We start from the raw sequence: 72,089 nt of genomic DNA, 5'->3' as shown, positions 1-72,089 counted from the left end.
CATGGCAAAGGCAGTGGCAGCAGATGAATTCATAGACTGCTACTAAAAGGCCATATTTGGGAGATTCCACATCAAGCTCGATATGGTGAAACCTCTAAAGCTAGGGACCTTGATCTGAGATCATAAAGGGATCTTTTGGTAGCTATTTGTCTATGAGAATGTGCCGGCCATTTGTTATTGGTGTGGCTGGCTAGGCCATGTTGATGATGAATACCATTTTCTATTGGAGAAGGAAGATGGGGGTAGATCACTACAACTAGAGAACTTCCTAGCTTCCCCCGTATGGTAGTGAAGGGAGGAGAGGCACCGAGAGAGAAGCCAACCACCATGACCCCACCATGAATGGGGCCATGGATGGTAACCTCTCAGATTTGGCAGCCTCAGCCAATAAGGATTCCGACGAAACATAGGGAGGTGAACAAATCCAACTCAGATTTCTTGGCCCCAAGCTTCTCTCCATCCCATCTGAACTTGCTACAACTAAGGGAGAGCTCGTTAGGGTCACCATCGAACTTTGATAGTTGGCAGAAGCTGACCAAAGTTGTCCAGCAGCATTCACTAGAGAAATCAAGGAGTGAGTTGGGAGCCAGTCGAGTTGATGTGGGTGAGCTCGGACCTAGGTTCAAGGTATTGGCTAAGTTGGACTTTGGTCATGATGTCATGGAAGTGCACTAGGAGAAGAGCCCAGGTCCAAAAGATCACTATATATTGGAAGCAGCTGACTTCTTCTTGAAATTGGCTAGGACCCCGGTTTGGGCTGCCAACCAGGCCCCAACCAGGGTAGGTGACTTGGGCCTGGTGGAGGATCAGGAGGTGAGCCCGTGTGGTGGGCTGAAGATCAGTGGGCTAAAGTTAGTAGGAGAGGGTACAATCATTGTACCCATATCTTTTTTGAAACTCGAAATACCTACGTCAGATGGTGGTCGGTCCACCCATCACCACCACCAACCCTTGTTGATCAGAGATGGCATCACCGACAGCCTTGGGATGGAAAGCGGGACAACAACCGATCATTCTCCCTCATCATCCAGGAAGGGGGCTTCTTTAGCAAGTCGGTGGATGGAGGATAGTGGGGACAATGTGTGGGTTGGCGAGGCCAGGGAGCCGAAGCCACATCCGACTATTAATGCTCCCTCGACGGCAGCAAAGCTGGTGGATGGGATGAAGGGAAGGGATGGAGTTGGGGCTTCCATGGAAGGAGCCCATGTAGGTCATGTGGAGACAATGGGTTGGTTCAAAATGGACTTGCAGGCCATGGGTGGTCAAACAAGAAAGAATGATGAATGTGAGGAAGATGAGGATGTTGGTGTTACTCTAGAGGGGTCTATCTGAGGCTCACCTGCTTCCCATCATATGTGCCCTTGAAGATGCTTATCTAGAATATTCGGAGAGTGAGGAAGCCATCTTTTTGCTTCACCTTTAGAAGACTTATGCAGCAGTATAATCTAGAGCTTTGTGTTCTTATAGAGACTAGACTATTAGGGTCCAGTTTGGCTCATGCTTATCATCGCTTTCCGACCAACTGGAGGTTTTATGCAGTGGAGTCCCAAGGTCTATCAGAGGGAATCATTGCTATTCGGTGGACGGGATTGCTTCAATGGATGTGTTCCACCACTATACCTAGGAAGTGGTTGTTGTTATTACAAAAATGAATGGTTTTACTTGGCTCTTGTCGGGTGTGTGTGCTAGTACCAAGTATAGAGAGAGAAGGATATTGTGGCAAGAGGTAGCTAGTTTAATTGATCAAGAAATTCTTACAGTTGTGGCTGATGACTTCAACTATATTGTTGGCCTTGAGGATGAAAGGAGGGGAGGCCCTTTGTGGAGAATGTGGGCTCTAGATAGTTCACGAACTTTATCCAATCTACCAATCTCGTGGATCTTGATTTTGTCAAACCAAGATTTACTTGATGTAATCACCGTTTGGGTGCTGCTTGGGTGTGGAAAAAGATGGACAAGGTACTTTCCATGACTAGTTGGATCTAGCATCATCCTGTCTATATTGTGTACCACCTTTCGAGGATTGCCTCCGACCATTGTTCGTTGTTGGTGGTCTCTAATACTTTCTCTTCTTATCAAAGTTTTTTTTAATTTGAGAAGTTTTGGGTTTCTTATCTCAGATTTTGAGAGATTATAAGAGAGATTTGGTGATTCTCGGTTCAGGGCGATGCCAGATATCGAGTGGCCAGGAGGTTGGAGTTGATGAGGAGGTGTCTATTGAGGAGAAACATGGTTGAGGTGGGTGACATCTTCAGGAGAATTGAGGTTGTTGAGGCCTCTATCTCAGAGTTCCAAAAGCATGAGGATTGTGAGGGAGGACTTGTGGAGCAGGAGTTCACTAACCTTCAAGGCTTAACGTCCACATATCACTCCCTTTTACGGTAGCAAGAGATTCTTTAGAGGCAGAAGTTTAGGACGCAATGGATATTGAAGGGGAGATCAAAATTCGAGATTCTTCCATCAGTCCACTATCATCTGACGACATACGAATCGAATTAGGATGATTAGGCATACTACAAGATAGTGGTTGATTAGTGATAAGGAGATTAGATAAAAGATTGTACAATTTTTCAGATCCTGATGGACGATGCCATTAGGAGGGGACTGAACTACTTTCTCCCCTCTTAATGAGATGGTCACAGAAGAGGAGAACAGGGATTTGTTAGAGGTTGTATCTGAGGAGGAGGTGCAGAGAGCCCTTTGGACCATGACTGAAGACAAAGCCCTAGGACTTAATGGTTTTCTCCCACTCTTTTATGTGAGATACTAGCCCCTCATTCGGTCTGAGATTGCTATAGCGGTGCAGGATTCTTTGCTATCTGTCAGATGCCTGGGTTATGGAAGCAGACCTTCATTGTCCTAATCCTAAAGAGAAAGGATGCATCAGAGTCTGGATACTTCAGATCGATTAGTGTGTGCACCACTCTATATAGGATCTATGCCCAATTGATAGTGAGCAGGATGAAGCCTATTCTCCCTCGATTGATCTATCTGGAATTGGAGGTGTTTATTGGTGGGTGCTTCATCTCTGACAATATTCTCATTGCTCGAGAGTTTATACATGATCTTCGATGAGCTACTACTCATCGTAGCTTCACGATGATTAAGGTCGATATGAAGTGGGCTTTTAATGGCATGAGCTAAAATTTTCTCGAGTGGGTCTTGTCAAACTTCGACTTTCATCCTAGATGGATTAGCTGGGTCATAGCTTTTGTGCGTGGTCCTTCATTTGCTATGTTGATAAATGGAACATCATTGGACTTCTTCTGCTCCATAATCTGGCTACGGCAAGTCCCTTGTCCCCATACCTCTTCATTATCTATGCTGATGCCCTCTCATGAGCCATTTATGCTGTGGCCCGAGGGTCGGCCTTAGACCTCAATGTGCTGGCCCTATGAGCTCAATTGATCTTGCACCTTCTCTTGATAAATGACTATTTACCGATGGGCCGAGCTTCTATCTGAAATCTGATCGGCTTTTAAAGGATCTTGGAGAAGTACTGTGCTGAATTAGGTCAGAAGATGAATCTTCTTAAGTCTGCAATAGTGTTCGGTCTGAGGATGCTAGGCCACCTATGGCTTGTGATCATGGATAGGCTCAAGATTAGGGAGCACAGTGGGGCTCTATAGTACTTAGAAGTTCCCATCATCAAGTGCAAGCCACGGAGAGCTGAGTGTGTGGACATAGAGCGAACGATGTAGGAGTGGCTGAAGGGTTGGCAAGCCCATGCACTATCCAAGATGAGATAGGTCACTCTGGTGAGGTTTGTTCTTTGCTCCGTGCCTATTTATCTGCTCTTGAATATGATATTATCCAGATCTTTGATGGCAAAATTGGAGCAACTCTTTCGGAGTTTCCTATGGGGTCCTACCTAGGAGAGGGGTGGTGTTCATTTGTTGGCATACGTCATGATGTGTCAACCACTGAGGGATGGTAGCCTGAGTATCCAGTCCTTAGCTAAAAGGAGGGAGATCCTGATTACATGACATGCTGCCCGAGTTTGCTCCGCCATGACACCGTATGGAGTGGGATTATGAGGGCTAGATATGGATCGTGGCCTACCTATGGAGAGATCCGATCCAACCAGAGTGCCTTCTTATGGAGGGAGATCTATGTCTGAACCATTGATGTGATCTTCCAGATGAGATGGCTGGTAAGAGATGTGAAGGATCAGATTGCACACTGGATCGGATCGAATCAGAGGCAGTAGAATTTCAAAATTTTTTTTGATCTAGTATGTTATGCATAGATCTAAATCAGATTTACTTAGCATTTATATCAGCATACAAAATAGAGAGAGATGATCTCATCACCTTATGTGGGTAGATGAACACCGCAATCTAAAAAAAATAGATTTGAAGGAGGTTTGCAGATTAGCCGCGCACGTGTCTGACCTTTATAATTATCCATCGAGATTAACCTTGGATCGTCCTTCTTGATAGCCTTTTTGGATCTTAGATCAATACTTGATCTTCTTCTTGATCTTAACACTTGAGACTTTTTTGGCACAAGAGGAACTAGCCTAACAATCTTAGGTGTGAGGAGATGTGGATGCTCAACTCTTTGGATGTTGGACAGAGTGGACAGGGAGAGGAGGTGTGGACATAATGAGAGATTATGAAAATCTGATTTTCATCTTTTTTGGCAAACCCTAAAGGTAGCCACTATTTTAGAGATTTCATTTTTAAAACAAATTAGGGCTCATACTATTTTTTTAATTCCTCACACTTTCTTAGAAGTGAAGTGAAGACCTCCATGATTAAAAGTCTTTAGTGGATGCTGCGATCTCACCAATTGACTCATCACCTCACCAATAGTTATTGGTATTAGGCCAATTGATAAGTGGACAACTCTTATCTAATGTTTCTCCAAATACATTGTAGCCAACATTGGTCTCTAATTTATGAGCTTCATCGTGTCTGAAATATTGATCCACTCCTTAGTTAAGTCAGACCCACCATTTGCGCAAACTAAAGTTGTCATTGGGACTCTCACTGTGTCCAAAATATTGAGCCCAACTCCTTCTCCACTTCACAGCATCTCATGCCTAATAGTCATGGTTGTGACTTTTCGATGCAACTGAACTACTGTATCCAGCCGAGAATAATCAATCCCGAAAAAGGCCTGCACAACTATAATGGTGGAAGACCGCTCGACTTAATATTTTACAAGAAGATTTGATTTAGGTTTCATCCTTAATTAGTCATACAGTTATAACTAACCTAGTGGCATGGACTAGCTCAAGTTTCATAAGTTAACCTAATACAAAACATAATCTTTCAAAATCATCAGGTAAGTTAAGAAGTGTGGGGTTTCCTCTGTTGCTTTCTTTAGACACCAACGAATTGGTCAGATCAGACAACGGAATCAGTTAAAGAATTACCATCTATGCACTTATCTTAGACATCAAATTGGTTGATTAGAATTGATCAACTTAGCCTATTGATCCGAACTCGAACCATTGAGCCGAATTAGGTCTTAAGTTGATCGATAACATATAGCTGTTTATCTATCTAACCAAACTTACAACTATTGGATTAGTCATAGAGCATTCTTGATCCAAATCTAGTCAACTCTTGAGTCGGTTTTATCAACCGCTCCCACTAGACCAATTGAGCTACCCACACCCTTGACCCATGATTTATGAAATTATGTCAGATCTGAATTCCCAATTAGATCTTTTAATTTCATCTTTACTTCCTAATTAAGTTCATGGGTCTAATTCAAATGTCAAGATATTTTTGAATCCAAAAAAATTAAGTTTTGTATCTCATACAAAATCTGCTCAAATAAGTCGACTCACCCTGGACTTGAGTCGACTCATCACAATGAGTCGACTTGATTAAGACTGAGTCGATTCTCTGTGATAGGTAGAGATCCAAAATCCATCTGCCTGCAGCACTGAGTCGGCTCAACAGCAAATCGAGCCGACTCATCAGGAGATTAAGTCGACTCAAATCAAATTTGAGTCGACTTAATAGGGACTGGAGTTGACTCGAACAAGAACCAAATCGACTCCTGCAGGTCAGACAGAAACTCTTTCAGAGGTTTGATATTTTTTAAGATCATGTATGCATCACAAAAATAGTTCTAATTTAGATTTAAAAATCTTTTTTAGATCTAAACAACTAATCAAACATTACAATAAATCAAACCTAGGATTTCGAATCTAGGGTTTAGCACAAAATTAAATTTTTTTTCTACGATTCTTCTTCATGGATATATTTACTTGACATCGCTACACTCTATAAGAGCATCCCATCGAATGAAAAGAGAGGATCTTTAAATTCTACTTTCTCTTATGATCAGACGACTTGGTGATACATCTATTTCGAGTACTATGCTACTCAGATAATAACTAGATCTATGCATATATCATATATATCAAATCTAATTTACTGCATGCCGAATTTTAATCTAAAATAATTTTAGATCTAACCAAACATGTTATACTCAGATCTAATCTAAATATTTTTAGATCTAATTACTTTTCAGATCTCATCTGAATCAGATTTGATCTAATTTAAATCTAAGATCCGAACAACTTAGCTCTGATATCAGTTGAAGGATCGAATTGCGCACCGGATCGGATCGAATCGAATCAGATCAGATGAGAGGTAGCAGAATTTAAAAAAATTTTCCAACCCAATGTGTTATGCATAGATCTAAATCAGATTTACCTAGCATTTATATCACCATACAAAATAGAGAGGGGTGATCTCATCACCTTGCGCAGGTAGACGAACACCGCACTCTGAAAAATATAGATCTGAAGGAGGTTCGCAAATTAGTCGTACACATGTCTGACCTTTACAGGTATCCATCTGGATCAACCTTGGATCATCCTTCTTGATAGTCTTTTTGAACTTTAGATCAACACTTGAACTTCTTCTCGATCTCAACACTTGAGAGTTTCTTGGCACAAAAAGAATTAGCCTAATAATCTTAGGTGTGAGAAGATGTGGATGCTCAACTCTTTAGGTATTAGATAGAGTGGAGAGAGAGAAGAGGCATGGGCATAATGAAAGGTTATGAAAATCTGATTTTCATCTCCTTTTGCAAGTCCTAAAGGCAGCACATTTTATAGACCCTTGATTTGAATTCAAAATTCAAACAAAAAAGAGTAAAATGGCTAGTTGTTATCTCATAACAACACATTCCTTTTATTCAAATTTTTTTTTCAAAAAAAACTCATCAAAAAGAGAATGTTATCTCTCCCAAATAGAAAGGTGAAGTGGGTGCCAACACTTGGTAGCCACTTGTCCTTATCCAAGCAAAAGAGAGATGGGGCGTGTGCCTTTCTTCCTCCTCCACAAGCTAAAATCAGAGAGGGGCATGTGCCCCTTTCATTCTTCCACACAATTCCACATGCCATGCACATATAGATATTTCAAGAAAGAAGGAGGTGTGTACCTTTTTGGATCTCATCCAGAGGTGGCATGCACCCATCTTATTCCTTTCCAAAAATCTGAGCCAAATAAGAAAAGATAAGGAAGAAAATCAGCCAACTAATTGGCCAACTAATTGGCTTAGTCCAACATAATTGAGGCACCTAATATGGTGCCCCACATAACCCAAATAGATTAGGTTAGAATGAAGGCAATTGACTTGATCGAAATCTTATCTAATAAGGAACGAAGTCCCGAGAAGAATTTGAGTTTAATCATGTGCTAGCATGGTGCACCTAAACCCAATAGGATTTCACCAAATTCTAATCCAATTATGTCTTCACAAGTCCAATTGGATCAATCTAAGATCAAATTCTTTAATGTGTGACCCCATAGGTTCAATTCTGTCTAATAGTGAGATATACCATAATCTCCATCATTGCATCATTGAAATTTTTTTCAATGGATTGAAATAATTTCAACTCACACTTATCAAGAATCATCGATCCATCATGATTCTAGTAAGTTTTCACAATCCACCAGTGACATCTAGCAATATATAGTGGCAACCCATCAGAACTAAAAAAAAATCTCAAGGTGCAATTACCATATGATTCAATTCTTCTATCGTGAGTTTTGACAGAATCGAGGTCAATGTTAACTCATCAAATCTCACACCTATCATATGATAGAATCATTCGATTCAAATCTGATGTGAAATCCACTAGAAATTCTTTTTTATCTTTCATATTGCTATGGTCTTGGGCTTTAGAACTCAATCTCATGATCTACATAGGACTACTCCTCTACCAAGGTCAATAAATCTCATTTTGGTGCAATCTAATTCTTACAATGAATATACTATAGCCTGTTGGGAATAGTATCCCAAAGCCAATCGTCAGCCTGTTGACGGTTGTGCTCATTTTTGTATATGTACATGAATTATGAATTAATAAAAATTATTTTGATATTTTTTATCATAAAATATTTCATCTTCTAATGAACTCCTATGTTGTGGTGAAGTCTTTAGGACTATTTAGACTCGACAAAGGAGGATTTATCGTTTAGTCCTTAAATCTGTTCGTGACCAAATGATACGTTATTACCAAGGACGACAACGTTTATCAAGTATAGGTCATTGTGTGCCATATAGGTTGGTTGTCCTCTTAACCAATGAGTGTGGAGACACTGGTATGGCATACAGGTGAGATGTAAGGGTACATCTGCACTGAATGTGACCGACTCCGGAGCTATTTCTGCTGTCAAGATTTGCTCCGATAGAATATGGGTATAAATGTCCCTTCGACCTGAGACTGCCATGGTGACTTGCAAGCAACTCACTGCACTTAGGCACTGGACTACCTAAATTTTTAATTCAGTGACGGAAGGCTGCTGGGTGTAGTCAAGTACTTGACTTGTCGGTGCGTGTGTCAAGATGGGATTGACCACTCCAGTTTAGGAGCTGTGTACAGTCGTGTTTCAATTTAGAAAAACTTTGGCCAGGGTAGTCTTTGTGAGGAGTCACAGGACTGTTTGAGTTGAGCACGATTCGGATGATCTAATCAGGATGGACAGTTTAACCCTGAGTCATCCTAAACACAGAGGTCAAAAGGATGAATTATACAGTAACCATATTCACGTAGGTTCTGAGTATTGCGATTGTGACTATTCGATCTATCTGATCATCGGGTACCATTGCTAGATGGTCACTTCAATTAGTACAGGAATTGGTTCCTGTGCTACCGGCTTAGGTTCGAACCTGCGGGGTCACACACATTAGAGGTTCTTATCTGATCTGATGGCTGATGAAAAGTCCTAATGCTCGTGGACTATGAGTCCTATGTGTCTGAAACTTTGTGATCGAGAATCAGAATTCTCTGATCATGAGTCCCACACATTTTGGGTACCGGGGTCAAGAGTCCCACTGGTTTGGGACTCTTCGATCAGGGTTACATATCGATGAATTCTGATGCCCAATTATCCATCGGATTTGGACTTAATATTTATGAGAGGTTTAATTAGTGATTTGATCGCTAATTAACTCAATTTGATTAAGTAATTATTTTTGGATCAAGTCCAATTGAATTGGATTCAGTTGGGTTTGACCCGATTAGGTTAAGAGTTGACCTAATCGTCGAGATAGTTTGGTCCCTGATTTGATCAGGGGTTGGATTTAATCAATTTCTGATTTGATTAAAATTTTATTGAGCCTAATTAAGCCTAATTAAGTTAGGTTTAAATTAGTCTAATTGGGCCTAACTTATTTGGTTCAATTAGGTTGGTTTAAATAATGAAACCACTTTGATCCATTCTCCCTGCGCCATCTCACTTCCACTGCACCCATTTGAATTCACGAGAAGAAAGTTCTCATGAATTTTTTCTCACACAAAGCCCTCCTCATGCCCTACTTTAATGCACCAAATGAGTGGATAAGGATGATTGGTTGGCCATTCAAATTCAAAATAAAATTTGAATTTGAATGAGCAACCAATCTTAGCGCCTTGACCTTATCCTCTTTTAGCCCCCCATTTATTACACGAAAAAATATTTCTTATGAAATCACTCAAGCACAAATTAAGCCATGCCCTCCTCTTCTCATGCCCTTAGTGGATAGGGATAAATTAATTTTCATTTGAATTCAAAATTTGATTTGAATTCAAATGTGCAATTACTCATCTTTATCCTCTCACGTGGATAAGACGTTTGACATTATTTTAAAAGGAGGAGAAGAGTGGGGCGTGTGCAAGAAAAATTTTAGAGAGAAAATCTGGGCATGAGGAATCCTTATGTGTAAGGTGAAGGTCTATATCCTTCCGAGAGAAAAAGAAAGAAAAGAAAGAAAAAGTATGCGCAGGATTTCAGTGAGTTCTTCAGGGTTTCAGCCTGGAGTTCGGGAAGTGAGAAGGTGAGCTACGAGTATCGTGAGCCCACCAAATTTTAGGGAGATCTTCAACATCCTCTCAAGTATATCTGCTGATGATCTGAAGTATCTAAAGAATCGACAGACATCGATCGAAGAAGTTCGATCAGCATCGACCGTCGAAAGGGCTCTACAACGAGCTAGCACTCGTGAGGAGTCAATCAGATCGGGAGCTTCGTGTGGACGATCTATAGAGGCCAGACATACTGTGTGACTACATCACAATGATCAGACTCTTCCGACGATGATCAGATTGCGGCGATCTACTACCCACACAAAGGTATTATGTTCTGAACACATTAAAGTAAAGTGTTTACTGTTCAAATTCGAATTTCAAATTTAAATGCATGCATGCTATATATCATATTTAGATCCTAGTATAGGATAAATTTTTATTAATTAATTAGATTAATTAATAATTTTCATTATAAAATAGTAATTTTGAAAAAAATTTTAAAATTACCATTTTATCCCTGCACTGAATTTTTCCTACATAGCCAACATACACCTCAAGGCTCCATATGGCTAGGAGATCGAGTTATGATGTAGTCAAACTACAGTACCCTCAAGATGAACTGTCGATGTACCTCAGATCCAAGAACTAGATATATAACCACTGCTATGAACGAGTCACTAATGAGAAGATAGAAATCTTTGTGACTGTTGGTGATTGATCACACTCAGTACTCTTGCTCTTAACAAGCACCTGTAGTTTCGCTCTGACGTCTCCATACTATGGATTCAAGACTCATCTATCTGAAGGAAGTGAACATATACTAATTTTTCAGACCGATCATCATCCTAATGATGATCCTACGATCGAAAGTAATTTATGAGTTAATTATAATAACACATATCTCAAATTTTCAATTCTTGAGAATATATGTTATCATACCCATTAATCCAATGGATGATTCACAGATACTATTAAATACAATGTGAATGAAAATAATTTAATTTTATTAATATCAAAATTAAATTATAAATTATATCTGAAAAATATTTTATAAGTATCAGTCAATCTGACTTCTAGGACATACATCCAATATGATGGTCACTCTCTAAGCATTTTGCATGACCTATGATTTGGAGACCTGTCCTTGACCTGGTGGCTGACCTTTATCAGTAAGGAGGTGACTGACTCCATGAAGATTTTTAATCTTCTCCTTGTGGATGGTATGAAGGGAAGCGTGGTGGTTTTGTGTATACATTTTTAAAATTTTATAATGAAACATACATAAATTAAATAATTTAATCTATAATACATGCATAGATCAAATCTAAAACTATCATATAGGATCTATGACATGAACTAATATGCATGTATGTAAATCTGAAAACTAAATCCAGCAAACATAGATCACATCTATATCAGATTAGATCATATCTAAATTATAAATTGAGTTCTAAACTCCATACCTGAGTGCAGATAGCAGATCACTGCATTCAAAATTGATGGTAGTTGATTTTTCATGATACTCGATAGCCGCACACGCATCCGACCTCTATGAGTATCCATACGAAGCCCTTGTGCTGATCGATTTTTTCGAGAGTGCTAGCTCATGAAGACACCATATTGTTGGCTGATCTAAAAGAAACATAAAGAAGATAAAGAACAAGGCAACCCTCTCCTTTTCTTCTTAGATTCATGCATCAAATCTCTACAATAGAGATCAAGAGAAGAATCATTTCTTCTCAATTCTCTCATACACAAGAGAGAACATTTCTCTCTTCTTTTTTGCACCATCAAGAAGAACTTTTCTTCTTTAATTTTTTTATGATAAAAATTAGATCTAATCTAATTTTTTATATAAAAAATAATATAAAATCTTATGTTCTAGAAGAATCTGAAAGAAAGACCCAAGAGAAGAACCATTCTTCTCTTTTCTTCTCCTTTTTTTTCTTTGATCTAAAGCCCTAGGAAGCCCCAAACACCCAACTAGATTTTTTTAATATCTTTTCTCTAAATTTTTATGTTAGAAATCAGATCTAATCTACTTTTCATACTAGAAAAAAATTAAAAAAAAAATTGAGAGAAGAACTCTTTCTTCTCCAAGGCGGTACACAAGAAAGAAGACCTTTCTTCTTCTTTCTCTTCCTCTCGTTGGGAAGAATCTTTCTTCTCCAATTTTCTATTATAAAATTAGTAAGAGAGGTTCTCTTTGATGCCTAAAAATTAGTAGCAAAAATTTTTGAAGACCCCTTCCAACAAGGTGTGAGATGGGGGCTTAGCATGTGGGATCTGGGGCGTCCAACTCTTAGACGCCCCCTCCTTTTTTTTAGGCGACAAGAAGAGGGGGGAGGGGTGCCTTATTTTCTCATGAAAGAGAAAGGGGGCACAGCATCTTATTTGAGTGTGGGTTCTCATGGTGAAAAGTGAGGAGGCATGGAAATAAATAGGCACATGGGTGGTTATGAGTTGGTTAAGTCCTATTTCAAATAAGACTCATGATTCTTGATCAAACTCTAACTAATTCTTGGACCCAATCCTAACCAATTTAGGAATTAGTTATAACAAACTAACTAATTAGATTCTAGCCCAATTGTGAAATAAATTAGATCCTAATTCAATTAGAAAATTAGTTAGATTAAGACCCCATTAATCCGAAGATTGATTCTTCTCATTTTATTAAATATCAAGAAAACTTTTGATCCATAGGGCTTGATCCAATCAAGCCAATTATCGAATAGAGTTTGATCCAATTAAACTTAAATCAAATTAAACCAAATTCTATTTAATTAAATTTGATTTGCATCCTAAAGATCAATTGAAATAAGTCCAGTTATCCATTAGGGCTGCATCCAACAATCTAAAGCAAATCTAAGTGAATCCAATTCAATTAGATCTAATCCAATCTCATTGCTCAATCAAATTGAGTTAATTAACAATCAAATTATTAATTAATTATTTTTTAATTTATTAATTATTATTAAATAATTTATTGTAACTTTTGTATAGGATTAATCATCAATCACATTAATAATTAAATTCTTCAATGATTCATAATCATCGATCAGTCATTTGATCAGATAGATATTTTTATGTGTGTGATCCCATAGGTTTGAACCTAAGTCGATAGTACAAAAATAATTTTTGTATCAATTGATATAACCATCTAACAATGGGACTCGATGTCCGGATAGGCTGAATATATGCTCAGCAACACTCTAGAATCTATGTAGATATAATTATCGTATAATTCATTCTTTTGACTCTCGATGCTCAAAGATGACTTAGGATTAAACTATCAATCCTAAATGAGTGGTTCACATTATGTCTTAATAATAAAAATTTTATGACTCCTTACTAGGACTACTTTGGTCAAAATTTTGTTGAATTGAAATACAGTGATGCATCATCTCTAATTTTACTTGGAGTGATCAATCCCATCTTGACTCGCACTCAGACTTCACAAGTATTTGACTGTATCCAAAAATCTTTCATTATTGAATTAAAAATTCGGATAGTCTGGTATCAAAGTATAGTGAGTTGCTTGCATGTCACTGAGGCAGTCTTAGGTTAGAAGGACACTTATATTCATATCCCATCAGAGCAAACCTTGACATCAGAATACTCCAGAGTTGGTCACGCTGAGTGAAATGTACTCCTACATTTCATCCATATATTATACCTGTGTCACCATATGTCTTGATTAAGAAGATAACCAACTAATATGGCACACAACGACCTACACTCGATACAATTATCATCTTTGTAACAATTGTATCATTTGATCGCGAACAGATTTAAAGAACCACATGATAAATCCTCCTTAATCTTTTTGAAAGTAGCTCTAAAGACTTCATCATAACATATAAGTTCTATTTAGGAAGATGTATTCCTTATGATGAATCTACCAGATAACATTTATCAATTTTATAATTCATATATATGTATCGAGTACAATCATCTACAATCTAAATGATTGATTTTAGGACATATTTTTTAATAACTCCCACTTAGACTAAAGCTAATTAGATCGGTATCAAATATCTATCTTCCGTTTGTGATCATCAAACTCCTTAGATCTGATTGCTCTAATCAATGGGTCGGTCAAGTTCTTTTTTCGATCGATCTTTCTAAGATTGACTTTACCTCAATCTTTTCAGATAAGGTGTTTGCAATATAGAAAGTATTTAGTTCTCAGATAGAACATCAGTTCTTCAGCTTGAGCTATGGCTTTAGTACTGTTGTCAATACAGAAGGACTGGATCATCAATAAAGAGTGCCACTCCAAGCTCGTTAATGAACTTCCATAATCAAACAACTTCTTTACCAGCATCAAATATCGCAAAAAACTTCGTATCGCAAATAAAACTAGCTACTGAATACTGCATAGAATCTTTCCAGCATGTCGCTCATCTTTTTAGAGTAAAAATATAATCTAATACAAGTTTATCATTTTGATCTGACTAGAAACTGAAATCAATATTCTATAGATTTTAAGTCAGATTCTCTATAAACGAACCATTGATTCTTAGTATTTCATAAATACTTAAGAATGGTTCTCATAACCTTCTAAACTTTTATAGAGAACAGAGATGACAATCAAGCTTTTATTTTCTATAATGTAGGGATATCATTTCTGATTAAAAAAATTTTATCCCAAACAACACAAAGAATACTATTATAGAACTATTAACCCATTTGTACATATAGGATTCTGCTTCATTCTCAATGAGCTATATGTGCAAAATATATGTTCCAACTCTGAGAAGCTTGATTCAATTCGAATGGACTTAAGGATTGTCGAAAGAAAAAATATCTCATCATAGTCAACACTATAACTTTGATGAAATCCATTGACAATTAGATAGAATTAATAGATCTCCATCTTTCCATCTGCACCTCTTATCCATCTAAAATTCACTTACATCCTATGGATCTTACTCCTTTAAGTGAATCAATGAATGTCCATACATCATCGATCTTCATAGACTTCATTTCAGATTTAATGGCTCTAAGCCACTTCTTAAAGTTAGATCCCTGTATGGCATCCGTATGGAAGATCAAATCTTCTTTTCGAATCTAAAAATTGAAGTATCTGTTCGACTGACACGGTACTCTACCATATCTACTTAAGGATATCTTTACATCGGGCTTCAAATTTGATCTAATCAACTCTGGTTCTATCAATTCATGTGTTAGAGTCGGTTTCTTTATCTATCAAGCTTCACCGAGCTTGTTCTTAACAGTATTAGTTCCTTCATCAAGAATTTTTTTTTTCAAAAAGAATATCTTAAGATTCATGAACATCTTATGTTCATTAGGAAGATAGAAGAGATATTTCTAATATAATATTTATCAAATCAAGATCCAAGCTAGTCGGTTTGTGAACATTTTACATAAGTTTGACACCCAAATCTTAAGGTAAGAGAGTATCGAATTACTCAAGTCTATATCTCGTATGGAGTTTTGGTGATCGATTTACTCAGAATATTCTCGAGCATATGTCAAGTAGTCTCTATTGCATAACTTCAGGCAGACTGGCAAATCCACTGTTGACCGAACCATGTCTAACAAAGTTTAATTCTTCTTTTCAGACATCCTTTTAAACAATGGTGTCTCAGATATCCTTTTCAGACATCCTTTTAAACATTGATTTCTCTTACTGTAAAGGTATTCACTTCATTAGTCTGACCAATGAGTTCTAATACTCTTTGCAGTTTGTTTTTCTATCTCATTACAGAATCGTTTGAACATTTCAATCGATTCAAACTTGTGCTTCGTAAGCAAGACACACCCATGCCAAGATAGGTCATCCAAGATTTTAATGAAGTAGTAAGCCCTCCTTTGGCACATATGTTCATGAGTACAAATACATCAGTATGTATCAAACTCAAAACATTACTAGCTCATTTATCCTTTCCAATTAAAGGTGACTAAGTCAACTATGCCAAAGGTAGGCTTCAGTGATATTATCTAATCTAGGATGCTAGTTAGATATGTACATTACACCAACAAATCATGGTACTGAATTTATATCATTTTCAATTATCCACTCATTATTGCAGTATCATTCACAATGATATCACAACAATCATTCTTATTGACACCATCAATAAGATTGGATAATAGTGATAATTACTTAAAATGCCCTCCTCTTATATTCAGAGTCTCTTACCACTTTCAAACCTTCTACTATCCTGAAGTCTTTTGTAACTATTTACAAACATGACTTGCACTGTCGGTATCATATACCCAGGTAGTAGTATTATCAATAGAAAAATTTCAAGGAGTTATCATATAACTATCTTGACCAGCAACCATTTGTTGATTTCTGTTTTAGGTCTGTTTGGATCAAGGGACTAAAATATCGAGGACAATTCCTCTTCTAATGATTTAGCTTCTTCTAAAAATATATTTTGTCTGATTGTGATTAGCCTTAGACATCTTGATCAATTCAGGCTCAAGGACTATGCTTAATTTCTGATACTGGCTAGCGAAGTTAAGTCTGATAACGTTGTCACTGTCTAACAGTAAATAGAACGATAATTTTTTAGTCATTTCTAAAAAGAGAATAATTAACCTACTAGTATATAAATTATTTTAAACTTAAAAATTTGAACTTTAGTCTAAAGATTCTCTCACTATTTTATACGAATTGATAGCCTCTATCTTTAATTTGAAGAATTATTTTAATTTCTTAATAGATACTAGAATCCACACAGACTGCATGCGGACTTGAGTGTGGCTCAGCCAATCCTAGTATATCCATGGATAGGTTTCTAACCAATTATTTCTTCAAATAATTTTTAGCAATCAGATTTTACCCCAGATATCTCTTCAGTAGGTGTGTGGCACCTCCATTGAAAAATTCGGTTAGATCCAACCATTAATATGACTACATCAAGTGCATCCAGCAAACGAATGCCCAGGCTCAAGTATGGCTCGACCAACCTGACTATTGATTTGAAGGAGTCAGCAAGATGGTCATATGATGAACGATAATTCAAATATCTAATAGACACCAGGCATGTGGCACCTCCAATACCTATTTAGAATATTAGACGCATTATCATGCACCTTAATAGGAGGCTATGATCTAGTTATCCCCAAAACTAGCTCATTTTATAGACTTAATAATTTAAAAAATTTGATTAATATATTGTAGAAGACATCAGTCGATCTATAAGTCATAAATTTTCTTACTGACTTCACCAAGTCATGAAAAAGATTAGAGTCTAGCTAGTCCAATCGACAAGTCATAAATCCTTCCACTGACTTTACTAAGTCATAAGAACGACATACAATCTAGTCGAGGGTATCTAAATCAGTTATATTGATTAACTTTAATGACATGGATCAACTCGAATCACTTAACGATCTAATCAGTCCAATAACTCAGGCTCAACCACTGAGCCTCAATCAAGGTTTATTTGGTTTAATCAACGATATGAACTCAACTAACCATAACTATTGTATTTGATCTAGAGTATCCTTGACCTAATCCAAATCAACTATTAGTTAGATTTGATTAACTACTCTTTTTAGTCCATTAAGTCTTTGATTGTAACCTTAGGTCTAACTCAATTAAAACAACCTGATTTGAGATAACCCATGCCTTATATTTTATGCAATGTCATTAGATCTTTAATCATAATTCTAGATCTAAAATATATTTTTTAATTCTTAATTAAGTATAGCATTAATATGGGTTAAGATTATTAATTAAAATTATTTCAATTTTATAAAATAATTTTACATCAATATTTTATGTAAAATTATTTGTTCTGAAAATTAGGTCAGATCACCCCTGAACTGAGTCGGCTTATTTCAATGGATCGACTAAGTCTGATACTTGATCGACTAACTGATCATGAATAGTAATCATTACTGTTCGATCTGAGACAACTGGATCAAGTCAGTCAGCACTGAGTCAACTAAATTAGAGGACTGGATCGACTCAGTTCAAAACTGAGTCGGCTTAGTTATCGTGCCAACAGATATTATATAGTTTCAGATCTAAAAATTCTCATAAAAATTGAAATAAAATCAATCATAAACGAACTTTAGATCATATCTCAATATTTTATGATTTTAGATTTTATTTTTTATGATTAAAATAATTTTAATCATATAGATTAGATATTTTATTTTTCATACAACTCATGTTTTGTATCACATACAATAATTTCTAAGGTTTCAATATCCAAGATTTTGTAGAAAACTAAGTTCTTCCTTTCACGTTCTTCTTCGTGGGATTAAATCATATGGCACCTCTACACGCCATAAGAGCATGTTATCAAATAGGAAGAGAGGATTTTTAAACTCTTTTTGCTCCTATGATCGGATGTCTTAGTGATCAATCGAATCCAAGTACTTGCTAATTAGATCAGCTAGTCTACTCATATATCATATATGCAAAAATTTAGATCTAATCTAAATTATATCAGAATTAATTTTTACATTAGATCATATCTAAAATTAGATCATAATACATTTCATGCATTACTAAATCTAGATTTTAACTCTATATATATATATGCTCATATCATAATAAATCTTCGCTTTGAGACAAGTTGAAGGGAAGCGTGATGATTTTGTGTACGTATTTTTAAAATTTTATAACAGAACATACATAGATTAAATAATTTAATCTACAATGCATGTATAGATTAAATCTAAAACTATCATACAAGATCTATGATATGAACTAATATGCATATATATAAATCTGAAATTTAAAATTCAATAAATATAGATCACATCTATATCAAATTAGATCATATCAAAATTATAAATTGAGTTCAAAACTCTATATATGAGTACGGATAGTAGATCACTACATCTAAATTTTATGATAGTTAGTTCTTCATAATGCTAAGTAGCCACACATGCATCCGGTCTCTACGGATATCCACACAAAGTCCTTGTACTGATCGATCTCCTCGAGAGTGCTAGCTCGCGAAGGTGCCATCCTGTTGGCTGATATAAGAAAAACATGAAGGAGATGAAGAATAAGAAGATCTTCTCTTTTTCTTTCTGGATCCATACATCAAATCTGTATGATGGAGATCAAAAGAAGAACCCTTTCTTCTCAATTCTCCCATGCACAAGAGAGAACCTTTCTCTCTTCTTTTTTGCACCATCAAGAAGAATTTTTCTTCTCTAATTTTTTATGATAAAAATTAGATCTAATCTAATTTTTTATATAAAAAATAATATGAAATCCTACTCCCTAGAAGAATCCAAAAGAAAGACCTAAGAGAAGAACCGTTCTTCTATTTTCTTCTCACTTTTTCTCCTTGATCTAGAGCCCTACGAAGCCCCAAACATCCAACCAAATTTTTTTGATATTTTTTTTTCTAAATTTTTATATTAAAAATTAGATCCAATCTAACTTTTATATTAAAAAAATAAAAAAATTAAGAAAAAAATTCTTTCTTCTCCAAAGCTGCGCACAAGAAAGAAGATCTTTCTTCTTCCTTCTCTTTCTCTCGATGGAAAGAATCTTTTTTCTTCAATTTTTTACTGTAAAACCAGCAAGAGAAACTCTCTTTGATGCCTAAAAACTAGTAGCAAAAATTCTTGAAGACCCCTTTCAAGGAGGTGTGAGATTGGGGGCTTAGCGTGTGGGATTTGGGGCGTCCAACTCTTGGATGCCCCCTTCTTCTTTTTAGGCGACAAGAAGAGGGGGGAGGGGCATCTTATTTTCTCACAGAACAGAAATGGGGCATAGCATCTTATTTAGGTGTGGGTTCTCATGGTGAAAAGAGAGGAGGCATGGGAATAAATAGGCACATGGGTGGTTATGAGTTGGTTAAGTCCTATTCCAAATAAGACTCACGATTCTTAATCAAACTCTAACTAATTTTTGAATTCAATCCTAACCAATTTAGGAATTAGTTATAATAAACTAACTAATTAGGTTCTAGCCCAATTATGAAACCAATTAGGCCCTAATCCAATTAGAAAATTAGTTTCATTAAGACTCCATCAATCCAGGGATTGATTCTTCTCATCTTATTGGATATCAGGAAAGGTTTTGATCAATAGGACTTGATCCAATCAAGTCTATTATTCAATAGGATTTGATCCAATCAAACTTAAATCAAATTAAACTAAACTCTATTCAATTAAATTTGATTTGCATCCCGAAGATCAATTAGAACAAGCCTTGTTATCCATTAGGACTGCATTCAATCAATCCAAAGCAAACCTAATTGATTCAATTCAATTAGATCTAATCCAATCCTTATTGCTCAGTCAAATTAAGCTAATTAATAATCAAATTATTAATTAATTATTTTTTTAATTTATCAATCATTATTAAATAATTTATTACAATCTTTGTATAGGATTAATCATCAATCACGTTGATAATTAAATCTTTCAATGATTCATAATCATCGATCAATTATTTAATTAGATCAATACTTCTATGTGTGTAACTCTATAGGTTTGAACCTAAATCGGTAGCACAAGAATAATTTCTATACCAATTGATGTAACCATCCAACAATGGGATCCAACATCCGAATAGGCCGAATGTATGCTCAGCAATAATGTAGAACCTATGTGAATATAGTTACCATATAATTTATCCCTTTGACTCTCGATGCTCAAAGATGACTTAGGGTTAAGCTGTCAACCCTAGATGAATGGTCCATATTGTATTTCAATCTCAAAAATTCTGTGACTCCTCACTAGGACTACTTTGATCAAAGTTTTACTGAATTGAAATACAGTGACGCATCTTCTCCAATTTTACTTAGAGCGGTCAATTCTATTTTGACTCGTACTCAAACTTCACAAGTACTTGACCGTAACCAGAAATCTTCCATCATCGAATTAGAAATTTGGATAGTCTGACACTAATGTATAATGAGTTACTTGCAAGTCACCGAAGTAGTCTTAGGTCAGAGAGATACTTATACCCATATCCTATTATAGCAATCTTTAACAACAGAGTGCTCCAGAATTGATCACGCTCAGTGATACGTACTGGTATATTTCATCCATATGCCATACTCGTGTCACCACACATCTTGGTTAAGAGGACAACCAACTAATATAGCATACAACGACCTACACTCAATATAATTATTATCTTTGTAACAATTGTATCATTTGGTCGCGAGCAGATTTTAAGAACCACATCATAAATCTTCCTTTGTCATTTTAGAAGTAGCTCTAAGGACTTCATCATAACATATGAGTTCTATTTAGGAAGATGTATTCCTTATGATGAATCTGTCAGATAATATTTATCAATTTTATAATTCATATATATGTATGGAGCACAATCATCTACAACCTAGATGATTGGCTTTAGGATATATTTTCCAACATGGTAGGAGGTGGAAACAGGCAGCAACGTCCCATCTTTTTAGGGAGCAGCTAGGAGAGTGGGTGATATCCCTTGCAATTCCTTTTCGTAGCAAATAAGATGTCATGATTTGGAGATACTTCTGCACTTCGAGGTTGGTGACGGCTGATCTCTATAGGTTCTACAAAAGGGAGCCCACTAGGCTTTGGGATGTTGGTTGGGTCTGAAGGATCGGGGTGCAATCAATGGTGAGCCTTTTCCTCTGGAAGGTGGCATGGGGCCGGCTCCTGACTTGATCTCTCTTGAGAGATAGAGGCATTCATATTCATTTGGCTTGACCTTGTTGCGACTTAGAGGAGGAGACCTTGAAGCATATTTTATTTTGGTGCCCGAGGGTGAGACATGTTTGGTCTTTGATGGGAATGCACCAGTAGATAGTTTAGACGGATGATCCAACTCAGGCTTTTCTGGAGTTCTTGGAGTGTAGCACTAGAGGTGACACTTCTAGAGTGGTGGGCATCCATGTGGCCTATATGGCCCTCTACATTTGGCTGGTTAGGAATAGCCTGATGTTTGAATTCAAGTGATACTTGGTGAGGTTTATTCAAGAGAGAACTTTGATCATAGTAGCAGAGTTGATTGATGTGATTTTCAAGCCCTTGGAGATCTGGAGTTCCCATACTACTCATGTGGCGATTCATCGGGTGTTTATTACCTAGGAGCCCCCTCCTCCATTGTACTTGAAGGTGAATTTCGATGAGAGTGTTAGAGGATGGTATGGTGGGATAAGTTTTGTAATCCATAGATTTGATTCCAGGCTGATAGTGGCTAAGGGGAACCATCTTATTGAGCCCACAGTGCTTGATGCGGAGCTTTGCACTGCTTGGGCAAGGATTGTGTACGCCAAGCAGATCTTCGGAGCTGGCTAGCTTATTGTTGACAGCAACTCCGCTATGGTGGTGACCTACTTATAGAGCTGTATTCGAAGAGGCACCACTCACCCCCTACTACATGATGTCTCAATGTTGTTAGAGGAGTGCACTGCTCTGACTATTAGGCATGTATTCCGAAAGACGAACACTACGGTAGACTAGGTGACAGTCTATGTAGCTAAATATATAGGAGAAGTCTTTTGGATGGGGGTGCAGGTGGTTCCTGAGCTACTTCAAGATTTTTTATTTTTTGATTCTTTTGGTTGAATTTATATAAGAGTTGTTTGAATGAACCGTCTTATCAAAAAAAATTGGATGCACATCTCTAGGCACGTTCTCCCCATGTGACCTCCCATCCCCATCCCAGAACACGTAATCTCCCATCCTTGTTATAGGGTCATACTACCTTGATCATTGTTCTCGAAACTCATCCTCAAGCATCCTCTTTGAATTGGCTATAGCACCGAGATGAGTTCCAATTGGCAAACATCATTTGAGATTGGCACCGACCCAGACATTATCCCTGGCCATGTCCCGAAGACATCAATGTAGCACCATTAGACTGGCACCGATAGCTCTAACTAATGACTCATCAAGACTGCCATAAAGAGCCAAGGTAGAATAATCTCATCGGGGTCCATCTGACCAATGCTCGAACTCCTACCAACCCCAAGATCGAGATCCCGCTGACCGCATCGGATGGGGTCCCATGATCCACGGACACATTCGAGATGACATCTTGGTTGTGAGCCGACCTTAGTCCACTAACCTATTCAGCCACGTGGGCAATTGGTTGCAATCTCCCAACAAATGCTCAAAACATGGGCACAATCTTAATAGACACTCATGACTAACAATCTGATTAGTGGATGGACTCTCTATCCTAACAACCTCCATGTTCAGGCATAATAACCTATAGCATCCCTTTATATAAAGACGTAATAAAGGAACCCTTAAGGAATACTAAGCTACACTAAGCTTCCATTCTCTCTCTCTCTTCTACTGTGCTCAAGTTTCGGCTGACTTAAGTATCAGAAGATCTCCCATCGGAGCCCCTCTCCAATGTGAGTGGACTTCTCTTGTAGGTTCCTTGTGGCATCTTGGTGATCGGATGGACGCTCCTCCTCCACCACATCAGCTCCTCTTGGAGTTTTGATGTAACAGTTTTATTGTAGAAGAAGGGTCCCCAGTAACCCAATCGAAGAGAGAGTAATGGCGAGATGTAACTACTTTGCTGTTCCCTATTGACAATCTACTTGGCAAAGCTGAGGTGGAGCCACCCAGCTGTCTGCTTCTCAAGGGCCTGCATAGCTAGTGCAGCCACCTATGATGTCAGACCCTCAATAGTTTAATGACATTGTCCGTCAGGTCTAGATGCTGACTGACACCGTCTAGCACCTACAGCAAGCCACGGAGTAGCGATAACCCCCTCAACTCGCTTCCTAGGTGGTGCCATCTTAGCACAGCCACTTGGACCAATCCCTAGTCCTAGAGAGTCTTCCTTGAGGAATACACTAATTGACCTCAATTGATCAGTGATCATCATCTCATCATGAGTCTGCCCATGGCAGATGATCCTGATGATCTCCCATCTCTTCCAATGGAGATTCAATGCTAGGCTACTCCCCATAGTCCAGACAATGTCATTGAGAGGAGGACCTCGAGTAGAAGATCCACGAGATTGAACACCAACTGATCGAGATCTAGGTCAGCGGTAGAGGGAATGACAAGGCCCTTCATCTGCTCCATCCACCAAGAACCGATCCCAAGTCGGTTCAAGTTAGTGATGGTGGAGCCATACAATGACTCTATCAATCCACTAGATCATCTGGAGGGCTACAAAGTTCTTATGATGCTCCAAAATACTCCAGACGCCCTCCTCTGCCTTGCCTTCCCTGCAACCCTGAAGAAGGCGATGCAGACCTAGTACTCCGAGCTTCAATCAAGATCCATCACCTCCTTCGACTAGACCCGATTATTTTTAAAGTGAGCAACGAAGTAGAATCCAAGTTGCTCACTTTACAAACAATTGGGTCCAGTCGAAGATCTAGGATAGCCTCTTCTCCATCCATCAAAAGAAAGCAAATTCTTGTGGGACTATGTGGCGTGCTTCAATGCAGCCACATTAGAAGTCTGCAATCTTGATGAAGTCCTCGCTATGTCAGCTCTAAAGCAAGACCTCCAAAATGAGCACCTCATCTATTCCCTTGATAAGATGTTCCTAGGGACTAGCCAATCTTCTAGCCTGAGCCTGCAAGTATATGCAAGCCGAAGAGGGCTGGATCACATGTGGGTAGGAGGAAAGTCAGGCTCCCAACAAGAAGAAATGTGAATGGGAGGATACACGTCGAGTCGAGATGAAGGAAAATCTTTTCAACCAACGAAAGCTCCACAATTGAGGAGTCTATCTCGGCGCTACAATAACTATGCTCTACTGACCGTCCTCCGATCTCAAATTTTTATAGAGATCGAGTGACAGATTCATCTCCACCACCCTCTACCGATGAAATTTTCGATAACTCGGAGGGACAAGCGAAAATATTATCACTTTCATTGTAACTACGATCATGACACCAAAGAGTGCCTCTAACTGAAGAACGAGATCGAGGCTCTCATATGAAGAGGCTATCTCAAAAAATATATTTGGGAGTACCAAAATCGAGCATCTGAAAAGCCACCTCAGCACCAGACCGATAAAGACAATAACAACAACTGACCAATAGCTAGTGTGATCAATACGATCTTGGGCCTTGGAGTCAGCAAGGAGGCAGAGAATCGAGTGAATAGCACTCCTATTCCCTAGCCTTGGAACACCAAGAACCTCTGAATGTACTACTAGTAAGACTTCTAGTTATTCATTTTTATTAATAAAATTATCCTTCTTGTAGTTATTCATGTTTATTAATAAAATTATCCTTCTTCAAATTCATATAGATTTTTGTATAAGTCAAAAAGATTGGGTGACAACGACTATGTGGGAATAATCCTCAAGGGATCTCACATGGCCACTTGGTGCTCATCATCTACGGATGAGTCGAGCAAAGGCTGATGACAATGACAATAGGAGATAACGGATCCTTAATGGCCAATCGGTGCTCCTCATTTCTGGATAAGTCGAGTGGAGGCACAGAACAATGACGATGGGGCTAAACCTTCGGGGACCTCGCATGATCAATCGATGTTCCTCATCTCCAGATGAGATGAGTGGAGGCCCAGAATGACAATGATGGGGTTAACCCTTCGGAGAACCCTCATGACTATTAGGTGCTCTTTATCTTCGGATGAGTCAAGCAGAGGATCAGGGCAATGACTAAGGGGCTAATCTTCTGTAGACCTTGCTTGGCCATTTGGTGCTCTTCGTCCCTATGACAAGTCAAACAGACAACACCGACGATTACTGAATGTCCTTAGCTACAAGCCAAGTATAATGACAACCAGGGACATTTGAGCACCAGACTGAACCCCATCGATTGGATCAACAGACCAATCCCTCAAAGATATCTTAGTTTAGGCTGAGACCTCCAAACTTTGTTTGGTATGGCGTCGATAATAAGGAGATATCCTGATCCAAGTTAGGATCTCCACAATCCAAATATCGTGAAAACAATCTGAGGACAAGGAGATATCCTTACCCAAGTTAGAACCTCCATAATCTAAATGCCTTGATAATGATTTGAGGACAAAGAGATATCCTGATCCAAGTTAGGATCTCCACAAGCAAGTATTTCAGAAATGATCTGACAACAAACTCCAAGGTCAAAAATCAATTGACAAAAATGACTTGGTAAAAATGTAATCAAATAGTCAGTTTGGAATAGACTTCATGAGTCTTCATCGAGCGACATACGATCTTGACTTATGATCTTTAATAGGGAGAATTAAAACACCTCGGTAACATTTTGATGTTAGCTAATGAAGCTCGGATTTCAACCGAAGCTAATGACTTGGCAAAAATTCTGGCATCTAAAGTTAGAATAGACTTCGGTAATCTATATCTGCAAAAACATAACTTTGAAAACAATTTTCATTTAAGGAGAATAACTTTGGATGAAGTGGCTGTCGAAAGGTCAAACTTCGCAAGATACCTGATCATGCAAAAGAAGATCAATTATCAGACAATGCTTGCGACTTGACGAACTTCGAGAATTTACTCATGGTTTGACTACCAAGAAGACAAAACAATAAGGCAGTTCACCCACAACTTGAACAGCTACAATTTACCAGCTCGGACATATACCGAGGAGTCGGACTGAGAAATACTACTTCCTTCATCTAAGATAGTGCTTCAAGTTTGGAAGTAGGGGGCAAGTACTACGGAGTCATACCCCCTCGATTGTTGTCCTCGGGACTCATCTTTGGGCATCTTCTTCAGATCGGTTGCAGTATCGAGATGAGCTCCAATCGGCAAACATCATTTGAGAATAGCACCGACCCAAGCATCATCCTTGGCCATGTCCCAAAGATATCAACGTAGTACTATCAAATTGGCATTGATAGCTCTAATCGATGACTCATCAAGACCATCATGAAGAGCAAAGGTGGAATACTCTCATTGGAGTCCATTCAACCTAATGCTCGGACTCCTGCCAGCCCCAAGATTAGGATCCCACCGACCGAATGGGATGAGGTCCTGCGATCTGCATCGATGTAGAAATGTTTGGGACAACATCTCGACCGTAAGCCGACCTTAGTCCACCGACCTATTTAGCCACATAGATAATTAGTTGCAATCTCCTAACAAACTCTCAAACGTTGGCACGACCTATGACAGACACCCACAACTAACAACCGGCTAGTAGATGGACTTCTTATCTTAACAACCTATGGGTTCAGCATAACAACCTACAGCATCTCTCTATATAAAGAAGAATAAGCAGATCTTCGAGGTAAGGAACACTAAGCTACACTAAGCTCCTATACTCTCTCTCTTTTACTGTACTTAAGCTTGATTGATTTAAGTATCGGAAGATCTCCTATTGGAGTCCGCCCTTTAGTGTGAGTGGACTTCTCTCTGCATCTCGATGATCGGATCGATGCTCCTCTTCTATCACACCACATCGGCTCCTCTTGGAGTCTTGATGCAACAATCCCATTCCAGAACATGTGTGACTACTCCTATAATTTTCTCGACATGTGCGAACCCACTTCCTTCGGTTTTCCATGGCCGAGAAGAGAAAGATGGAGAGCCGTGGCCATTCATCCTGATCAGATGGCAGAGGCACCCTTATCGTGGATCGTGGTCTCACCCGATGGACCTAGATTTTCTATGATTATTTTGTCCTCGAGCACGTCACCTCTTCGTGAGCGTGTAGTAGATCAAAAGTGGGACATATTTGGAAAGAGGATGAGGATAAAATTATCTTTTTATCTATTCGTAACATGTATGGGTCCGCTAGAACGAGGTTTTAATGAACGGACGGTGAGCTGGAGATGGACGTAACCATGTTTCCCGTGTGGGAGACTGACTATGCCTCCTGATCTCTGTGCTGTTAAGTGATTCCAGCGGCTGAACTGGACCGTTTTCATGTGACCCAAAGTAGCCAGCTTGATTCATTCAAAAAAAAAAAAAAAAGAGGTGGCCAGTGTCTTATTTTTGCTTATGAGTGATTGGGTCAAGCCGACGTTTGGAAAACTAATTCACACAGTATTTAGACTATGAGCCTTTTGGGCAACCGAAAGTATATACCCTAAGAAAAGGGTGGGTTGTATCCCATGGACTTGCTTAATGCATTGAATATTCGAATGTGGTAGGCCGGGATTTGTCTTTTAAACTAACATGAGAAAAGTTAAACGTAATCAAGTTGGTGACATCCAACATGACACGTCTGGAAGCATCTTGGTCAATGGTCATGTAGGTCTTTTTTGACATCAAATTAGCTAGATCTCAAAGCTATGACCTATGAAAGTGGTTTTCTTGGGTAATCAACTTGCTAAATTTTTAATCACTCAAAAGAGTTGACAGAGAGGCTGATTAGGAAGAACGCACTTGATACCTTTTTGAGTGAAAATACTTGTCCCCTTTTTTTGGAATATGACCTCCCAACATTGATATCAATTTCATATGAGAGAGTAAGAAAGAGAAAACAATCCTTATGAAAAAAAAAAAAAAAAGAAGGGAAAATGGTCTCAATTAACAAGTATTTGCATGCTTGATTTCGGTCATCACTTTCATCTCCCATGCTTGTTGCAACTCTATAATAACATCACACACACAACACACAACAAACAAACAACAACATATATATATATATATATATATATATATATATATATATATATATATATATATCAAAGTACAAACAAGATGGTCATTCTCTTGCAACTTCTAAGTCTTTTGTAATTAATGATTCAATCAAATAGGCATCTATGATGCACCACCAACTTTGTAAAAAATGTCACAACATAATACTCTCAGTAAAAATGATTCCAAATATTATGCAACTTATGGAAAAGAGCAAATTTTGGTAAGTAAAAAGTTGATTTTTGGAACATATCCTTATATAGTTTGTTCATGTAATCCTAAAAGCCAGATTGATTGACACTTTTAAAACCTTCTTAGGATATATTTTATAATATTAACTTATAAATTAATAAAATTAGATTTATTTAATTCATATCTATATTTAAGTGTCTATGAATCATCCATTGAGTTAATGGATGAAATGACACATATTTTAAAGAGTTGAGAATTTGAGACATGTGTCATTAATAATTAATTCATAAACTGCTTCCGATCGTAGGATCATCATGGAGAAGGTGTTTGATCCAGAGAGATTGATGCAAGTTCGCTTCTTTAGCTATATGAGTCTTAAATCTTCTATATGGAGACACTGGAGCGAAGTACAAGTGTTTATTAGGGAACAAAGATATTGAGCATGACTAAACACGAGTAGTCACTAGGATGTTTACCTTCTTATCAGTGACTATCATTATGTAGTGTGTCTAGTTCTTAAACCTGCGGTACCTCAGCTGTTCACAGTGAGATTGCCATAGTTTGACTACACCATAACTTGGTCTTCTAGCCATACAGAATATTGAGGTATATGTTGGCTGTAGTAGACTCATTGCAGGAATAGGATACGCATTAGATAGATCTATCGACCTCGGTAGATGAGTAGTCCTATGTAGATCATGATACTGAGTTCTAAAGCCATAACTATGGTTGATGAAAAGGTGTTTCCATAAGGTTTCACAACAGACTCGAGTCAATTGATTCTAACATATGACAAGAATCAAATTTGATGAATTATCTTTAATCTTTGTCTTGTCAGGACTCACGATAAAAAATCGAATCATATGGAAACTACACCTAGAGGTTCGTTATTCAGTTCTGCTAGATTACCACTATATACTGCTAGATATTACTGGTGGATCATGAGATCAATAAAGAATTATTTTGATGATCAATGATTTTTAATTGGCTGAATTGAAAAAGTTTCAATTCATTAAAAGAAGTTTCAATGATATTGATGATGAGATCACAATATATCTCACTATCAGATAAAATTGAATCTATGGGATCATACAATAAAGAAATTTGATCTTGAATTATTCAATTGGGCTGATAGAGTCCCAATTAGGTTAGGATTTGGTGAAATCCTATTGGATTTAGGCAAACCATGCTAGCACATGGTTAAACCCAAATCCTCTTGGACTTAGACTCTTTATTAGATAGGATTTGATCAAGTCAAATACTCTTTATCTAAATTCTATGTAAAAGTTACAGAGAACTCAGATTAGGTGCCTAAGAAGAGAGTCCTGCTTTAAGGCACTTCAACCTTATCCTCTCTAGTGCCATAATGGGATAAAAATGCATTAGGGCCACGTCCCTATTTCTTCTCTCCTTGGCGTGATCACAAAAGGGGCGCAACTTTTAGATAAGAAGGAGGGGGTGCATCACTACCCTCCCTTCTTGGCATTGGATTGGGTCATGGGTGCATGATAACTATTGGATGAGATCCAATGCGGTACGCACAATAAGTTTTGCATGGAGAATGATCTGAATTTTTATGAAAAAAAATTCAGATCCAAGAGTCATTCTGCTCCTAAGACTCTTATGTGATAAGAGCTAATTTAAGTTTAAATCTTGGAAGATAAGAAGAGACTCTCAGTCTTGGGGTTCTATTTAAAGGGCTGAATTTTTATAAGCCCTCAATCAACTCTTCTCAACGCCTCACATAGAGAACCCCTACCCTTCCTCCACACCACCTATCTCCCTCTCCTCTCTCGTGCCCATAGTAGCCACACCCAAAGGTATTGGACGTCCACCATCTGAAGGGTCTAAGTGTTGGCGATTCCGATTTACGCTGGATGAAGAAAAAAAGGCTGCGCGATCTAAGGAAGACCATGCTACGATCAAGAGTTGATCGTGATCTAGAAATTCAGATCGAGAGCACGAAGAGATCTTCTTGAGAAGTAGGATCCAGATCCGAAAAGAGCAATCTAGATCTATCTTGAGTGGATATCTATAGAGGTCGGATGATTGTGCGGCTCTATTAAGACCTCATCAGGCATCCACGATCATCGAATTGTGGAGTTCTACTACCCACGCTAAGGTATTAATCATTTTTTAAATCTAATTTTTATTTTTCAGCATCTTAATCTTGCATGTGATAGATCCTAAGATGGTAATAGATTAGATCTATTGCGTGCATGGTAGATTAAAAGGATTTTAATCAAATCTAAAATTTTTTCGGTACTAGATTTTAAATTTTAGTATGTATTAGATTTTTTTAAAATTTTCTGTGGTTTTGAGTCCTTCATTGCTCTCACTCATGCTACCGTGTTGAACTACCACTTTAATGAGACAATTATGGCTCTCTACTATATATTAGTCAATAAGATTTACCACTTTTTCTCCATTCAAAAAAAAAAAAAGAGAACACTCAGAAAGACCTTTCTATACTAAACTCTTAATTTTTTTTTTATCAAGAAAAATATTAAAATTTTGAAAAATATTGATGCATTGATTCTTAGTACACCAAAAATCATAACTCCTAGGCATCCAAAATCTAACTCCTAATTGGTAGACGTATGACTCGATGCTTTTCAAGAGAACGTAAGATTAGAAATATTGAGAAGGAAAAGAATTTAGATGGTGCAAGTAGTTATTGGATAGTGTACGAGGACCATGGAGTGATGTCTGATGCCTTCTCTTCCTAAATGTGAATTTACACTTGTCCTCTTATGAAATATAAAGATAATCGTTACAATTTGTTGGAATTATTAGATCTCATATTGTGTCTGCTTCCACTATCCAGCTAACTATTCAGACACATTGGCCTAAATTTATTACTTTGACAAATTTTTGTTATTTCTCTTTTAATTTATATATCTAAGACAGGGCTAAAAATGAATCGATATTGATCGAGTACTAGTATATTCATATCCATATTATTTTATTAAATAAATATATATATAATATGGATATTAGTCAGATACAAAAATTATACCTATGTTTATTTTAAATAGATATGGATACAAATCATATCTTGTAAGTATAGATATAAATATAAATATAAGCTAGATGATAAATTTTATCACTATAGAAATAAAGATATTACCAAGTCAATGATAAATCATGTTAATAGTAATTTAATATGATCATTTATTATTCTTAAAAATTCGTGAGTATCATATAAAATTAAATAAAATTACAAATAGAATTGGATATTCGGATACATATTAAATAGTTGTCTATTCATATCTATTTTTTGATGGATATGGATACAAATATGAATATTAATTAAATACTTAAATTTTTATTTATATTCGAATAGATTCAGATACGAAAATGAATCTAGATGGATATTATCCGATCTACCTTCTTTCTTAATCCATAGAGTGCATTTAATTATAAAAAATCCTCTATGAAAATGGAAACAAATCAGCTAGGTTGATCTTCTTGTCAATACAAATCAAAGTAATAAATTTCTCTAGCTCTCATCTAAGATCCATCAATTATTTGTGATTTTGTGAAGAAAACAAAAAAAAAAAAAAACCTCATAATTATTTTACAAATTCACGACACTATTATGTTAAAACACAAATAAACATTATTTTTGCCTTTACATCTAAAATTTTTGTACGCAGATGCATCTGGATCCAAAATCTCCTTAGAATAAGCTTTTCATTGTCGGTGAAAATTGAGAAACAAGTAGTGCAAAGGGTCGATCGGGTTGGATCATAGATGACCCTGATTTGATCCAGTTTCTTGATCGGTTCTAAATATTGAATCCAAATTCAATCTAGCTGAAGATCAGATCGGATCGGATCGAATCTATGATCAAATTTTTTATCCAACAGATCATTTGGATTGGATTTGGATGGGATCCATGTATATCTAATCTCAATCCATGAAATATGGATCGGATTTGGATTCGAATCTAAACTGATTTGGATCGAGTTATAAATAATAAGATTAATAAGAGAAGATTTATAAATAAATCTTATTTGCATTACAAATTTTAATCTTGATATATGAGACTATTGAGCTCTATGTCCCACACTCTTCATCTAAGAATCTAAAAAGTCAATCACATTTTCCTCACATTGCCTCTGACTTGATTAATATAAATTTAAAATATTTTAATAAAATTTTAAAAGATAAAAATTTAAAAATTAATAGAATGTCTTTTTAAGAACAACGGATATTAAAGCAAGTTCGATCAAAATTAATATTTATGTAGTATAGAACAAAGAGAGATAAAAGATGGGTTCGAATCGGACCAAGTTGGATTGGATCAGATCATTTATCTCAAGATCCAAATCAACCCAAAATCTTCACGGATCGGATCGGGATCAAAATTCAGTAAATTCAGTTCGATCCGAAAAATAGAATGGGTCTAATTTTAGAATCCGATCCAAATTCATAATTATTTATATTGATTTAGATTGGATCTACATAAATTGAATCGGGTCGGATCATGGATCAAGTCAGCTCATTTGCGACATTGTTATCGCGGCCAAACCTTAATTTGATTGTACCCGGTTTTTAACACCTGTTCAACTAACCTCAAAGCGGTGGTTTAATTTTGATCGGACCCAGCGGATAGGATACATTCTGGCGACGCACCGAAAGCGGCCCGCAGTATTTCTCCTAATATAATGCCAAAAAAAAAAAAAAAAAAAAAATACTCGTTTAACCTACGATGAAAAATTTTTACAAGTCGCAGAGAGAGAGAGGGAGTTACTCAAAGCGGTGGTTTAATTTTGATCGGACCCATTTACTCCTAACGAAAGCGCCCAATCCAAAAAAAAAAAAAAAAAAAAAAAATATACTCGTTTAACCTACGATGAAAAATTTTTACAAGTCACAGAGAGAGAGAGGAGAGTTACTCAAAGCGGTGGTTTAATTTTGATCGGACCCAGTGGATAGGATACATTCTGGCGACGCACCGAAAGCGGCCCGCAGTATTTCTCCTAATATAATGCCAGAAAAAAAAAAAAAAAAAAAATATACTCGTTTAACCGACGATGAAAAATTTTTACAAGTCGCAGAGAGAGAGGAGAGTTATATAAATGGGCTTTGGAGAAGGGAAAAGAAAGGGAGAGAGATAGAGCTTTGGGACGGAGGGGAGGTGGGTTGTCTCTTTTTCCCTCGATTTGATCGGAAATTAACGTAGAAAACAGCCGTTGGGATGCTCCGATCGCTGCCCGCAGACGTCGGTGGAGCGGCCCAATCGCGGGATATGATCTGTTTTCGTGTTTATTTGCCTCATTTCGTGTTTTCTTGGAGTAATTTCTCGGTTTTGGTGGCAGATGAGAGCGGAAAGGGGGGAGGAATGTATGCCGTGGACGGCACCTCTTGAGTGTTTCTTTTCTTATTGATCGGCTTTAAGGAATTAGCTTCCGAGTTTCTTTCTGTTTTTTTGGTTAATTTTTGGATTTTTTTTTTTGCTAGAAGTTGGCGATTTATTTTATATTGATTCGTTTAACGTGATGATAGATGAAGGACGGGTAGCTGTCTCGTGCATTTGGTTTGGTTGTTAAAAGTACTTAACTCGCTATGTGCCTTCTCTCAGATGAGATGAGATGACTGGTGATTTCTTATTTTTTTAAAACTTTTTTTGCAATTATAAGCAGCGAAATTGGTACAAAAAAGTGTTGGCTTTTTCGCCTTTTCTTGTTAATTTTTTCCCTCGGTTACACATGGTGTTCAATCAGTAAGGAGTTGATGGAGTTCATGCTTTTTTCATGCTGTCCTTTGTCCCCTCCCCACCTCCATCTAGTTTGTAAATGAGATAAATGAAATAATTATAATTTTTTAATGATAATTTTTATTTTTTTTATTTGCCGGTTTTATGGGATGAGTCAAGATCAGTTTCACAAGTATTGATTGGGAGACAAATTTGTCCTCTTCAAATTTGGGTTTCATGCGCTGGAGATAAGAATCCCAGTTACTTTTTCCGATGGGACATATTGCTGCCTTTCTAATGCTTTTCATGAATTATATTTTGAAGGTTATTGCCTTTGTTTCATGCTTTGAAGGGAAATGGAAGCCTTGATGATTGTCCTAACTGCCACAAATTGATTTTCTTCTTACTTAATTCAAATTTGCTTAATTTCTTCATGAAACTCACAGTTTTCTCAGATGGTTCTTCTTCCAAATTCAGCTTTTATCTCTGTTTTTTTGATTTGTCCTTTATTTTGGTCTTCCAGGATTTTGATTCATTTCTTGAGCTGCTATCAATCAACGCCTCCTCCTTCCTAGCTGTTATGGGGTCGGAAGCTCTGTACTTGTCATTCCTTGTGGATTCTGTCTTATCTTCAAGTGGGACTCAATGATAGTAAGTGGTGAAACAAAGACCTTGTTATGAATGATGGCAGCTTAGAGGTTTATAGGTATCAGACCCACATAATAAACCTCAACCTAATTCAGACATTGTTGAATTATAGATCAAAACTTAATTCTAGTTCTCATTCTTTAGCTTTGATTGGATTTGTCATTTTGGATTTTGATTGTTTGAGAAGAGCATGAGGGTTTCTTTTCTACTTCCATCTATTGAAGAGATATGGTGTTAAACTTGGAATGAGGAATCCGCCGATTTTAGGGAGATAAGGTTAGGATTGATCCAGTGATCGAATGTTATAGAAACGAAAGGGGAAAAGAAGAACACGAAGACAAGTTTAAGTGCACCTGACCATTAGCATTATAAGCTTCTGCAATGGGCTTGCCTCAAGTCTCCCCCAAAGTAACTGATGAATTGACAACAGCACTGAGCACATTTGTTTCAACCCCACCTCCATCTGGTGGTTTAAGCTGCTGTGATTTTGATGGGCTACATGGGGGAAGCACAAATAACAGGATCGCAGGAGATTTTCCATGCTCCTCTATTGGTGATTTTCAGAGGAAAACCAATTTGGAACTCCCAAAAGGAACAGATGGGCTGTTTAAATGTAGAAATACCATTGATGGTGCCGCAAACTTTCAAGGGCTGAAAATTGATTCTAGGGCCACAAATGGCCGATTATTTCCAAAAATGGGACAGAGTGTTCAACGGCCTGCCATGAGGGTTGTGGGTTTTCAATCAAATCAACAAGGGTCTTCTGTTAATGGTTTTGAGAACAAGGCAGCTGATGGAATTTATCCCTCTGTAGCTGTTGGTGGCACTGATCCTTCAAAAACTGATCCTCATGGCCAGCAAGTGAGGAAACGCTTGTTATCTCCTCTGAGTAGCATGCTTCACAAGGAATTCCATGGCGATCTATTAGACATTGCTTGTGATGATGCTAGAATTGATTCATCTGACTCATTGAGGAAACATAGTATTTTTTCATCACAGGATTGTAAGAAAGCCAATATTGGAAATGCTAGTTGCTTTGAAGCTCCAGTTTGGCCTGTCTCTAGATGTTCAAATTGGAGGAACATGTTAGATGACGGTAGAATGACTTGTGATTTTTTCACTGATGGCCCTTTGCTTGAAAACAAGGAGGCCTTTTCCCACGATCATCAATTATCTGCTTGGGGATTTGATCCCAGCAAAGAAACAAGTGAGATAAGAACTTTTTCCAGGGAAATAGCCATTCCTCCAAAAAAAGTGCACTCGCCACCACTCTCCTTCTCTCCTCTTGGTCCCAAGTGGCCTGAAAAAATGAAACTTGCAGGAGTTCACAGGGATTTTGCCAAAGACATGGAAAGTGATTTTTCAGTTTTAAAGAACTGTAAAAAATCAAGTGATGGGAATGGAACTGGAATACTTGCAACATCAGAAGATAATTTTAGGAGAAGAGAAGAGGAGACTGGCATGCTGCATGAGGAAGAAGATCCATTTACCTCCAAAAGAAGCTTGGATGTAGGCTTTAACTGGGGTCCTGAGTCTGCACCTGCATCTCATTGCATGCATCACATCAACAGTTTGACCATGCTTCCTGTCAGGAGGTCATTGGTTGGTTCCTTTGAAGAGTCTCTCTTATCTGGTCGGTTCTTGTCTGGGAAAGTCAGTCAGGTTTGTGATGAAGCCTTTTTTGTTTCTGCAATGGCATTTAGCAATTAGGATCAACTTTCTGATTCAAAAATTCGATGACTATTTGATCTCACATCTCACTTTTCCTTTCTGCAGAGAATTGATGGTTTTCTGGCTGTGCTAAATGTCACCAGAGGTAACTTTTCACCACCATCTCAGAAGCTTCCTTTTGCTGTGACAAGCATTGATGGTGATAGCTCCTTGCTATACTATGCATCCATTGATCTTGCTGGACGTTTGCCATCAAACAAGTGTAAAGGTCCAAAATGGAGAAGAAGCCTTAGCAATGGTGATTCTCGAGCAGTCAAAAGTCGCTTGCGCATTCCTATGAAAGGATGCATACAACTGGTACTCAGTTTCTTTGCCTTCAAAAAATAATTTGTCATCAAGCAAGTTAGGCCAACTTATCATGCATGCTTATTAGTACTACTATAAACACTGCTGTAAATTTAACAGTCAATGTGTGTCAGTTGGAGTCGGTAATCTAGCTGATTACAGTATGTTGGTAGAGTGCAACAATCTGGACTCATGTAGTATGGGAGGGCAACTTTCTTCTTAGCTGCTTTCTAGATGAGTGGAGGACTGGACTTGCTCTTTTTCATTTTGGGAGTATTGGCTCTTGTTCTAGCCCTCCTGCCTTCCCACTACTGCCATATCTCCAATTCCTATTGCTCTCACTTGCTCTCATTTTGCAATGTAGGAATCATTTTCATAGTTTTTGTGCAGAAGTTTTGTTTCAATTTCATGCTCTTAAGAAACTTCTAACTGAACAAATTAAAAGAAATTTTTTCTTTCTCATTAATATGGGCAATCAACCCTATACATATATACACTTAGGATGATAGAATTAGATCCAAATACAATCCCGGAAATTAGGGGATATTAATACTAAGTAAAAACTATACAAAGAAAATAACTAATAATAGAAAAAGAAGAAATAGGGATCTTAACAACTTTCTATGTACACCTTATATCTTAACATGGAGAAAAGAGAGAGAAAAAGAGATAAAGGAAAGAGAGATAAAAGAAAGAGAGAGAGAGAGAGTTTCTTCCATTCTCAGCGTTTCAATACTCAAGCTGGTGAGTGGATGTCTTCCATTCTCAACTTGCATGTAAGCTCTTGTAATCTCGCTGTAGATAGTCTCTTGGTGAGTATGTCTGCTAGCTGATTTTCAGAAGACATATAAGGAGTACTAATTAAGCTGCTGTCTAACTTTTCTTTTATAAAATGTCTAGCTATCTCAATATGTTTAATTCGGTTATGTTGAACCAGATTGTGAGCAATATCGATAGCAGACTTATTATCACAGTATAACCTCATGTTCCCTCTCTCTTAATCTTCAAGTCATTAAGGACAATTTTTAGCCACAAGAGCTCACAAACTCCTTGCGCCATAGCTCTGAACTCAGCTTCAGCACTAACCTTGCCACCACATTCTGTTTCTTACTCCTCCAAGTCACAAGATTGCCTCTTAGGAATGTGCAATAACCTGACATCGATCGTCTATCAACCTGTGAACCTGCATAGTTAGCATCAGTGTACACTTCCAAAGTGAGTTCCTTTTCTGAAATAGAATATACCCTTTTCTGGCATGGCTTTAAGATAGTGGAAGATTTTGTAAACAGCTTGTAAATGTTCTTCCTTCGGGTCGTGCATGAACTGACTCACTACACTTACTGCGTATGCTATGTCGGATCTTGTATGAGCGAGATATTTTTAATCTCCCTACAAGCCTTTGATATCTCCCTTTATCAACTATACTCCTCTCTTCCATTCTTCTTATCCTATGATTAGGATCAATGGATGTACTCACTGCTCTACTATTGAGAGTTTCAGTTTTTTTTAGTAAGTCTAGTATGTACTTTCTTTGGGATATGAAAATACCCTTTTTCGAGTAGGCTACCATAATTCTCAAGAAATATTTCAATCTTCCAAGTTTTTTAATTTCAAATTTTTGTCCCAACTTTTTCCTAAGAAGCTCTCTCATTTTTATCATTTTCTGTCACAATAATATCATCCACATATATCAAAAGAGCTGTAACCTCACCTCCATTGGAGTGTTTGATGAATAGCATGTGATCCCCTCGATTTTGTTTGTATCCCATTTCAAGCATGGCTTTTGTGAATCTTCCGAATCAAGCTCGTGGTGATTGTTTCAGTCCACACAATGCTTTTCTCAGTTGATAGACTTTATCATTTCCAAAGCTCTTATTAAAATCAGATGGTGGCTCCATAAAAATTTTTTCTTCCAGATCCCCAGAAGAAATGCATTTTTTACATCAAACTATTGTAAGTTCCAGTCAAACATAGCAGCCAAGGAGAGTAATATTCTAGTAGTATTCATCTTTGCCATAGGTGTGAAAGTTTCTTGATAGTCTACCCCATAGGTCTGAGTATAACCTTTTGCCACTAGTCTTGCTTTGTATCTTTTAAGGGATCCATCGGTCTTATATTTTAAAGTATACACTCACTTACACCCTATAGGTTGTTTTCCTTTTGGTCTAGCAACAATTTTTTAAGTTCTATTCTTTTCTAGTGCATGCATCTCCTCTTTCATAGCTTGTGTCCAATTCTTATCCCCTAGCGTCTTTTGGACAATTTTAAGGATATCAATTGAATGTAAGATTGTGAGAAAGTTTTTATGTTGTGAAGATAATCTGTGAAATGACACAAACTGTGAAATTAGATAGAGTGAAGCTTGGGTGTATTTCCCGATAGGTTTTTTTAGTGCAATTGGGAGATCTAGATTTTAGAAAATTGGTTCATCATGCAAAGACTCAGGTGTTTCAGAAGTTGAAGGAAAAAAGACATTACCTTGCTTAACTGGTTCGGACTATGAATTTTGCTGCATTGGCATGGATGGCCTTTTTCAGCGTGAATATTGCAATAACTCACGAGACGAGTGCTGATTGAGTTTGGGTTTGACACGTCCAGTGTTTGATTCAGCAGCAGGTTCAGCATCTTGACTTGAATGTGGCTGAGCTTGAGGAGAAGGTGGCTGAGCATCGGACATTTATGATGGCTGGGATGGTTGAGTAGAAGCAACATTTTCTATAGAAAATTGAATCCATTCCAAGTCTTCTCTAGAATTCTTCCTCTGAAGATGAGACTATGAAGTAGAAAACTAGAACTCGGCTTCATTGAAAGTAACATCCATAGAGACAAATATTTTTCGAGTTGGTGGATGATAGCACTTATAATCCTTTTGGATGTTGGAGCAGCCCAAGAAGACACATTTAAGTGCTCGATGATCAAGTTTATCCCAGTATTGTTTATGAATATGGACATAGGAAACATATCCAAAGACATGAAGGGGTAAGTTTTTTGAGAAATAAAAGTCAGGATAGAAGATAGATAAAGTTTCAAGAGGACTTTTATTCTCAAGACTACATGAAGAAATTCTATTAATTAAGAAAGTGACTCTGAGGATAGCTTCCCCCCAAAATGTTTTTGGCATGTTTGGCTGAAAAATAAGAGCTCGAGTAACATTGAGAAGATATCTGTTTTTTCGCTCGACTACCTCATTCTGTTAGGGAGTATCAACACATGAGGATTCATGAATGATTCATTCTTTTTGAAAGAAGGTTGCAAGAGTATGATTAAAGTAATCCCTAGCATTGTCGGGTCTTATTCTTTTGATAGATATCCCAAATTGTGTATTAATCATTTTGTGAAATGATAGGAGAACATTACTGACTTTGGATTTTTTTTTCATTAGATACAACCACGTGGTCCGAGTACAATCATCAAGAAAAGAAATAAATCACCTAGCTCCGGATAGATTAGGTATTCTAGAGGGACCCCAAATATCAGTATGTACTAGTAAAAAAGGTTGGACTAATTTTTTATTACTCAAAGGAAAAGAGACACGATGATGTTTGGCGAATTGACAAACATCATAATGGAAACTTGAAATGTCAACATTATTATCGCCAAACATCATAATGAAAACTTGAAATGTCAACATTATTGAAAAGTAAAGGAAACATAGTTTTGAGCAACAAAAAAGGTGGATGACCATGATGAAGATGTAGGAGCCATATTTCAGATTTAGGAGAGATGATAGAAGGATTAGAAGTCTCAACCAAATTGCATGCTGAAATTCTATGTTGACCTGTCGAACCACTTCCATCTTCTAGATAGTAAAGTCCATCCTTTGCCTTAGCAAATCCAATCGTCCTCTCCATGAGTAGGTCCTGAACAATGAGTATCAAAGAAGGTTATCTTGCATTTCAGGTCTTTGGTAAGTTTATGAATGGAAAGTAAATTTGTGTGCAACTTTGGGGCATGTAACACGTCATGCGGAGGCAGAGCTGGTGTCAAAGTGATGTGGCCTTGGCCAGCAATAGTGATGGGGAAACCATCAGCTATTGTGACCTTCTTATTTTCAGATAATGGTTTATAGGTCAGGAATTTGGTTGGACAATTGGTCATGTGGTCTGTGGCTCCCGAGTCTATGATCCCAGAGTTAGAGTAGTCTAATATGGCAACCAAGGAATCAGAAGTAAAATGCTTACCAGATTGAGCCAGTGAGCATGTACTAAATGAACGAGACAAAGAATTGAGTAAACCTCTTAATTTTTCTACCTCCTCTTTATTGAATTCTCGAACCTGATCACCTTCAAGCCTTTTATTCAGAGTACTATTTGTGTTGATAAGATGAGCTTGTCCTTGAGATTGTCCCTTGAATCCTCCATTTTGATTGAGTACATTTGCCTTGCCATATAACTTGAAACAATTTTCTTTCGTATGGCGTGGTTTTTTACATTATGAGCATCAGAGTCCATCACGGTTAGACTGGTTGGATTTAGGATACTCAAGGGTGCGTTCATCTTGCTTGGGTTCTGATGGATTCTTTTCATACCCTGTATCAACCGATTTTCTGGTTACTAAGGCTGATCATTCAAGAGTGATAGACTCGAGCATAACATTTCGGTTACTATCTTCTGTATGGATAATAGAGAACACTTCTTTCAACGAAGGAAGCTGCTCACCAAGAATCTGAACTCGGACTAGTTCATATTCAACATTCAAGCCTGTGAGAAATTCAAAAATATGATCTCTCTCTACTATAGACCCGAGAGCTTTGGTATCATCACTGCATCTCATCCTTATGGCTTGATAATGGTCCAGTTCCAGCCACAATTCATTCATTATATTATAGTACTCAGTGACAGGAAGATTACCTTGCTTTATGACAGAAATCTTAATCTTCAATTCATAGATAACTGCCGTATCCAACTTCTTGGAGTAAAGTTGATGAACTGTCTCCCATATATCTCTAGTTGTCGGGAGAAACATGCAGTTCTTGTTGATATCTGGCTGCATGGAGTTCCATAACCACGACATAATCATTGAATTCTCAATATCCCACGCAGAGAATTTTGGATCATCTGGGCTCAGGCCTGCTTCTATCAAGTGTTGAATTTTTCTTTTGCCTTTAACAAAGGTTTTGACCAATTGTGACCAGAGAAGAAAATTCCTTCCATTTAAGCGATAGGAAGGACTCATATTTTGTAGTTCTTTATTCGCCCCACCTATTCTAGCAGTGAACACCGGTGCCACCTCGAATTCAGATGCAGAAGATGATCTAGTAACTGATTCTGATGCTTCAGTCATGGTTCGCATGAAGGCCGAAAAAGAGGGGTTGGCGTCAACGATGGAAGGATAGGGGGGAGGACTTGCTGACTCCAGCAATAAAGGCTAGGAATCATAATAGAAACAACAATAGTATAGCAATATGCTGGCAACCAAGGTTGAAGAAAAAAAACTAGAGTTTCGTCACCAATGAAAGATGACAAACAAAAAGTTATTGCCCAAAGTCATAGACTCTGATACCATGAACAAATTGAAAGAAAATTTTTCTTTCTCATTAATATGGGCAATCAACCCATGCATACATACACTTAGGATGATAGAATCAGATCCAAATACAATCTTGAAAATCGGGGGATATTAATACTAAGAAAAAACTATACAAGGAAAGTAACTAATAATAGAAAGAGAAGAAATAGGGATCTTAACAACTTTCTATATATACCTTATATCTTAACATAGAGGAAAGAGAGAGAAAAAGAGATAAAGGAAAGAGAGATAAATGAAGGAGAAAGAGAGAGGGGGAGAGAGAGAGAGAGAGAAATTTCAACATTTCAATACTAACTTTATGTTGCCCATCAGCAAATCATGTTATTAGAATCTGACTTTCCTGTCATGATGTGAATAGTAATCTTTATCATCCCATTTGACTAGAATTTCGCTTAGGGTCATGTGATGGCAACAATAAATGCCTTTCCATTGTGTTGGTTGGCAGATTACTTCCCTTGAATACAATACTTTTATTTCATAACCAGGATATAGAATGGCCATTTGACCAAATCATGTAACCTGTTCTTATGACTAGGCATTAAATTCATAATCAAAGAGTTTTATTTTTTTAATTTGCTCCATAAAACTGCGGTGCTTTTAGGCCTTTATACAAGTTCTAATGTTCCATAAATTATGTACAGTGTATCTACAAACAACTGAGTAATCGTTATACACAAGGATGCTAAGCAAGAAACTAAATGTGGCTTTTCTTTGTCAAAATATCATCTCACAATTTTCACAGAAAAAAATCATTATTAGTAAATATGCTTTCTGAAAGCATCAGCTTATTATTTTCAGAGACAGATCATTATGGTAAATATAGTTAGTGAAAGTATTAGGTTTTCATGGGGAGACCATTATTATTTGGACCTTTTTCATGGCTATAAAGAATATAGACCTTCTTTCAGCATTTAGAGGGACTAACGCACATCAGCATTAGTTCTTTATGCCATTTTGATGCACATGCTTATACATGAACAACTTTGGAACTGAATCAACACTTTTAATCATGGCTATCTTGTGTTTTTGGAATTAACGGTCTTGATAACTATAGAATTTAACTTGGAATTCATGTAGACATTAATCATGAATAAAGAAGAATTATGGAATAAGTTTTCAGTTCTCAGATCAGATCCGTTGTGCGGAATGAAACAAAGATAACAAGATTGAAGAGAAATTAAGAAATGGGATTGATTCTATGATTGCTTAGAGACTATGCAGTGAATAAAGTTTTTGTATAATGGTAATAGAATTAGGTCCTCTCTGTGAGTCCTTGACAAGTAGGACAATCTGACATTTTGCATGACCTTTAGAAATTTACTCTTGTAATAATGTATAGGTAGGGAACCAGCACCAAGTACGCCTCCCATACCAAGTGTCGGTACCAAGGGATGTAAGGTACCAACACTTGGTATGGGGTGTATCACTTTGGTACGGGTATGGGCTGTACCAGTTAGGGACTGGTATGGGCACTGAAACTAGTTAGTAAAACCTTGGGATTTTGAAGCAACAAATTGGCTTCTGTTACTGGAATTCACCATCATCACCATTGATGTGTTTGATGGTTATAGATTAGCCAGGATTGGTATATTCTAGGATAGGGAAAGGTTCAGAAAACAATTTGCTCATCTAAATAATACACTTCTAGATGAACATTAGTTTCATCCTTTTCCATTATTTTGCGTTCCTGAAAGGGAACTGGAATTTTTCCTTATCAAGTCTTTGAAATAGGAATGGCTGACCTATTATGCTTGCTTAATATTGTTGGTAAGTTGTACAGCTTTTTTCATAAACCATGCCTTCAGCACATTGTGTGCTGACTCAGAGATGGTACTGTGTATTCCTGAATTGATGTTAGACAAATTTTTAAATAATCTCGTGCATGTCATGTTGCCAATTGAAGTTGGAAATATACTGCATATTTATTTTCTTAGGGTGCATTGAATCTGTTTTGTCCTCTGTATTGTTTCTCATTGATTTCTGACAGTAATACTGCTTTCTTAGGATCTGAGTTGGTTGGTTTCTCACCATAAGCTGTTCATGGCCAAATAAATTAATATACAGATTCTAAAAGTGGAGAAGATATGATGTGTTTGAGGTTTCATATTATGATGTGTTGGTTCTAACAGGTTCTTAGCAACCCGGAAAGGACTCCTCTGCACACATTCTTTTGCAACTACGATTTGAGTGATATGCCTGCTGAGACAAAGGTATGAAGTATGAACTATGTATTACTCCCGCAATGCTTGTTTCAGGGCTTGTGCTTTTGTTTCACAGCTGCTTAGAGGACTGATAATCCCTAACACTTTAGTACCATTTTCAACTTAGAATATCAACAAGCTATAACTTTGTGAAATATTTTATGTTCAATTACAAGAAAGAAGGTTAGCCCAACAAATAGCTCATTAGCAAGCTCGAAGGTGAGATTGAGGGATCCAAAATTTTGCTTGGGCAGCAGATGTGTTACCTGGAAGAAAATGCTTAGATCAGTAAAAATGTATGGAGCCTCATTCACAAGGTCCATAAGGTCCATGAAGTCAATGAGCCATTTCAGATGTCTCCTCTCACATAGGTATATGCAATAGTCTGTGCCCAAGACTAGCCAGAATTAGCATAATGGCGCTTGTAATGGAATCCTGGATCATTTTCATGTAGACTAATAAATTCAGTATAAAACTTCCTTTCAAATTTAATGAAGAACTATCTGGTTCAGAATTTCTGATTTTGAGAATGGAAACAATGTCAATGTACGATCCAAAGGGTTGACATCAGAATGATGGAAAGTTCTCTAACAATTTGCAAACAGACTTAAGAAGTAATAGGATCAGAATTTAGATGTGAAGCTGGCAATTTGACGATTATCGTATGTTGTTGGAGATCTGACAAGCCATAGTATGTTAGAGTTTCTTTAAAGTGTCCCATGGAAACTTGGCGATTGGCATTGAGGTTGCCATAGATTTATAATCATTTAGATTTAAGAATAGTGCCACCACGACCCTGCCATGGGAAAGTTAGGTGTTTAGATGTCAACTTCTTAAAACTTGATACGGAGGCACTTTCTGTTAATATAATTCTGTAAGCAAAATAGAAAAGGGACATACTCAGTTAAGGTCCAGACAATCTGGTGTCTTGGGGGAGGTAGAATGGGGGCAGACCTAACTTTTATTATTATTATTATTATTTTTAAAATATAAAAGGCTGCCCGGGACTTGTATTTGCACCATTGCACTTATTAACCCAAGCCTTTTACCATTGCACCAAGCAATAAAATTTGTGTGTATATATGTTCAACATGTTTATATATATTTTTAGATTTGTAATGAAATAAAATATGTATGAATATATTGGTTACATTGACTAGTTGATTAAGTTGATTCTAGCTTAAAAAAGGAAACTTATTTACATGCCATATCACATTAGCTTAAAATGATAAGCATATAGGCACAATATACTCGCACTTCTGTAGCACTTGGAATGTCTTTTGACTAAATATTTTTGAAATCTCTGCAAAATGCTGAGTTGCTGACACTTCTAGATGTCTGTTGGGCAAACTACTTTTGGAGTGAAGAGTGTCTTGCTGCTTTATGTGTCCAAAATTTTAGCTATCACTATTAGGTTGAGAGAGCTGGTAATAGGGACATTGTTATTGTGTTCAAGAGCTGTTTTGAGTACAGTGTTACCATTCTTTTGTTGTAGTTTTTGCAGTTGCTTCAAGCAGTGTATAGTCTGGTCTCAGATTCTTTATTTAAGTCGGTACATTGGCTTATTAGATTAAATTAGTTTCATAGTCATTTGCTAATTTTGATAATTTACTCATTTTTCAGTACTGTAGCACTTTTGGTTGTGAATCATTATAGGTGTTTTTAGCCTATGTAATCAGTACTAGCATTGTTCTAATGGATAAAGTAATTAATCATAAATAATATTTGCGATTTTTATATTTTTCTCATTCTTGGCTATTAGATGTAAGAAATCCAATGGTTGATTTAAGGGTATGATTCTCCATTGAGGGAGATAGTGGTTTTGCTTTTCTCTGTGCAATCAGAATTGTATGGCTTAAAACTCCCCACAAAATATTAAAGCCCTATTTGGTTGTTGAAAAAATGGGAAAAAGGAAAGTAGACAAGCAGAGGGAGCAAAAGAAAAGTTATTTTCATCCGTTTGTTTTTGTTATTTTCTTTAAAGTCAGTACCTGTTACAGAAGAATATTAACCTCTGTTGCAGGAGAGATCCGCCGATCGAGACCAATCCTTCATAGAGGCACGCCTAAGATATTGTAGTGAGGTCATACCAGTTGTGAATCTAGACACCACTCATTCCACTAGCTGTGCAAGTGAAGTCTATGCCTGACATTCATGACTAGCAACCTCGATACAGGATAGGAGGAGAGATTTCTCTCATGATGAAGGCTAGAACGTGGCCTAACGGCCTGCAAAGCTAGGCCTAACAAACACAGACTTCGGCTAGCGGCTTATGGGCCCAATCTTCAGATAAAAAAAAGTATGAAGGGGACCCTCAGATAAGCAAGGAAAGGCAAGTAAGAACACCTGCAAAGTCTCAGGAGCTCTCGCTCGGCCCTTGTTATCTTTTCGCTCCATTATTCTCAAAACTCTGGCTAACTCAGGCATCGGAGGGTCCCCCGCCAAACACCTCCAGTGAGTGTGGACTTCTTCTGTAGGTATCCTCGAACATCACAGATCTCGACCGACGTCAAGCTCCAGCAATATTAGCATCATTTCAGAGCCTTGCAGCAATAGATTGGCGTTAGAGGAAGAGTTCCGTTCCTTTTAAAAAAAAGAAAAACATGGTATGGACAAGAGCACAAAACTCTGCCACCTTCCACCAGCAATCCTCTCGTTGCAGCCGGAGTGGCGTTGCTCGTGGATCCGTTGTAATGCAACCTCCGACCGCGATAGATCCACCGCCATTTGAAGCCTTGGCTCATCAAATTCAAGCATTGACTGGCGCTATGTAGTGGCTCCAACAAGTAATGAAGCAACAATAATATGTGGAATCGAGCCCTCAAGCGTTACCTCCGATCTCAGCTGGTGGCCTTGTTCCCAGAGTTCGAGACTCGCCCTTCGATGGCATTCTTGCCGCTTCCTCGCCAATCTAGTTCGTTCATCTTTTCATCGGAGCTTGAGGGAAGGGGCACATCAGGAAAGCTCTTCTTCCACCGGCGATTCAGTCCTGATCTATTTTCGTAAGCCCGAAAGGTCCTGGCGGGAGGAGCTCAAAAGAGTCCAAGATATCGAGCATCATCTTGGTGAAGCCCAAAATGGGCCTCATCGGAGCAGTGACGACCTTGACTTCGACTCTCGATCTCATTTATCCAGGCCATCTTGGAGGAATTGATCTAGAGCTAGTTCAAAGTACCTAAGCTGGAGCCGCATGAGGGCTCCACAAATCCTCTTGATCATCTGTAGGATGATAGAACCCTCATGATGCTTCAGGATATTTCAGATGTCTTCCTGTGTCTCCCCTTTTTGGCCACCCTTAGAAAGTCGGCAAGGGCATGGTACTTTGGATTTCGATCAGGATCCATTCATTCAATCGAGCAGCTCGGTTGGTTGTTCATTGCTCACTTTGGCAGCTGCCGACCTCAATCGAGGAATTCAGACAACCTTCTCTCTAGCAAGAAGAGGGTAAGTCACTATGCGACTACGTTGCATGCTTCAATGCTGCCACACTCAAGGTGTAGGATCTTTGTCAGTCAGTGGCAATGTCAGCGCTCAAGCGAGGCTTACGGAATAGACGCCTTACTTTCTCCTTCGACAAGAAGTTTCTGAGAGACTATGTCGATATGCTGGTCCGAGCTCGAAAATACGCCCAGGCAAAGGAAGCTTGGGAGCTCCACAGGTAGGCGGAAGGGAAGATCTCTCTGATAAGAAGAGGAGTCGGAAAGATCCCCGACTGGTTCGGATCGAGAGAGAATCTTTTCGATTGTGAAAGAGCAACTGTTTGAGGAGTTCTTTATGCAATTCAATAGCCACACTCATCTATCCGCCCCCAATCTTAGATTCTGATGGAGATCGAAGGCTAGGGATATTTGGGATGACCTGGGCCGATGAAGTCCCCTTCAGACAGGAGCAAGAGGAGGTATTGTCGCTTCCACCATTATCACGGCCATGACACTGAGGAGTGTCACCAACTCAAGGAAGAGATTGAAGTCTTGATCCTTGGAAGCTACTTGGGTAAGTATGTGCGGGAGTGGCATAATCGAGCTCCCAATGAGGAAAACAACCAACCAACGGTTGGCATCATCAACGTCATCTCCACCTGACTAGAGGCACAAGGGGCAGGAGATAAAATTAAGGAGATAAAGAGAACGACCGTCGGAAGGGCATCACTCTTCTTTCTAACTTTAGTCAATGGCGCCATCATCGCATTGCCGATGATAGCCAGTCCAAATATAAATACACTTCTCATTTATGATAAACATCTATTTGACACTGTTTTACAATATTGTCTGAAGGATAAAATTGTCAGCCAACCTAGAAAAGAAGCTAGAGTAGAGGCCATGTTGAATGATGTATGGCCCCAACAATGGTATCCTCGAAAGCAGTCTCGAAAGGCTCATGCAGCGCATGACAATCCAATCGGATAGTCGGATCCTCTACTGGTCTCTGTGTAGAAGAAGCCTTGAGCTTCCTAAGGCTCGGTGCCTAGAAGAGAGCAAAAGGCTCCTCGAGGCTTTCGATGATGTGGAGGCCCTACCATCGAAAAACTCAACGTTGTCCACTATAGTCACGGATGGCCTACTGTAGCCACACGGCCCATTGTAGCCATCAATGTGGCCCACTGGAGCCATGAATGGGTCACTGTAGTCACACAGCCTATTGTAGCCGAGACGGTCCATTGTAGTCATTAATGTGGCCTACTGTAGTTGAGATGGTCCACTGTAGCCATCAACGTGGCCCACTATAGCCACGGATAGCTCGCTATAGTCACATGGCCCATTGTAATCGAGACGGTCTACTACAGCCATCAACGTGGCCTATTGTAGCCACGGATGGCCCATTATAAGCACACGATTTACTGTAGTCATTAATGTGGTCCACTGTAGTCACAGACGGCTCACTGTAGTCATGCGGCCCACTATAGCCATCATTGTGACCCATTGTCGCCATCAGTGGCCCACTGCAGCCATATGGCCCACCATAGCCAACAGAAATTAGTCTCCTAGAGATCTTACATTGTCAGCAGAAGCCGGCGATGACTACAGAAGAAGAGCTGACTCATCCTAAAGAAATAAGAAGTGTTGGATGACACACCAAAAAGAGCCTCAATGAAAGAAGTGTTTCATTTAAAAGGTTTGTTTACATTCTAAAGAAACTCATTATATTTCAATCGAGCAAAGCTAATTACAACAAAGAAAGAAGAAAAGGTCAAAAGGGCCCGGTTGACACCGTCAAAGCATGAGCCAGGCTTCATGACGAAGCGATACCTACTGGAGAGCACAGAACTCCCCATTTGGCGATGCTCATCGGCCCCCTCAAAAAGACATCGACGACGGTGTGGGCACTTCCCTTTCGAAATCCCATTCACCTTCATGATGCATCTCCAAAGAAGGCCAAACAGCAGCTCTAGGTGAGAGAATAAACAAGCCCTTTAGAAAGATCCAAGACTTGACCGTCAAGGATACGATCTCAAAAAGTCCAGATGGTTGCCTTTACAACCCCTAAATCGGAGTAGTGAGGTTTTCAAATTCCTCCTATGCCAAAGCGAGATGCCCACTAAAGCACTTCCTTAAAGCATCCAGCGATTGATTAAGGGGAGAAGATCTCCAAGCTGGAGAAAAGCACTGATAGCCTTCCGGCACTGGACAAGGCAACTCCACCACAATATTGAGGAAGATAACCAAGGCAATACTAGCTCCAGCCAGCAGAGCTCCTATTATAGGGGTAGGCCCAGGCAAATTCAAACGTCCCACTAGCTGTGCGACAAATATCGCCACCATAAAGGCCTCAGACGCTGTGCTTCTTGGAAAGCAGATACTAACATTAAATGTGAGCTCCATCAGATCTTCGGACCGTATGGCTCCTTGCTGCACAATGTCGAGAGGAATTATCTTCTTTCATTTGCAAAAGTGACAGTGCCAGTCAGCATTCAGTGGTTAGCACACGCGCGAGCCCGAGACTTTCAAAAGTCTGTTCATCACATGTAGATGAAGTAGAAACTTCGGACAATGTCAAGGAAGATATCGGCTTGAGCACAGAATTAATTCAACCGACCCATCCAAGCCATTCGAGCTCTTGATCGAGGCAAAGAGCCAACCACGCCAATATCACAGAGAAGCGAAAGCTTCGAATGAGAGGTAAATATATTGAAATATACTTTTCATTAATTGAAAATTTTATTACAAAACTTCATCGAGGTGAAGGCACCAAAAGCAAATACAAAAAGATGAAGACCTAGTCTTCATCCAAAGAAAATATCCCGATGTCTTCATCATTGTTGTCGGGGCGGAGGCACTTCAAATCCAGCTACGGGACCATCCTCTTCATGCATGCCTAACAATCCTTGAGGTCTTGGATGAACTCGGTCGAAGATGCCTCGACAAGCTCATCCTCAAAGTCTGCCGAGGCTTTGAACTCGATGAATTAGAGCCTGGCCTTGGTGGGAACCTCCATTGCAGCCTCAATGAACTCTTGGCTGCCCCTAGACAGACGAGGATCCGCTCCAAACCTTGCCGACCCTCCAAAGGGAGGCAGGGTCTAACCTGATGAAAGAGGGGCTTGGAGTGACCCCGGCATAACAACATGTGGCCTCACAGCCGCGACTGACCCAGTCTTCGCCGAGGATTGCCACGAGTCAGAGACAGAGTTCTGGTTGGATACTGCTCGCCCTCTTGGACAAGGACCCCCCACGAGAAGAGCTCGTTTTCTTCTTCACGGCTAACTTAATGGCTGACGGCGATGGCTTCATGATGACCAGACAAAGAAGAGAGAATCTTTCTCTGACGAATACAGCGACAAGAGAGCAACTGACAATCAGATGGCAAGAAACCCTGCTAGATGGGTGGTCCATTTATACGGGCCACCAATGATGCAGATCCAATCATCGAACTACCAGACTATGCCACTTGGCCAGCCTTGAAACAGTGGACCTTGCGGCCTTTCATTCCACCCTTATTGAATGGAGCCATGATTTTCGGAATCGTTCCGAACTGATCAGTTCGGAGCGTACCGAATCGTACCTATGGAGAATCGAAATGGTTCCGACAGAGAAAATAGCACACTGGTGTCGGAGAAGAAAGAGAGAGAAACAGAGGCAGAGAGAGAGGAGAGGGAGAGAGAGGAAGATGCCGTCGGAAGCCGGCGATAGCCCTGTGCGGTCGTCGGAGGGTGGTGGAAGCTTTCGCGGCTTGGTTCATTTGATGGGGCTGCTGCAACGAGCGAGAAAAAGAGAGGAAGGGGAGACAATCAGAGATGGGAGGACAGGATGGCGGAGAGGCTGTCGGAGGTCTCTGGGTGGCGGCGAAAGTTGCGCAGATGATGTCAATGCCATGGAACAGAGACTGTCGTCCCTGTTCACGCATCGATCCTTTTTTAAAAACGGAGATGAACAATGAAGCCGGCAAATAGGGACGACGGTTCTTTTTTAAAAACAGAGATGAATGGTGAAGCCGGCAAACCATTTGATGGCTTTATTGTTGAAGAGATTTTTTAAAAAAAATTAAAATTAGTGAAGTCGGCAATCAGATTGCCGGTTTCATTTTTTTGAATTTTTTTTAAAAAAAAGCAAAAATAGTGAAGCCGGTAAATGGTTTGTCGGCTTTACTTAAGTTTCAGTTTTTTAAAAAAACCCATAAAATAGGGGCGTCACCCTTGTTTCACGCCCGCGGCGCCGCGCGCATGGACTTTGCCGTCCGACGGCCATGGTGGCCAGTTGGAGGCCCGTCTGGCTCCTTCCCCTCCCTTCTTTTCTTCCTCCCTCTCTCTCTATTTCTCTCTTTTCTTCTCTCGATTCGCTTTCTTTGCCTTCGTCGGTTTGCACTGGTCCGGTACGGTATGGAGCCGTACCATATCATGCCGCCAGCTGGTCAGAACGGCTACCAATACTAGCACAGCAAACCTTGAATTGAGCTATATGGGATGGCTCAGGAAGTGTTCTTCGGAATTTACCATGACTTGCCATGTGGCAGGCTCTAAGTGAGTCCAAGAGCAGTCTCCAGATTTTTTCTCTCGAGAGCGTGGTTCCGTGACTCCTCGAGCTCCACTTCTAATAAAAACAATACGAGTTGCGAAATGACGCATCATTAATCCTCGGATATTTTTTCTGAAAGTAGTAATGTAGACGTAGCCAAGACGGAATTGGGTCGGTGGTCCAGCTACCAAGATGGTTACTCCCTTCGCTCGAAGCCCAATAGCCACTTCGAATTTGGGAGTGGGGGGGCATGTGTTGCAGGAGAGATCCGCTGACCGAGACCAATCCTACTCTTCTCTCTACTGTTTCCAAAGCTCCAGCTAACTTAGGCATCGGAGGATCTCCTACCGGAACACCCCCAACGAGTGTGGACTTTCTTTGCAGGTATCCTCCGATATTGCAAATCTTGACCGACGTCAACCTCTAGCCACGTCAGCATCTCCCCCAAGCCTTGCGGCAACAACCTCTTTGTGAAAATTTTCACCCATGTTCTTCTCTATTTTGTCTCTTTGATGTTCTACTCATATGACCAGCCAAAGGAAAAGGAAATTCCAGTCAACTGTTGTTCTTTCACTTTCTTTGTAACCAACTAGAGCCTATGCATAAATTTTTCATAGCTTTCTGGTCATTCAGCTGCCTAAGCAGTGTCTCTGTAGGTTGGTACTGGGAGCAAGTCCAAAAGAGAATTCAACTGTGTTCTACATCACAGGATGAAATGCGATAACTGAAAGGGAGCAGAGAATAGTGCATTGTTAATTCGTGTGTTCCATCATTATTTTGATATACAATCAATAGGATCTTATGGCTGGCCTTTAAATAGTTAAGCTGCCTGCCTTTCTAATATCTTCAGTAATAGGTGCTGACACTTCCTGAACACTTCCTGGACAGAAGAAGACATTTATGACATGAAGCATACACATAAATGGTTTACCTGTTTGGAAGTAGACATTATGACATGGAGCATACAAATAAATGGTTAATCTGGTGCCTGAGGAACTATGCACCAAATGCATCACTATGCATAATTATTTATCATAATTTTTGCATAAAAAATATAGAGCTTTAGATGCAATCAGGGAATAAATAATAGCAAATTTTAGATCTGGTCTTTATATTGATTATTCCAGTTTTATATAATTAAATCCCCAAATGCCTCTTGAAGTGGAAAACTTGAACTCAGGTGTAAGACCTTGGTCAAGCTCTCTTTTGTCCCTTGGTTTGGAGCACCTTTCTGATATGGCCCTACTTTCACCCCTTTGGAAAAAAAAAAATCAGCTAGTTTTTGCAATATTTTGGTTTTTGAATTTCCAAAAAATGATATCAATGGCAAATTTTATTTACCTGGTATTAATTTTCAAGGTTTTATATAGATAACTCAATTTGCTGCTTGTTGTAAAATGAAGCAGACATTCATGCGTCAGAAGGTCACTCTGGCCTCTTCGCTGGCTTCTCCAAATCCAGTGAAAGAAGAAGCTAAGAATCATGACATCAACATTGGGCCTAAAGATATACCAGTTTCCGGTGGAAGTGTACATAGCAAGTTTAACAGCAAACCAGCTGAATGTATGAAATTTACATCAAACATAGCATGATTTCCAGGGATATAACTTCTTATCATTAAAAATGTTCCTCTGGTTTTACAGGTTGTGTACATAATGGTGACAGTCAGCATCATGACATGGCAAGTAAATCAAAAAGTACAGAAAAGAGAAGCTCGGCATTTTTCTCATCTGAGGACTGTCTTGGAGAACCAAATGGGTTTGAATATGTCATGAATACAAACAATAGTACTAAATTGAACAATAGCCAGTCTCATAAAATTGATGACTGTAGTCAATTGGATATGTGTCATTTAACTAGCAGGAAACCTGCTAATAGCTCTTCAAAGGTGAATAATAATTCAACTGGTGCTGGTGTTCTCCGTTATGCTCTGCATCTACGCTTTATATGCCTGCCTTCTAGGAAATATTTAAAGTTGAAGCAGAGATGCAAATTTGATTCTTCTTCGTTACCGCAAACAAAAAACATGGACATTGAGGAGGAGCGACGCTTTTATTTATACAATGATCTTAGAGTTGTGTTTCCTCAACATCATTCAGATGCTGGTGAGGGCAAGGTATGAAACTAAAATTTTTGGTAATGTAACCTCACTTGTACATATTACCACTGGTATGTTTTGCATTTTGGACAATATGACCAGTTGCACTTGGACTTTAGGTTTCTGTCCTAGATATACGTACTTGTAATTTTTTTTACATATGCATACTTTTAGATTCTATATGAATCATGAAGCATCTTTGGCACTTTTAATTGTCAAAGTTTTATAATTAACTATCATGAGAGCTCATGTTTATGACAGATATATAGACTGAAATGTTGCTTCATTTTTCTGCTTTTGTTTTCAGTCACAATGTCAACCTGTAAATTCTTGCTAACTGATATTCTTTGTTCGTGAATCATACGTTTCATGAGTATTGGATGAGCAAGAATTTCTGAATTCAATTACAACACGCTAGTATGGGAATTATTTTCTCCTTGTTTCCATCATTGTATCATGGAAGGTGATGGGACTGCAACCTGAATGTTTGCTCTGCAGGGTCATGGTCCGTTAATCTGGTGTATATATATATATATACACACACACATACATACATACATACGTATATGTATGTATGTGTATATATGCTATTATGCGCATGTATCTATTAAACAAACTGTCATTTCATTTTACTATGGTCTGCTCATCACAATGGTTGACTAATGAGCAATAAATCATGTTTTACCTTGAGATTCATTATCTGATCCCGGTACTCACAAATAAAATGTTGTCAAAGCCCTTGGTTGTTTTTGCAATGCACTTGGGACCAAGATGGGACTTGCTCATCTACCGCTGTTCTACTCCATTTAGTGTATAGCATTATGTTGAAGCAAATCATGTAATGATATTCAAATTAAGATTTAACACCACCAATCATAATCTATTCTGAAATCCTCAGAAGTAGTCTAGTATTCTGGAGGCATTTTATTTATGCATATGGTGGATGGAAGATGGATTTATGGTGGGCCATCTAGTAGTAAACCAAAAGTACAATCTCAAATCAACATTATCAATCATTATCTACTTTATTACACATTGACAAAAATAGAAGATTTGAGTGCATTGGACCATTAATCCAATCAAACCACATTCTTGTTTCTCATATTGATGAATATTTAAGAAACCTTTAGATATTTAACCATTACATCTTAGGCATTTTGGAATTGTATAAAAAAATTCAATGTTCTTGGTTTTTGAGTATTTCTAGCATCACCAGATTTCAATAGCAACAAGAAGAACTTTAGGTTAAACTCTTTCACCAATGTGTGACCAGACTTATGCTGATCTTCCTGCTAGAGCCAAACCCCAGCTACCATATGCTTCATCTTCCTTGCAGTGGTGGACTTTGGTTTCTTGGCTAGTTTGAGCTGGCCATGAATCCATTTTCTATATGGGTGTTGTTGGTCTATCATTTATTGCCTTTATATTTTTTATGTGACTTGTTTTCCTTGGCTGCAACTATTTTGTTGTGAGAATTATTTTAACCTTCAAATATATAAGGCCAAGAGATTAGGATGGCCGTTGAAACTTGACTGTTATAGCTATAAATCACTATTAAAATTCTGGTGGTTGAAATTATTTCAAGTAATTCTGATGTTTTATGGTTTACCTCTTCTTCCGTCCATGCATTTTATTCACTTGTTCTGTCCAGTTACTGTAAATAAATTTATAAATAATGATTTTCAGGACAAGGTTATAACTTTTTCCATTTTAAATTATTGTTTGGTGAGTAGATAAGATGTTGAAACATGATAGTCTTGGTGCCAAGCCTTCCTGTTATCATATGATTAACATCCTGCATGTTTAACCCAGAAATGGTCTGCTAAGCTACGAAGGCTGCTATGCCTTACCAATCCCTGGCCATGTTGTTATTTTGCTGACACTCTATCTGCTGAAATTAGAGCCGGATTTAGCAGTGAGGTTTCTGAATATGAATTCTTTAACGAAGCAGGTGAGGTCAGTAATATCAGGTCGTCGCACATTGCATTCTAGTTCTTTCACTTCTGAAGCTTTAACCGCTGTTTGGTGGAATTGCACCAAATCTCTCTCTAGTCATTTCCCATCTCTTTTATCAAAATTTACAGTTCTACCTAACTGGTGCTCCTTGTTAAACTGGCTTCCAAAGAATGTTTTCCATGACGAAACCTTCTGAAGGTTGATGAATATTGTAAACAACCATTATTCATGCTGAGCTCTGTTATTGGGCATGTATGTATGAAGCTTCTTACTTAGGTTTAGGTGCTTCATCTTCCAGCTGTGAGGTTGGATTACAATCTTATCGTGCTTGCATGATGCAATTTATTTGCAAAGCACCCACATTTTCTTTGCATGGATGACTGATATCTCTGCTATTTCTTATTATATGTTCCACATCTTGATTGGAGTTTTATCATGGTTTCATGCACTTGAGCCTGTGCTTACTTTAGATCTGGTTTTCTCATACAAAGCTTTTGTTGTTGGCCAGCTACAGGTGGAGCACCATTTTCCAAATGATCCAAAGTACTTCAACATAAGCAACTGACAGGGTTCATTGACCTGCATGGCTGTCTCGGCCCTGGTGAAATGTACATACGTTCGACTCCCATGGTCATCTTGGTGTTTACCATTTCTCTCTCAATCTGTAAATAACTTTCTTTCTTTAGTGATCACTTAATCTCCACATCCCAGTGTTCTTGGTATTTGCTTGAATTTTATCCTGTCTTCCTAGTTGGGTACCAAGGCGAGTTTGCAAGCTAGTTTATTGCTTCTGCTGTTCATCAAAGTGATTATATCCTAAGCATTTGCTGCATAACTTGAGTTTTGCTGAGGTCACATCCGGGACCTCAGCTGGTTGGCATCTTTTTCTCTAAATGAGAAATTGATAGAAACCTCATTCCTATAAATAGAATTTTAAGCAAAAGAAAATAAAAAAGGAGAAAATAGAAAGAAGGAGAAGATGACCTTCAAAAGTCTTCAAACTGATTTTGTTAAATTGATTTTGATGTCTAGATGGCTTTAGAACACTATATATTTATTGGTTTATTTTTAATTGTTGTATAAGAGTAAGGAAAAGCAAACCAGGAAACATGAGATAGCCAATACTTTGGATTCCTAAACTAAAATTCTATCATAAATCAAATTAAAATTAGGATTCTAAAATAAGAAACCTATCATTTCATTCCCCCTCAACATGATCTTGTCTTGAAGGGCGAATTCTTTTAGATGATACTTGGTGATTGTGTCAAACTTTCTGCAACAATGTCCGTGATGCTACTTTTCATCTTGATTTTTTTTTCCATGATAAGCTGCTTAACTTGTTTGTTGTTTAGTGCATCTTCTTCAAACATTTCAAATTGCTTGTAATTCATTCTCTTCGTAAGCATCGATTATTTTTATCAAGCTTTTCTGTTGTAATAAGGCAAAAACAGATACCTGCCAACATAGCATGGGGCTCATACATTTTTCACCTTATAAAGAGTGTGTGAGCAAAGTTTGTTAAAGTTTCCCACATGTTGCTGTTCTTATCAATCAAGAGCAAGATTAGCTGTCTGGGTATCGAGCTCCATATCAGTGCCACTCTGGTGTCATGTTGATATGGGATTGGTTCGATGTATCGAATGTCTGTATGTCTTTTGTAATGTGTATCGATATTGAACAAGTGTGATATGGTATGCTTTGTACTTTTGGTTCAGTATGGTATGGTAAATTTTAATTAGGAGCTTTGATGGCGAGCTTCTTAGTCATTTCAAAGTAGTTTTTTGATAAGTTTTTTGCGAACTCAGCATCATTATCTTCATATTCAGGACTAAAATGTACATGGAGTCCAACAAATTCTTTTCATTTACAAATCCCATTATATAAGTCAAATCAGTCATACTATTGGATTACATCATCTGTGAGATTGATTAAAGCAATCTGAACCTTGGAGAGGCATTTGGTATAGGGTGATCTTTTCAAAATTAAGAATGATGTAGATAAAGATGATGAAATTATCATGTTTGATTACACCATGATGATTCTACATGACAGTGATTTAAAAACATCTTCACTCTTCAAATCATCATCCAATGCAATGATAGAAAATTTGCTCTTGAGAATCGATATCCAACATCATTCCATTACGGTGATCTTACATTAAAATATGTTAATCAAATAAGAAAATTTATTTTTTTTGTTGCGATATTTTTTCGCGTGTATCTAATATTATTTACACGTGTTGGGTGGATAGCTCTACGAAAGAAGAGAAAGAAATCCTTCTTTTTCTTATGAGAAAAAATTTATTAGATATTTTTTTAAAATTTTTTTATCTTAATTTTCAATCCCAACTCTGAAAGTTTTGTTGAGAGGGTGACTTGAAGCGATGATTTCATTTCCTTAACCTAATCACAGTAATCTGAGGCTTTTCTCTTTTTTCATCTCTCTGATATATGTTAGGAATATTTTTAAGTATTATATGGTCAATGATCTTAAATTCTCGTAGCATACCAAGCAAGTGATTTATAAATATTTGGGGATCTTTAATCATTGTACTATGGCCAACCAAACATAGTGATTTTAGATCACTTGGGATCAGATCACTTTAAGATTTGGATTACCAGTGATATTAGATTATCGTGATGATTCCAGTTGAGTCACCAAATGCCTCATTGAATTACCTGATATACCATGAAATTGGAAATATTTTTCTGCTTGTGATGTCCATCCATGTCTTTGAGGAAACTTCACTTTCATGCGAGGGAAACCAGGATTTGTATCATGATATATGCCTCTACCTTTAGCAACATGAGTATCCTTTGCACGATGGTGTTGGTTTTGTATATCCTCCACTTTTACTTGGTAGGTCCTTCGGCTACAATAACAGATGCTGAAGTCGAGTCATGATGATCCTTCTGAAATTGTTCAAAGATTTAGGATTGTGGCTCGAAAAATGTTCTTAACTCGATCGGGCTTTTAGTCAAACTTGGTCCCAAATTGTGCTTCAAATTTGGCCTCTTATTGCGAGTTTCTTGTTTGGTCTTTTTTGTTGAGAAGAACTTCCTGTAGCCATGCCATGGGACTTGATATCTGTAATGCTGTTTTTCCTTTGATTTCATGTGAGGGTCATGCACTAGGAAAGGATTTTCTGGTACCAAGTTGACAGAAATCCAATTCCTATTATTGGAATATCAAGCAAAATAATATAGAATAGAGAAAATAGGAAGAAGAAGAGATACTTGATCACTTTTGAGGGGATCGAGACCGATAAAAGCCTTTAGACTGATTTTATTAAATTAATTTTCTTATCTAGAAGGCCCTTGTGGCACTACATGCTTATAATAATCAACTAACCTACAAGGAGGAGGAAAAGCGAAACAGGAAATATGAAATAGTCAATCGTTAATGGATTTGGACTTTTCTTAAACTAAACACCCATCTAAATAAAAAAATAAAATAAAAAAATCCTAATAAGAAACCTATCAAAATCTTAGGGTGTGTTTGGTTAGTCATTAAAAAAAATATTTTTTTTACTTTTTGATTTTTAAAAAATAAAAATCAAAAAGTAATATTTGGTAACATCATAAAAAGTAAAAAGTAAAAATAAAAAAAATCAAAATAATTATTTTATATGCAAAGCAAAAATTTTTTGCTTTTCAAAAATTACTTTTCTGCTTTTTTTTTTGCTTCCGCACCTCTAAAATGCCAAACCCAAAAGTGAAAAACCCAAACCCTTCTCTCTCATCGAGCTCTTCACCTTTCCACCTCTTTCTCCTTCTCTTTCTGAACCCTTCTTCCTCATTGAGCTCTTCATCTGTTGTTCCTAAATGTTGCTTTTTGTTTTATAGCAACGTAGTTACCAAACTTTTTATTTTTTTGCTTTTACTCAATAGCAAAAATAAAAAAAATAAAAAATATTTGTTAAAAATTAAAAATTAAAAATAAAAAAGTGTAACCAAACGCACCCTGAACCTGAACGATAATCAATAACCAATGCATATAAAAAAAAATTAAAAAAATAAAGTTTGCCAAGAGAAAGCTTAGAAATCTTGACTCCTTGTTACCAAAGGTTTTGACTTTTACTGCATCAAAAGGGAGTTAACTAGCTGAATCAAGGAAGAAATAAATATGTCCATAATCTTATCTAAGGCCTTGATGCATTAGAAAGACCTGGTGGCTTCCCATTCCAGATCTTTCATTCGAGCAGGGTGGACCATAGATGAGGGCTGAAAATAGATTGGTTATGGAATGGATATTGATTTAACCATATTTGTGTTCATAGTATTGAGCAGATATGAATATGAGATATGGATATTAAGTGGATATCAATATTTTTAATTATATTTGTTTTAGACAAATATGGGTATAAATTTAATATTAATTAGATCCATGTTTGTTTTAAGTGGCTAAGTGTATAAATTGGATATTATTTTGATGTGAATCAGATTTTTGAACAAAATTCAATAAGGATAATATTAGATTGCAAAATTTAGATTTATAGATTTTTTTCAAAATGGTAGAAGAATGAGACAATATCTTATGTATGCTAATATCTATATTTTTACTAAACAGAGATACAAGCTACATATTAATCAGATCATACTTGTTTTAAGTGGATATGGATATATTTATATATTACTCTAGATATGAATCAGACTTTTGAATAAAATTTGATAAGGATAATATTACAATATAAAATTTAGTTTTTAAGTATATTATGGAGAATTTATAATTCATGTATATATGCCTATCTATGTTAATGTTAAGTAAACTTAATTTTATGCATGCTTTGTATAAGAGAAACCTCTCCATTCCCCCCCCCCCCCCATCTCTCTCCATCTCCATTTTTAATACCACATATTTGGATATTTGAATTCAAAAAAATTACCATGTTACCTTGATATTTCTTTGTTTTCCTCAATTTTGTGGTTTGCATCAGATGAAGATACTCGATCAAGAGTTTCTGTAATAGCTTGGTCAACATTAGTTTGCCATTGAACAATTTCTTCCACTTTTTTGCTTAACTCAATTGAATGATTGTACAAGAGTTGGTACATTTCGGCAAATTCAAATGACCTTTCCATTATATATATATATATATATATATAAAGCACAAAATTAAAATCTGCAACGACTTGAAATCTATAACTTTATATCAGCTTCGATTTTTCTTCATGGAGGTTATGAATATAATCATCTCTTGTTATTTTGGTCCATCTTTTCTAAATATGTTTATCTGGCATAGCCTTGATATTTATTATGTCAGAAACTTTAATAGGATGGCTAAACAAAAATACATGTGTGTCAAATTTTCTGTATGTACAAAAAACAATCATGTCCAAAGGGTTAGCAAATACTTTATATTGTTTATCCTTTTCATATATTGCAAACATATATATTCACAAATTGGCAGACTATCATCTCGATGTGTGATGTTTTTATTTTTACTAACCGCACTAAATCTACCTTGTAGACTCCACTACTTCATTTACTGTGTTCTAGAAATTTAGATATTCTTTCAATTTTTTAGCTTCATTTATTATATTTTCATTGCTTCAAATCATTTAAGTAGTTATTTACCAAGGTTTTGATCAAATTATATCAAGATCTTTATGGGAAATAATTAATTTTGTTCCTCCTCCAGAAATTGCAACATGACACACGTTTCTTCTTCCTAACTCTATTTGTTATGAACAACTACATCCTGCATCATACACTATAGGCGTTTTTCATCTTGCATACATGCTATCCACATAGGCTCTGAAGCGGTTTGTTGGTCATTTTTGAGCAATTGCAACATGGATTGGAAATTTACTATCTGCTAGCTATGAAAGCTATTATATGTGGTTAGTTTATAATATAGAACTATATAGGGCTTTAAATCAAATTTTTGATAGTTGTTCCATACAAGTCTTAATATGAATTTCCAATTTATTTGAGTAATTAAAGATTTTGTATTTATCTATTTTGAGTATTCCATTTTTCAAAATATATTTGTTCCTTCTTGTTTTCTTCTAGCATAAGATTAACAACAATATATCATTCAAATCTTGATTTTTTTTTTTTTTTGTTAAAATTTCTTGATGTGCATTACATGTGCTTGGCATGCTAGTATTAGTATGTATATTAGTAGATTATGCATAAAAAGAAGAATAGATCATAACTGTCTCCCTATATTTGGAATATGGTGCATGCCAGGACCTGGTCAGAATGAATCTAATATCTTAATTAGTCTTCAGTATTTGTCGGGCTTCGGCTTGTTCAAAGCAACCTTTATATCAGCTTGTTCAAATTGTCAAATATCTAGCTAAGATTCATTTGAATGGATAACACTCTGGGACTGAGCTCAAGTGAACGTGGGCCAGATCCAAGCCATCTGATTGCCATCATAAATCCATGACAGATATGATACATCAGCAGTCTCTTTGGATGCTAGAAGAGTAGTAGGAGCGATCAGGTGATCTGGAGAACCATTTATCTTGATTTTAAACTATTTTAGATGTATTTTAACTGAGCATCCCTGATCCCTCCCACTGCTCTCTTCTTCTTACTCCATGCCTCAATATATTGAACCTTGCCTGCCGGAAGACCCTATCAGGCTAATAAGATCTTCTAGCATCCAAACAAGCTCTAAGTGTAATATTTTACCTATGGAATCATCTAAGAAAAAGGACCACATCAACTATCGATTTTTCTCTACCTTATCTGTTTTTGGGTGCTCCCCGACCCGCTTTTTGGTCGGTGTTCTTGTCTCAGTTCTGATTCATTCTCTTAAATGATTTTATGGGTCTACTACTCCATCTTTCCATTCAAAGAACTTTCAGAAAGAGAAAAATGAAAACTACATCTAATATTGCTTCCTATGAGCAAATGTGTACTGGTTTTTTTATTAAGATTCTTCTTAATATCTTAAGTAGATTTAAGATTAAATTAAAATCAATTATTCCGTAGGACCAATATAGCCAATCCCTAATTCGTGGAAAAGGCTACTAAATATATGATCATGTACAGGAATTTAGTCATACGTATTGTTTCTTGCTGTCTTCAAAAATCTCAGCTAGTATTTTCAAATACCAAATTAATGGCAGCATATACATAAGTGCTTATTTAAAGGTCTGATAAGATCCTTCACATTATCTACCAATGGGATCAGATCACTATATGTTGCACAAACTTCATGCCTAGCTTCGCTATATCCTTGCTTGTAAGAGTCCAAAACCCCATCTAGTTCATGCTTTTGGCTTGTATCAGTAGTCAATATGAAGGAGAACATCTTGTGTCTTCCCCTTCCTCCCTTTTTACATCTTAGTTAAATGAATTTTTATATGATAAAATCTTATATCAAATTTAATTAATTGATCATTGGACTCTACCTACCTTCTTAGGTGGCATTTAGTGATCCAAATGGGATCACCAAGATGATTTAAGATCACCGGTGATCCTTATCATGAAATAATTAACCCATGTGATCTAATATCACCATATTTGTATGTACGTTCCTGTGATTAAAGGTTCTTAGGTACCCATGGATAATCTGCTTGATATTCTATAGAATCCAAGATCATTGACTATATAATATCAAAACTATTCTTGATATATTCCCTAAAAATCTATTTACTAATCACATAAAATATATTATAATAGAATATTAATATACTCATTAATATATATTAATTAATAATATATTTTATAAAAATATATTTATTAGTCCTATAAATTACTAATGCTATAAAGATATATTAATTGTTATTATAGAATTAATATTTTTACCTATATTTATAATATATTATTTGTAATACTAATATTTGTTTTGAAAAGAAAAATATAAGTAATATATTAAATAATTTTATGATATAAATATAAAGTAAAATAATATATTTTTATTTTGAGTTATCATTGAATAATAATATATCAATAACATGATTCATAATATATTATAATATAATATATATCATATCAATATAATATAATATACATAGTATTTATATAATATATTAATATTATATTGATATATCAATTTTTTTCTGCTAAATTGAGGGATGTTTTTGTCCTCAAATTTAAGTCCATCACTATCTTGGGGTGATCTTGGATTTTGGGTATTCTATTACTGGATTGGATGGTGATTTGCGGAGTGAGAGTGATTTGAGATTACTATTATAAAAGATCATTATGGTGTAATCAAACTTGATGATCTCATCACCATCACCCACATCATCTTTTATCTTGGGATGATTACCCCATATCAAATATCTCCTTAGAGAATTGGAACAAGATTAGAGTGCCTCTATGTGATAATTTTTGATATGAAGTTGACGTTGCCAATAAAAAATAGAGTAACAAATATGCCACAGAATTAGCAACTAGTGAATGTGGAATCTAAAACAAAGTATGTCCATTTATTGTAAATATTAGTTCACGTGTGGAGTAATGGCTCTCTTTGATATAAGGTACTATTTTGTGCATGGTTATGGATTTGGTTTTGGAACCCTTTGCATAGTATACAACTTTATAGTTCGTATGCATGCCAATATTAGCTATGAGTTAAACAAATATTTGTAGAAGTCTATATCAATTTTTTCACACACAAACACATGGATTTTAAGATAAGTAAAAATTTTGGCTAACCCTAAAGATGCTTAAAGAGTTGACCTTCTTTAACACAAGATCAGACTGGATATAGATTATTGTACTCTTGGAATAAAAGATGACCTTTGTTAAAAGATGTTAAATGATGATCTTTGGATAAGATTATTTGTGAGTTAGAATTTTGAAAAACTCACTCATAAAGTTCCTTTCTTTAGGTAAATGAAGTGAGTTGTCCTGTAAACTAAAAGTTTTTGATAATGCTTTGAAAGCATGGTAGATCTAGATTAAAAAAAGAGAAAAAAATAATGAAAAGAAAGCATGGTAAATGAAGAATATGCAAAAGAAAAATTATTACCATGTTCCTGAATCCCGTATGGTGTATGTAGAAGTTTCTCATAAAATATACCTATCTTGCAAACAAATCCTAATGGACAAATTGGTTGAAAGAATCTCTAGCCATTCTCCCATTCTAAAATGATGCATGACTTGTGGTCCTTATACCAACAATTACTCCCATGCACTCCAAATTTGCTTCACTTACCATGTAGTCTAGTTAGGGTTTCTCCAGTCCTCAAATAATTGGTCTATACTAGTACATATATGGAGTTCAGTACTTCATTATTATGAACCTATATCAATATATGAAGTTTAAGATCCCCCAAACATTAACCCTAAGACTGATGGAACAATTTCAATTTTGAATAGCCTAGTAAATAATCCTCTAGAAAATCAAATCAATAAATCAAAACTTATGCGAACATCTTGGGATCCTATCCAAATGCACACGCCAATACAAGAGCAAATTAAATCACATGTGAAGCATGTAGAATCACATTGGTAGGCTAAACCTGGGATTCTAATTAAAGGGCTATAGTTGTAGAACCAATCAACACTTGATTGACCAGAGCTAAGATATCTTATATGACCTATTAGGCTAGACTTGGGATTTCAATTAAAGGGCTACAAGTATAGAACCAATTAATACTTGATTAACCATATATAGCTAAGATATCTTATGTGATCTATACCTAAGGTTGTAATTGATCTATAAAACTAGTGTTACAACAAAATCCCTAGCAAAAGAACATCTTGAGATACAATCCTTGTAACTGACCTAGACAAATAGTATCAACAAAATCTCTAAGAACATATAGAGATACAATCCCTCTATACAATAGCATAGCAATTTACTATAATATATCCAATAACTCATGACCATTTTTGAAAAAAAATTTACATGCTGTCAAACCAATAACTAGATACATATCAATGGGACAACAAGATCAATCAAAAAGTAAAGAAACTATCTCTCCAAAAATATTCATAAAACTGTAAAAGTGCTTAATATATATTTAATATGCACAATAAAACTATTCAAAACAAATTTGAAAAATCCATAATGGATTTATTTATTGAACTAGTCATTTACATATTTTATAAAATGAACTCTTTGTTGAGTATCTTATACGATTTCAATATTGGAGCTATTTGGAGCCTTGTAGTTGAAGTTGCATTATAATTCAAGTTGTGTTGCAACTTAAGTCACAATACTTGCAAAGTACCTCAGTTGTGTTTGGAGGAGAGTTTGAATAAAAGTGATGTAGTTCTGATAAATATTCTATCAAGCACCTTGAGAACAGATGTCAGGTTCATTCGATGTACATGGAGATGACATTGTTGGCGTCGAGGCTGCAATGAAGCGAAAATTCAGTGCAGGGGCAAAATGGTAATTTTAAATTTTTTTCAAAATTATTATTTTACAGCGAAATTATTAATTAATCTTATTAATTAATACTAATTAACCCTATACTAGGATCTAAATATGATACAACAGCATGCATTTAAATTTGAAATTCAAATTTGAAACAGTAAGCTTTTTACTGTACTGTGTTCAGAACACATCACCTTTTGCGGGTAGTCGATCACCGCAATCTGATCACCGTCGGGGGGCTCTGATTGTCACGTCGCAGTCACACTAGTGTCTGACCTCTGCGGATCGTCCACACGAAGCTTCTGTCTGATCAGCTCCTCACGAATGCTAGTTCGTGATTTCATCCTTTTGATGGCTGATGTTGATCAAACTCCTTCGATCGATGTGTGCCGACTCCTCGAATGCTTCGGATCGTCTGCACGATTGGTTGAGAGGCTGATGGATCTCTTCCTGAAATTTGGTGGACTCACGACACTCGTGGCACACCAATCTCACTTCTCGAATCCTAGGTAGAAACCCAAGGGTACACACCAAAAATCCTGCGCCCACTTCTCTCTCCTTTTTCTCTCCTCTCGGTAAATTTTGAACACTTCAAAATTTTTTCAGAACCTCCCCATGCCCCTTATCTCTTCTTTCTTTTCTTCTTTCTTGCCCACGCCCCCTCCCTTTCTCATTTTATAAAATATCGCAAGAGATGTTGAAAGCGTGTAAGTGGATAAGAAGAGGTGGTTGCTCACTTAAATTCAAATCAAATTTGAATTCAAGTGTCAACCAATCTTATCCTCATCCATTTGTGCGAGAAAGAAGAGATGGCGTGGCTTTTTTTTTCTTTTTTTTTGTGCGTGGAGACTTTCACGAGAAATCATTTCTCGTGTGGAATATCGGGCGCACAAAAGAGGATAAGCTGGCGCATGGTTATTTGGTTATCCATTCAAATTCAAAACCTCTTTGAATTTGGATGGGTAACAAACCAAGTTAATCCAAATAATTGGTGCACAGAAATATGGACGTGAGAGAGCTTTGCGTGGGAGAAAATTCACGAGAAAATTCTTCTCGTGAATTCAAATGGGTGCAAGGAAGTTGAGTGGCGCAGGGAATTTAAAACAAGGTGGTTTAATTCAAATTGAGCCAACCTAATTAAAATAGGTTAAGCACAATTAGACCAGATTAAACCCAACACAATTAGGCTTAATTAAGCTCAATAAAATCCTAATCAAATCAGGAATTAACTAAGCCTAACCCCTGATCAAATCAGGGACTAAACTACCTTAGCGATTAGATCAACACTTAACCTAATCGGATCAATCCAAACTGAATCCAATTCAATTGAACTTGATCTAAAAATAATTACTCAATCAAATTGAGTTAATTAGCGATCAAATCACTAATTAAACCTCTCATAAATATTGAGTCCAAATCCGATGGGCAATTAGGCATCAGAGACCATCGATATGAAATTCTGATCAAAGAGTTCAAATTTCAAATTCAAAATTTGAAATTCAAAATTTTGATTCCGGTATCCAAAATGTGTGGAACTCATGATCAGAGAATCCTAATTCTCAATCATAGAGTCCCAGACACATAAAACTCATAATCAGCCATCAGATCAGAAAGGAACCTCTAATGTGTGTGACCCCGCAGGTTCGAACCTAAGCCGGTAGCACAGGAACCAATTCCTGTACTAATCGAAGTGACCATCTAGCAATGGTACCGACGATCGGATAGGTCGAATAGTCGCAATCGCAACATTTAGAATCTACGTGAATATGGTTACCGTATAATTCATCCCTTTTGACCTCTGTGTTTAGGACGACTCAGGGTGAAATTGTCAACCCTGATGAGATCATCCGAATCGTGCTCAACTCAATTAGTCCTGTGACTCCTCACTAGGACTACCTGGCCAAGGTTTTGCTAAATTGAAACACGACTGTACACAGCTCCTAAACTGGAGTGGTCAATCCCATCTTGACACATGCACCGACAAGTCAAGTACTTGACTACACCCAGCAGCCTTCCGTCACTGAATTAGAAATTCAGGTAGTCCAGTGCCTAAGTGCAGTGAGTTGCTTACAAGTCACCGTGGCGGTCTCAGATCGAAGGGACATTTATACCCATATCCCATCGGAGTAAATCTTGACAGCAAAAATAGCTCCGGAGTCGATCACGTTCAGTGCAGATGTACCATTACATCTCACATGTATGCCATACCAGTGTCTCCACACTCCTTGGTTATGAGGACAACCAACCCATATGGCACACAACGACCTATGCTCGATAAACGTTGTCGTCCTTGGTAACAACGTATCATTTGGTCGCAAACAGGTTTAAAGACTAAGCGACAAATCCTCCTTTGTCGAGTCTAAATAGTCCTAAGGACTTCACCACAACACAGGAGTTCATTAGAAGATGAAATATTTGTGATAAAAAAAATACTAAAATAACCTTTATTTATTTATAATTCATGTACTAATACAAAAGGAGCACAACCGTCAACAAGCTGACGATTGACTTTGGGATACTATTCCCAACAATCTCCCACTTGGCCTAAAGCCAATCGGTGCAGTATCTAATACCCATCTTCGACTTGTAGTCGTTGAACTCCTTCACCGCAATGGCTTTAGTGAATGGGTCGGTCAGGTTCTCCTTCCCGTCGATCTTTTGAAGGTCGACGTCACCTCGATCCACGATCTCCCGGATGAGATGGTAGCGGCACAGAATATGCTTCGTCCGCTGGTGTGCCTTCAGTTCCTTCGCCTGAGCAATGGCTCCAGAGCTGTCACAGTAAAGCAAAACTGGACCAACAAGGGAGGGTGCTACTCCGAGCTCGGTGATGAATTTTCTCAGCCACACCGCTTCTTTGGCAGCATCTGATGCAGCAATATACTCCGCCTCGCATACTGAATTAGCCACAGTGTGCTGCTTGGAACTCTTCCAGCAGACAGCCCCACCATTAAGGGTAAAAATAAATCCTGACACACTCTTGCTGTCATCGCGATCAGACTGAAAACTAGAGTCTGTAAACCCTATGAGTCTCAAGTCCGATTCACCATATACAAGCCACTGGTCCTTAGTATTTCTTAAATACTTCAGGATGGTTTTAACAACCTTCCAGTGATTCTCCCCTGGATCAGATTGATATCTACTCACTACCCTTAGTGAGTATGCCACATCTGGTCGTGTACATATCATGGCGTACATGATAGATCCCACTGTCGAAGTATATGGAATCCTACCCATACGCTCTCTCTCTTGAGGTGTTGTCGGACAATCCTTTTTTGAGAGAGAAATTCATGGCCTATCGGTAGATAGCCTTTCTTGAAATTCTGCATGCTGAACCTTTTCAGCATAGTATCAATGTACATGGACTGGGATAAGCCAAGCAACCTTTTGGATCTATCCCTATAGATTCTCATCCCTAGGATGTAGGAAGCTTCTCCCAAATCCTTCATGGAGAACTGTGACGATAGCCAAATCTTTATTCCCTGTAATGCAGGGACATCATTCCCGATTAAGAGAATGTCATCCACATACAATACAAGAAATACTACTACTGGACCATTAGCCCACTTATAAATGCAGGGCTCTTCTCCGTTCTTAACGAAGCCATACGTTTTGATCGTCCTATCAAAATGTATGTTCCAACTCCGAGATGCCTGCTTAAGTCCATAAATGGACCTTTGTAGCTTGCATACCTTAGACTCATCTGTGGATGTGAACCCTTCAGGTTGTATCATATACACCTCTTCGTCCAGCTCTCCGTTTAGGAAGGCTGTCTTCACATCCATCTGCCAGATTTCATAGTCTAGATGGGCAGCTATCGCAAGCATAATCCGAATGGATTTGAGCATTGCCATAGGAAAAAATATCTCGTCATAGTCTATACCATAATGTTGACGATATCCCTTGGCAACCAGACGGGCTTTATAGGTCTCCACCTTTCCGTCTGCGCCCCTCTTCCTCTTGAAGACCCACTTATACCCTATGGGTTTCACTCCTTCGGGTGAGTCAACCAATGTCCACACATCGTTGACCTTCATGGACTCCATTTCGGATTTCATGACCTCTAGCCATTTCTCAGAGTCAGGTCTCTGTATTGCATCCATGTAGGTGATCGGATCCTCATCATTTTCATCAAGTTCGATAGGATCGCCATTCTGGACCAAGAAACCATAGTATCTGTCCGGTTGATGTGGTACTCTACCAGACCGCCTTAAGGGTGCATAATCAATGGGCTCCGGATCTGATCTAATCAAATCTGGTTCAGGTTCAGTAACATGTGTCGGTTTTTTTACCTGTCGAACTTCGTCAAGTTCGACCTTAGAGGCAACAGTTCCTTCACTAAGGAACTCCTTTTCTAAAAAGATTGCCTTAAGGCTGACAAACACCTTTTGCTCATCAGCAAGGTAGAAATAATATCTTTTGGTCTCTTTTGGGTACCCTATAAAATTATACTTATCAGACTTAGGTCCAAGCTTATCTGTAATTAAACGTTTAACATAAGTCGGACACCCCCAAACCCTAAGGTGCGAGAGTACTGGCTTACGTCCTATCCATATCTCATATGGCATTTTGGCTACAGACTTACTCGGAACTCTATTTAGAAGGTAACAAGCCGATTCGAGTGCATATCCCCAGAGAAGATCGGCAGACTAGCAAACCCCATCATGGATCGAACCATGTCCAATAAGGTCCGATTCCTCCTTTCAGACACACCATTATGCTGTGGTGTTCCAGGAAGAGTCCACTGAG

At 37.6% G+C, this 72,089-nt stretch overlaps 1 protein-coding gene across 5 annotated transcripts; it reads left to right on the top strand.

The window, feature by feature from the left end:
• Nucleotides 1-33,948: 33,948 nt before the first annotated feature.
• On the top strand, nt 33,949-57,749 carry LOC105061402 (uncharacterized). 5 transcript variants are annotated; one of them, XM_019846084.3, is made up of 8 exons: nt 33,949-34,092; nt 35,174-36,960; nt 37,075-37,326; nt 44,973-45,053; nt 54,396-54,555; nt 54,636-55,108; nt 56,903-57,041; nt 57,555-57,749. In XM_019846084.3, the coding sequence occupies exons 2-8, from the start codon at nt 35,680-35,682 to the stop codon at nt 57,581-57,583; spliced, it is 2,415 nt and encodes an 804-aa protein (XP_019701643.2). In that variant the 5' UTR covers nt 33,949-34,092; nt 35,174-35,679; the 3' UTR covers nt 57,584-57,749. The 5 variants fall into 5 exon arrangements, with proteins under 5 accessions (XP_019701643.2, XP_029116623.2, XP_073117717.1 ...); XM_029260790.2 differs by having other exon boundaries at nt 34,056-34,553; XM_073261616.1 differs by having other exon boundaries at nt 34,057-36,960; nt 54,399-54,555.
• The last annotated feature ends 14,340 nt before the right edge of the window (nt 57,750-72,089 follow it).

This window comes from Elaeis guineensis, chromosome 8, assembly GCF_000442705.2.
Source record: "Elaeis guineensis isolate ETL-2024a chromosome 8, EG11, whole genome shotgun sequence".
NCBI classification, from domain to species: Eukaryota; Viridiplantae; Streptophyta; class Magnoliopsida; order Arecales; family Arecaceae; genus Elaeis; species Elaeis guineensis.
Note: the sequence above shows the minus strand (reverse complement) of the source record. Positions and strands in the feature narration are given on the sequence as shown.

Excerpts from the sequence above, each read along its gene's own strand:
- LOC105061402 (XM_019846084.3), top strand. The coding sequence starts at position 35,680 with ATGGGCTTGCCTCAAGTCTCCCCCAAAGTAACTGATGAATTGACAACA. Across the intron at positions 37,327-44,972 it reads TGAAAGGATGCATACAACTG|GTTCTTAGCAACCCGGAAAG; the intron begins GTACTCAGTTTC and ends TGGTTCTAACAG. Across the intron at positions 55,109-56,902 it reads CAGATGCTGGTGAGGGCAAG|AAATGGTCTGCTAAGCTACG; the intron begins GTATGAAACTAA and ends TGTTTAACCCAG.